The 72,089-nt window shown below is 47.6% G+C and overlaps 2 protein-coding genes across 2 annotated transcripts; both read right to left on the bottom strand.

Moving 5' to 3' along the window:
* Window positions 1-282: 282 nt before the first annotated feature.
* On the bottom strand, window positions 283-4,013 carry LOC125940543 (probable serine carboxypeptidase CPVL). Its single transcript, XM_049656836.1, has 2 exons — window positions 3,705-4,013; window positions 283-1,536 (listed from the first exon to the last, which is right to left on the bottom strand). The coding sequence occupies exons 1-2, from the start codon at window positions 4,009-4,011 to the stop codon at window positions 710-712; spliced, it is 1,134 nt and encodes a 377-aa protein (XP_049512793.1). The 5' UTR covers window positions 4,012-4,013; the 3' UTR covers window positions 283-709.
* Window positions 4,014-34,032: 30,019 nt separating this feature from the next.
* On the bottom strand, window positions 34,033-40,841 carry LOC119465961 (NADPH oxidase 5-like). The gene is made up of 3 exons (XM_037726440.2): window positions 38,773-40,841; window positions 36,866-37,230; window positions 34,033-34,848 (listed from the first exon to the last, which is right to left on the bottom strand). Exons 1-3 carry the CDS (start codon window positions 40,459-40,461, stop codon window positions 34,362-34,364), a joined length of 2,541 nt encoding a protein of 846 aa, XP_037582368.1. The 5' UTR covers window positions 40,462-40,841; the 3' UTR covers window positions 34,033-34,361.
* Window positions 40,842-72,089: the final 31,248 nt, after the last annotated feature.

Raw genomic sequence — 72,089 nt, forward strand, 5'->3', positions numbered from 1 at the left:
TCAGGGGCTGCCTTCCTAAATCGATCCAGCATGCACATTTAAGAATTATGCCTGTATGCAACTGAAGAGGAGTCTACTGAGGGCGCTTCAACATTAATGCGACCTATAAACAACGGCCAGTTAGCATATACAGACGCATAATTCCAGACTTCTGCTCAAATAAACGTTGGGGCGCGGGTTAAACATGCACTGAGGAAGTAAGCATGGCACAAGAGCTGCAGTTTTGATTTCGTGGTTTATTTCGATTTAGAAATATTCGCTCGTGCGAAGGCAGCGTTGAGCGTCAATGTCTGTTGCGACGGTGGTTTTGGGAATAAAGTGAATGTGATAGCATTCTTTGTCTACATTACTATATCTTGGTATTGTTCGCGTTCATCGCATATACACTGTGCTCTAATAAACATTAATGAAATAAATCGCTTAATTTATACATAAACGTTGCGTGGCGGCTGAATCTTTCCTATCCAATCACGTATCTACTGGTTCATAATGACTAGGCCAAATGTCGTGGCATTCATAATCTCAACACGTGGTACATTGAGCCTCATTGACCCTCACGTTGACTGTCCAATGTAGAATGTCTCACAAGCCCTCAGAAGGAATGCTGCCTCACCTGCATTCGATTTATTAGCAATAATCGATGAGGCCACTCATGTTTAAAGGCATTCCTGCATTCCTACTGTCAAAACTGGCCGCAATGTTAAGAACTCTAATTCACGCCTAACACTTTTCTCCTAAAGTTCACAACGTCGACGCCGGTCACAAAGCGTTCGATCATATTGCACACGTCTTCGGAGGCATCGAACAGCACGTGGTGCCCCGAGCGAGCCATAACCACGTATGTGAGGTCCTTTGTCGTTTTGGCGTAGCCTACAAGTCTCGAACCGGGTCCAGATACATACAAGGGTCTCCTGGCTGCCTTTCTCATTGCCGCTGTTCCAGTCCAATTGAGCGACAGCAAGTGTTTCTCTTGCTTGATCGCGGGGACCACTGTGTCTAGTTGCCCAGAGAAGACCAGCATTTTCGTAGCGTCGAGTAGGTATTCGACTTTTTCTCGGAGGTCGACGATGTAGTCATCGGCAAGGTAGAGCATGACCAGCAGCCGGTTACTGTCCACTGTGGCCTGGGAATTAAGGTGCAGAGATTTCTTGAACAGCGGCTTCTGCATGTACCGATAGTAGTGAATGAACTCCTGGGGCCTCTCGTCGCTAAACAGGCTCGCGTGGTCACTGTAACCGGTCAGGTTAGCGAAGAGGCTGGCTGAATGGTGTAGCCCGAAGATGGTGTGGCTAAGCAGGTCCAGCGCCACGGCGCGGTTGGTGGTCCACAGCTGGCGGATGCGGTGCATCGCCTGTGCGAACATATCGCGCCCATTGGCGTCGAACATGCCGAAGTGGTACAGCGTGTCGGCGGAGTCCATGAGGTCTAGGACGCAGCCGAAGACTGGAGACCCAGCAATCACGCCGGACACCTTGAGCGGTAGGCCGGGATCCGGATTCGTCATGAGGCTATGAGCCAGGGCTACGGCTCCACGACCTATGGGGCGAAAGAAAAGTAGTGAGCCCTATGTTTGGGTGAAACATGGGCAAGAACGACGGGTGAAACGTGTCCAGTGTATTTGCGTGTCTCTATATGTTACTGCGCATTTGTGAAGGGTTAACACTCGAGCTTCTCGCATGCGCTACGCATTGGCCGCTTATGCCGCCGTGACAGCTCACGTGACAGCCCATGTTTTGAGCGAGCGTCTTAGCGTGTGAAGTGCAAATTTAACAGCAGGGTTCGTAGTTAGAAGACTTACAGGGTGGCATGTTACTACGTTTGCTAAAATATACGAGTTTGTGTGCGAGATAAACACAATCACCTCTGAATGGTAGCTTCTCGGCAGAAGCACTGTACTTTGACATGGTGAGCCCATTAGATCTCGTTAATCATTGAGAACGAACTCTCCTGCATTCTCCATGCCTACCGAGGAAGAAGTGAAGAAAAATGATACGTGTTTTCTGTTGCTCAAGGGCACTAACGCGATGTCGATTACTTTGCAAAATAGGCGGTGGAGAGGGAGATTTCCAGGTAGAAGATGGTAGCATTCACCTCTTCTTTGCTCAGGGACTTTGTGCGTAGTATATCAAATGTGACGCGAATTCACTTGCATTTGCTCCCGCCAGTAAAGCCAGCGTAAACATTAATTTTACGGCTGTAATTACCTTTTTATGTCCTGCGTATTGAAAGAATCGCCATCTGCATTAACTCCCCCACTGGCCAAGACGAAGGTGAACAAAACGGGAACTCACAGTGATATGAAATGACTAAGCCCAACATCAACCAGCTATTACAGCGTTAGCCAGCTAAATGTCCCACTTGCTAGCCGCCACACACCGAGAAGTAAACAAAATCGATCTGCACAAAAGTGATGAAATATGCTAAAAGTTGAGGTTGAGCCACCTAGGAGCCTTGTTAGAAATGAATTGTGAATGTGAAAAATGAATGTTAATGAAGAAATAAATGAATAAATGAATCAATTTCAGCAATGAATGTCAATTCATTGTGCACAAGGCTCCCACGTGGAAGCCTAAAAGCTAAGTTTTATTGCGATAACCATTACATGGACGCTAGAGGCGAGATCGCACCGTCGGCACCGTCGCTGCCATCATGCTGTCATTGTATTGATGGTGCATACCCGGGCCGCGCGTGGAGAGGTCACCGGAAACACGTAGCGCCTTTGGCTGCAAAACATGACGAAGCTAATAGCCGCACCTCCACGCACTCCTGAATTGGGTATGCGGCGGAGACAGGGCAGTGTTCGGTCTTCTACTGATGGCCCGAACGTTGCGGGTTCGAACACTATATAGTGTTCCTGCTGAGCAGCTGCGTGGATACCGCACCATGACCGTGCTGGAACGCTTTTGCTCGTGTTCGAGCATAGCCACGCATGACCGTGCTGGAACGCTTTTGCTCGTGTTCAGGCACAGTCACGCACGACCTCACCGTGGTTCATACAGTGGTCGTATAGTGATTCATATAGTGATTCTGATGGAAGGAGAAGCGTCACCCGTTCCTGCCACCCATGTGGGGGCATGGCTGAATGACTAAGGGAGAGCGTGAGAAGGGGGGAAGGAGGGATGCACCAACATGTTTGTGACGCGCATATGCTGGTGGCCGTGGAATCCGGCTGAAGGGAGGCTAGTCCAGCCGGGTTAGCCAACTGGAACGGACAGTAGCCTTCAAGCTACCAACGCCAACTGGTTTCTTTAGCTTACATCTCGGGCGCCAATTGTGTGCGACGTCGGTAACGCCCATGCCGGCATTCTTCATCACGCCACTGTAGCGAGGCGCCTATAGTGGCTGCCAGGACACTGTTTCTGCTGCGCTGCAGCAGTTGCCTCACTTGCTGCGTCGCGCCGACGCATCGCACCGCGTATACTATTAGAACGCTGACATAGGAGGCCAAGGGCAATAGTAAACCTTGCTACCGATTCCTAGGCTTCGGCCTTCAGGTTAAACTGATAATCTTGGAAAATAATTTTTGTTTCCATTAGTTGGCGTCACTTCAGTTTTCTTCATGATTGTTCTCGACCGGAAAAAATTTCGTCAGACTCCCGCCTTCAGCTACGCCGTGTTCAGATAGTCCAGCCCTAAAAATGCTGTTTTAGGCCGTCAAGCCTTAAAAGTCTCGACGTGTATTTCGGTCAACGCTCCAGACTCACTTCCATAACTCTCGCCGGCGACGTACAGTTCACGGTTCCTGTTCTCCGGGTACAACAGCAGAAACTGCCTGAGGAACTCTCGTACGCCCGCCACGCAGTCGTCGATGCTGCGCGCGTAGCCCAACGGCGACTTGGTAAAGCTGAAGCCCGACCCGGCCGGCTGGTCGAGGAAGATGACGTTGAACATCTTCTGGACGGTGTGCGGCCTCCGGTAGAGGATCCCGTCCGAGTTGACGCCCAGAGGCCCGACCTCCAGGAACTGTCCGAACGTGCCCGACTTGCCGGGACCTCCTTGTAGGTATATCATGAGCGGCGCTCGTTCGGGATTAATCTGACAAAGACGAAAGCCCAAAGATACAAATTGTACAAATTACATGACGTCGAAGTCCCAAGTCTGTCGGCAACCCGTCTGGCAGGGAAAGTACATGTTGTTCAAAGACCCAAAGTAAAGCACATACGAAAACAGCAGGGAAATTTAATGGACGTTTTGGCACATTCAAAACGCCACAGGGATTTGGGCCATCTAAAACCCTGCACATCCAGATCAAGACACGTACGTTGAACAGAAATGACGGGATATTTTCCACTATGTATGCTCGCTGCTTGCGTCACATATACGGGGTGATCATTTCTAAGTTTTACGGAATTTTAAAAACTCGCCTGTGGCAGGTAGCGTAATGATTGTCCCTGAAGAAGATTATTCGAAAAGGTGGACAATACTAGCACATGAAATTGAGTAAATAAATAAATAAATAAATAAATAAATAAATAAATAAATAAATAAATAAATAAATAAATAAATAAATAAATAAATAAATAAATAAATAAATAAATAAATAAATAAATAAATAAATAAATAAATAAATAAGAATTGTAACTGGTGATTTTTCAAGACATATCCACTTGAAACAATTTTCCAGGATGACAGCAGTTTCGAAATATTTCCCAAATTGTGAGCTGAAATACCCTGGCGCTCCAGTTACTTATGCGTTGCAGTGCATAAAAGAGCGTTCTGTTAAAAAATGAACTGGAACAACAATGCATTTTTACGGCTAGTTTGATTGCGCATATCTCCAAACTGATGTGGCTCTGGCAATTCAATTCAAGTGCATGCGCCTTGCAAGCTCACCGGTTACAATTCGTAAATTTTAATATTGGCCGCAAAGTAAATAATTAAAAAGTGAAGTAGCGACTTTTGTTAATTATTTCAATATCTGTTTAAGTTTATCGTGAAAATAATGTCCGCCTCTGAATAAACCAGCTCAGGGACTAGAATTATGTCACCTGCAACAGGTGATTTTTAAAAATTACGGAAAAGTTCGAAAATGATAATCTCGTGTACTGAAGCGTACTGAACACGATGTGTTTGTTTCACTGGTTTTTATTGTGAAGAAGGCTTCGGAATGGGGGGAGACGAAGTGCTAATTAGAGTTCGCTACTCATGTGGTCGGTGCTTCACTTCACCTGTTCGGGCAAAATTAGTTTACGTGGGAACATTCAGGTAAGTACTGCACGCACGATGACAAAATGAACAATTCGCCACGCCACGTTCACTCGGTGAGTGTGGCGTTTTTCAGCTGAGTACGAAGTCGCTGGTTCGACCTTAGCATACGCATTTACATGGTGAAAAAAACGCAAGAACGTTCGTATACTAATGTACGTACATATGCATGTTAAAGAACCCCAGGTGGTCGAAATTAGCCGGAATCCTTCACTAAGGCATCCCTCATAAAGCACGATAGACTTTCGGGACATCAACCCATATATACGATTTGACATTGAAAAATAAAAGCAAAAGAATGAATTAGGCTATTGTAAATTAACCCTCCGCCTAAATTAGAATCCTTGCCATCGGTTACAAGTATTAGTCTGTTATCTTTTAATGTTCACTTCCCCTTGACAAGTCTACCGTGTAATGTAGGACTTCTCTCCAGAATTTTTTTTTCACCTTGTCATTTTCCCTTGTATCGTTTTTGTGTCTTGTATACCTGCCACGTCGTGACAAGTTTTCTCCGGCGTAAAATTTTTCACAGGCCAGGATTGCAGGGCCGTAGTCTCTTCTCTTTTTTTGTATTGCACTGTACATAGCTGCGGTTCGAATAATTTGGAAACTAATTTTATTCATAAAGGCAAGTGTCGTCTTCCTAGTTTGATTACGACATAGCAATCGCGTAATTTTTATAACAGCGCGTTGTTTGCACACGCCGTCGAAGCAAATCAAAGTGAATACTTGAAAGCTTTTGAAAACCACACGTGCACAAATTGACAGTGGCAGTGCAGTGTAAACGCATTTACAGTTTTGACACATTTGCGTTGCCACACTGTTATCAAAATTTTTGGTTTATCACGAATCTTGCAGCCACATACAGAAAGACGTGCCCACTCTATCAGAATGTACCGACCACGGTGTAAGAAGATAGGTGCTCCGACGGCGCGCCTGCGCTGGGGCGAGAGAGCGGCCACTTCGTGTGACCGGAAGTGAGTGCCGCCGCTAGGGGCAGCACGTGTTCAGGAGGCCTTGGAGAAGCGGCACAACAGTGGATAATTTACGACCTCCGTCAGCATTTAAACACCCATACCAAAAGATATGCAATTTTTCGTTATTTAGACGCCAAATCCTGAGCAGGTAGAACGTTTCATGCCACTTACCGTCAAAATACCGTCATTTCGAACACGAGGGAGACGCGTCGTCTGCTCGAGCAGTCGGCGCGCTGCGCTTACCGTTTCTCGCCACGTCGGAGTCAGTCGGAATGTCGGCAGAAATATAAAGGGACGTTCCTCCAACCAAGTAGAGTCGTTTTAAGCAGGCGAACGACATATATTCATCGAAATAAAGCACTTCTGCCGCGCGTGCCCATAAAAGCGCCAGCAAAGCGAGCGAAAAAGTGGCCCCCAAGACAGGTGCTGCCCCTTGCGGCAGCGGCGTGCGTAAAGTCACACTAAGTGGCCGCGCCTCGCGCCGCCGTCGGATCACCTTCCTTTTTACACCGTGGTACCGACTACTGCAAGAAGCCCTTAAAACTGCCCACTTATCTGGGCAGTTTAAACAACACCTATAAATAGGGGACCGAATGATAGGCGCGCCTTTGTATTCGGTGATTAGCAGCCGCCCCATTTGTACCATTCTTATTCTTAATTCTCATCATTATTATAATTAATACCAGTCTCCTTATGTTCATTGGTGGACGAAAGCCTCTCTCGGAAATCGCCCATTACATTTTCTTGCACCAGCTCACCCCATCTTATGCCTGCAAATTTCCTAATTTTCTCATCCCACCCAGTTCTCCGCCCTCCTCGACTGCTCCTCTTTTTTTGGCACCCATTCAATAATTTGTTATCCGCCCTACGTATTAAATTACCAGGCCAATTTCGGTTCTTCCTCTTATTGTGAAACAGAGCATTGACCATGGCCGTTTGCTTTCTAATCCACAACGTTGTCTTCTTCACGTAAATGACAGAAGTTCGGCCAATAAAACGTTTTCTTCCAAGTAGGTGGTTTGCCTGCATTCTTTCCGGTCAGCACTTGTGACTACCACGTGACGATACCATGTACAATGCCTGATTGACCCCTCCGAAACATTCCTTACCTGAGCTTGCATATAAATGAAGTACACATTCGCCTGGTGTTCCTTGTTGACGGTGATGAAGCCGGAGTATGCCGTGGCGTTAGCCCTCATCTTGAACATCTTCGCGAAGCTGGCATCCCTGGCGGATTTGACAGCTTTCTTCTCGATCAATGGTGTCAGAAATTGTCCGCTGTCATCGCTCTTCTGAGATTTAACGGACCGCCTTTTGAGACAACAGAAGGAAGTATGAGAATACCACGCATAGTGACTTACAAATTTCGATATTCATTTAATAAACACTACGATGTCCTAGCTCATACCAGCTAAATAGAGAGGTCTCAAACAGTATTTTGAGACGAAATAAGTGATTTTGGATAAGTTAAGCAAATCTAACGCACATTTTGAAATCTATGTGAAGCGGAAGCTTACGTGAAACGGAGAATGCAATGCTACAAAGTTGCCCATTTAATTCCTGTGCCTTCGGCGTAGAAAAAAGATCACCGGCCCTACCACTCCGTCAAGATGGCCGAACAGCGAAGCTGTGTTAGTTACACCGAGTGTTACATGAGCATGTGTTGCACGTGATGTAATTGCGTAAACACAAGTAAACACAGATCTACAACAGGAACTTATATTGAAACGTTGCGAGGTGAGAAGAGGCAGCGACTTCTGACGCTACTCGAGAGTAACCAGTTCTCTGCTCGAAACCTGCCGAGCCACAGCCAGAGGCATCGGCTGCAGTCCCGGACACCGCGTGCGTACGCGCGAACGCGGGGAAATGCGTATGGTGTTGGCAACAGCTCTGCGCGTTGCCTCATTGGTGCTGCTACATATTTGCGGTTCTCTCAGTGCATTTTTTTTCGCGTGAGGTTTATCTTTGTGTTTTGGCGTGCTTTTTTCCCTTGCAAGTTGCGCCACCCCTTTTTTGCGCGCCAGTAATGAGAGAAAGTGACGAGCCCGTTCCCGAGCCAATTCTTGCTGACGCTATTGGTAGGCAGCGCCTCTTCCTCAGGAGTACGCACTAACCGTGGTCTTCCCATAGTCGCATCGCAGTGCGTTCGTTATCCGATAGGGCGCGCAGCAGAGAAACACATTCTCTTGTACCTAGCACCTCTTCTCCACGCGCCCAGTGCGGCCTCTCATTGGTCGCCTCCTCCCCCCCAGCCAGCGCCCTCTCATTGGCGGGCTCCACTCTATAGCGCGCCTCTTCTTCTCTGCTGGTCACGTGACCGGCTCTCCCCGGCGCGGCTGTCATTCTCTCCTGGTCACGTGACCTGCGTGACGCAGGACAGACGGCGAAGGCTCGACTAAGAACAGCACCGCTCTTAAAACTGGCCCACCCGAATGTGCTCCCGCGCACCAGTGCTATACGCAATGAGACAACTCTTATATTGGCTTGTATTTCTTCATTTATATACTTTAAATGTACCGCCAGCTTCTTGGCCAATTCCCCTTTGTGAGTATTTGCCATAGTATAGAAATTATCATCATAATCAAGATGCGGTGATCATCGCAAAGTGCTACTTGGCGTTGGCACGCTAGAAGCATACGTGCCATTGAGGCTTAATGTTAATGACATAATGTAGCACAAGGCGAAGCCACAAAGAGAAACACAACACTTCACATACAATACTAAAAACTTTATTGAAAGGAATTGAGCTGCGTTATAAATACACTTTCTAATGCATAGACGCATCAGCCACAATCAACGTGCTACAGTGGGTGTTTATGGCGCATCGTTGTACGCGCCGGTGTAGAAAAGGCGCGGTGATGAACAAAAGACTAAATTTAAATACCAATATGGACGTTAAACAAGGTAGACTTATTTGTTAGGTTTCGAAAACGATTTGGATATTGTACACTAACTATTCGTATGCGGTATTTTCGAATATTCTAAATTGGCCAACTATTTCGCAACAACCTTGGTTACTGCGAAATACAACCATGGTATCTATCTCCCGAACAAAATATAGCAAATTGTCAGAAGTGAAACAACGACAACACTCTAGGCCACACCACATACCAGTGCTTTCTATGACAGCTTTGGGGGAAGCAAGAAATTGTTGCACTCTTGGGGGCAGACTGGCGCTTACAGCGAACTCGCGAATAATTTTTTTTCACCACATATTATTGCGTCATAGGAAACTTCTTTGGCTAAACACTCGCTAGCGGAAAGGCGCTAGCACCATAGCTGTTTTAGGGGCGAAGCTCCTTAGGGTGTGGGTCTGTCCCTCCTCTGTAGTAGTAGTAGTCGTCGTAGTAGTAGGTAGCCACGTCTACTTTTATGAAAAAAAAATTCCAAAGTTGTGTCCGTAGCGCGGAATCGAACCAGGGACCCCTCGCTTCCGAACGCGCGGCGCTAACCACTACGCCACGAAGCGCACATGGACTCACGCACCACGATGACAATAAATACCCAACATTAACGAAAGACTGCGCGTTTCTAACGCGTTTGTGCTAGCGCGTTACGGCCCGTGTAAGAAGCTGGTGTAAGACGCTGTGGCCTCTCCGCCTTACCCCCGTATTCATAAACGCTGATGGCGTCGGCAAACGCGCTGCACGTTCCGGCATGTGTAAACGGCTGCGTAAGACGCTGTGGCCTCTCCCCCTTACTAGAGAATACTGCACGTTTCTAACGCGTTTGTGCTAGCGTCCCCTTAAGCGGGAGATGGTGCAATTATAATTCAGGGCGCTGTTATAAAATAGGAATTATGTCACATATGGCGCGTGTTATTGGTGGAAGTCAATCGTTCGATTTAGTGCGGCGAGACTGGGCGAATTACACGGAAGATTCACGGTTTACCGATGATTCCCCCCGGAGCTTCGCCCACTCATCATCATTCACCCCGTGGATATGCGGTGTCTTTTAGGAGCGAAGCTCCTTATAGCGGCACCCGTTCCGTCCCCGTCGTCGTAGTAGTAGTGTGTAACCAGTCTGAGAAAAATGAGAAAAAAAATTCCGAAGTTGTGTCCGTAGCGCGGAATCGAACCAGGGACCCCTCGCGTCCGAGCGCGCGGCGTTAGCCCACTACGCCATGAAGCGCACATAGACACACGCAGCACGATGGCAATAAATAACCAACATTAACGAAAGGCCGCGTTTCTAGCGCGTTTCTAACGCGTTTGTGCTAGCGCGTTACGGATGTAAGAAGCTGGTGTAAGACGCTGTGGCCTCTCCGCCTTACCTTCTACGCGTTTCGAACGCGCTGCCCAAGGCGGTGGCAAGTCAAGTTCAAGTCGAGGAGCGTTTATGAATACGGGGGGTATACTCTCTCAGCAGTCATGTGATGGCGTCGGCAAACGCGGTGCACGTTCCGGCATGTGTAAATGGCTGCGTAAGACGCTGTAGCCGCTCCCCCTTACTAGAGAGTACTGCACGTTTCTAACGCGTTTGTGCTAGCGTCCCCTTAAGTGGGAGATCCGATGATTCCCTCCGGAGCTTCGCCCACTCATCATCATTCACCCCGTGGATATGCTGTGATTTTTTTTACAGTTTGCATGCGCTATAGAAACACTTAATTCATGACACAGGCGAATATCGTTATGCTACCAGTGCCTTCGCGCTAGCGATTGTTGAGCCGCAGAAGCTGAGAAGGACTCTCCGATGGCCGTGTAAAAGAACTAGTCAAGAGGTGTGATCTGGCGATCAGCGCCGGTCTGCGTGTATGTGAGATCCAGCGTCTTGCTTACTCCAAAAGCGGCTAGCGGGCACCGGAATACTGTTGAGCCCCAGCTCGCGTGTTCTAATTGCCTTGGACCTCACCCGTACATCATTTCAGTCTTGGTAGAGCTGATAATAATACTTAACCTGATTAAAAAATTATGGCAGTTGTACACTGATGAGCTTATGCGGACACCCGGGTTCGTGCAGTGTAAACATTTCTTTAGCAGATTCTATTAACCTTCACATAAACCGTTCAAGGACGGCCAATCTCGATGATAACATGAGTGGAGCGCCTCTTTGACCGCAGATAATGTGCGCAAAGGAACGCTGAAATATAACCATTCACTACATTATTCCGACCCATTGCTAGATTTACCTCCAGTATTGTTAGCATAAAGCGGGGAGAATCACGTCATTATTGCTGCATCATTACGTCATATTCACTGCGCCGTGGCTTAGTCCGTCGATATAGCCAACACTTCAAGAAACAACGCAACCACTGCAATGGCATTTTCTCCAAGCGATGTGTCCTTTATGGTGCATTTGTCCTTCCCGAAGAAGACGGGAATGGCTGTTTTGTTTAAGCCAGAGCTGCAGAGGCTTTTGTATGCCGCACGCAAAACGGGCTAAGTTACTCACCTTGACAATGTACATATCAGAGGTTGGCCTTCTTGCGACGGTGCGCAGAGCAGTAGGAACAACAAAAGTACCACAGGAATTTTCGCAATCAAAAGCATATCTTCGAAATTTTTTTCGAGACCCCGAAACAGCTGTAGAGGTAAAAGGAAAAAGACTTCAGTCACTTAGCGAAAAAGAAAAATCCAGTACTTTCTCAGCATTCGAAAGCTACATGTATGGCATACCGTCAATGCATGGTCAAGTAGCGGGAACCTTGAATGCACATCGTCAAATAATTCAAAACATCCTAACATTTTAGAAGCAAATTGATTGAATTAATTGCAGCCCACTCGAAGATCTGAATCTTGCCACCCCCAAAAATGTTTAATAAATTTGAATTCTAACAAACTGAGAATGCCAGAAAACATAGAAAGACCATGGAAGAAACCGCTTAAGCTAGCGTCTTCCAGGCATCCCAATCAGAAATTTCTAGTGCCGTGCGTACAGAGGCATAAAGATGCTTAAAATACAAGAAACACATGTTCGGTGTAATTATGAGGTATGCTGTACATTGAACGTTAAGCCCTTATAAAAATTATTCACGTCTGCACAAGCAACGTCCTTGCGTTCGTAATTACTTCCTCAGACACCATTCTTTTATGTTCTTTTTTTACAGCAGAGTGCACAACGAGAAATGGTAGCGCTAAATTTCAGTTCAATAATTATTCCCACTGCGTCTTTTACAGTACCAGCCCCGTAAATTTAATAGAGAGAGAGAGAGAGAGAGCTGGAGTGCGGAGTGGAGTACCGTTCTAGAATACGGGGGTCAGAAAAATGGACGACGAGACTATATGCATGTAAATGGCTACTGCATGATTGAAAACCACAAGCTGAGTTTTAAACAGCTGCACAATGTGTGAAAAACACGAAACTGCCGATTAACGTAATCTACTGAGACTACCATTTTCTATGAGGCAAGATGTGTCGCCAGTACCCCTGTGCTTCTTTCCTCAGTCAGGCCTACTAGAAAAACGGGCGGTAGGCGAGACTGCTATGAAATTTACCCATAAGAATATCAACCTTAATGGGAAGTTTGAATGTTTATTTTATTTTTGTTAGAAGAAACAGGTAACTACTGAACACCACGTAATCCACAGTAAAACCTCTGGCACCCTCATGGCTGTTTGAAGGGTGCTTCCGATTTTTACAGTCACAGTGACACCCTTGCGGCCCGTCTTTTTCGGTTATGGTGCGGAACGATACCAGAGACAGTTTTTGAACGATTGCCCGGTATGTAGTACCATTTGTGCATTCGCAATGATAAAATACACGGGTTCGCATATCCAGCTCCAGTAGCGCGACGAGGTGACAGCCACTGTGTAGCAAATATACCTGAAGCGAAAAATAAAGAATGCATTGACGCTGGTGCAGTGGCATTCACACTCGTATGAGACTGGGAAGGCCTCTGAGTTGAGCACTGGAACAAAATAGTGAAATGCACGATGCGCCAACTTGGCGTTGACACTACAAACATCATTAATCTGAGAAACGACTGGGTATCGGCATATTTAAAGGATTAAACCGGCGCAAAAACCAGAGGCACCACCTTAAGCAGCGGAGTACGATGTACGAATGATGCCCTCTGTTCATCGGCGTTCTGAATATTGCTGCATTTTGTTCCTCATATACTGTCACTGAGGACGCACTATCGCTTAGCGTGTGCATAGAGTGATTTGTACGCAACTAACGATTCAGTCTCAAAATGGTGCGGAAGTCTGGCAAGTGGCGGTTTCAAACTGGACTGACGGTGGCATGAAATGTAATTGTGAGAGGGTCTTGTTGCGATGCGTTGAAGCTTTATAGTAATGCAGTTATAACACGCAAACTAACATTCAAGCCTTGAAACAAGGATTCAGCAACTCAAGCGAGACAGAGAGCTGTCAAATTTTATTAGAACGCAGTGCAGGCCCTGTGGTGTGTAAAAACAGCCGGTACCAATTGCAGGGGCAAATGAATAGGACGACGTGGGCGCCGACGAGACATGCATAACCGACAACGTTAAAAAAGGCTCCGAGTAATCACAGAAAAAAAGTAATGAACAGAAACATTTGTCAGCCGCCGAGTAATACCGATAAAGATGGTGTTTTGAACCCTCTTTCTCGTACAAGGTAGGGAGAGAGAAAGTGATAGGGATAAAAGCAGAGGAAAAAAACTGTCAGACCTTCAACTGGGGTGGAGAAGGAAGACCAGCGAAGCTGTACTATAGTGGGAATTATGTATTTTCAATTATGACTAATAAGATGTGATTGTGTAATTGGTTATTTGAACTATTACAGAATCAGAAATATGTATGATCTGGTTGTTTTCATTTATTTAGTGACCACAGGGACCATGTCCTTATGGTCGCTACGGTACACCACCATAGGGTGTACGGCAAAGGTTGGCACGCTCTTCATAAACACGTCACCAACGCCTCGTGCGTTCGGTGCGAACACGGGCCAAACTCCCCGCCGTCGACAACAGTTCTGCGCGTTGCTTGTGTGACCGCACACAACCGCTGTCAAAAAGCTGGTGTGAGCAAGCGCGCCAGCAGCAGAGAGCGAAGGTTCATGCGGTCTACCGCTTCAACAGAAACTTAGCGGCGAAAGCACAGCGCATACAAAGTTAGGAGCGGTGTGGCAGATCCCTTTCAATATGCGGTGCGCGCAACCGCCTGGCGCGGCGCAAAGTACAAGTTGCTCGCAAAACAGAAGCCGCAACCCCTCCCTCCCGTGCTGCCTTCCCGCTGTCCTCCTTTCGGGTGCGAGATTGAGTCGCCAGTTCCCCTTGCGCCCGGTGGCAAGATACGCATTTGGTGCCACAGCTAAAGCTCTCCGCTCCCTCCCTCCCGTCCCCCCACGGCCTTTCGTGCGACGGAAGAAGTCGCGTTTGCTCTCCGCCGTGCGTGCGCTCCCCGTGAAAGCGCGCGAGGCACATACAGCATACTGCCAAGAAGAGTTTTTTTCTACATCCGGACGCCACAATCCAAGACTGAGCCCTTAACAGCTTCGCTGTAAAAAACAGGGAGGTTAACGAGAGGATGAATCCCGTTTACTACACTGCTGTCGAAAGGGGCCTCAAAGAATGGATGAAAAGAGAAGAGAAAGCGAACGAATGGAATAATTAACAATTTAGAGTGACGTCACACAATCTGCGAAGGCGCCACATAGTCATCAACAATGTAAATGTCGTACTCTGAGATAAAAACGCCACACAATGCAGTCACAACTTGTCGCACACCCCAGTGTCTCTTACGAAGCTCAGCAGCGCCATTATAGCGGCTCGCGCTGATGTCCGTGCAGGCCAGCGTCGAATAATTTTGTTTTCTGTGAGTGTACTGCGCAAAAATTCTCCAGCGGCTATAAGCCAGAAACATTAATTCTGGCAACACCCGTTTATAACAAGAGCACCCAATCTGGACTCCGTTGCCAACTATCAGCGTAGCCTGCGCAGGACGGCGGGTTTGATGACGGGGTGGCTGACGACAAAATTATGGCGAGCAAACGCTGGCAGCAAGCATACGATATAAGGACAGGCTGAGGGGTGTCGCGATTGTCCTTTTGTTCTTTCAGTGAGTTTCCGCAGTCGTCTGCAAAAGATCATCATCAGCCTATATTCATGTCCACTGCAGGACGAAGGCCTCTCCCTGCGAACTCCAATTACTTCCCTGTCTATAGGCTAGCTGATTCCAACTTGCGCTTGCAAATTTCCTAATTTCATCACTACACCTAGTTTTCTGCCGTCATCGACGGCGCTTCCCTTCTCTTTGTATCCCTTCTGTAACTCTAATGGTCCACCGGTTATCCATCCTACGCATTGCATGGCCTGCAGCTCCCGTTTTCCCGCTTAATGTCAACTAGACTATCGACTATCCCCGTTTGTTCTCTGATCCACACCGCTCTCTTTCTGTCTCTTAACCTTAGGCCTAACATTCTTCGTTCCATCGCTCTTTGTGCGGTCCTTAACTTGTTCTCGAGCTTCTTTGTTAACCTCCAAGTTTTTGCCCCATATGTTAGCACCGGTAGAATGCAATGATTGTACGCTTTTCTTTCAACGACAGTGGTAATCTCCCAGTCAGAATTTGGTAATGCCTGCGGTATGCACTCCAGCCCAATTTTCTTCTTCTAGAAATTTCTTTGTCATGATCAGGGTCCCCTGTGAGCAATTGACCTAGACAAACGTACTCCTTTACAGACTCTAGAGGCTGACTGGCAATTCTGAATTTTTGTTCCATTGCCAGGCTATTTAACAGTATCTTTGTCTTCTGCATGTTAATCTTCAACCCCACTCTTACACTTTCTCGGTTAAGGTCTTCAATCGTTTGCTATAATTCGTCCCCATTGTTGCTGAATAGGACAATGTAATCTGCAAACCGAAGGTTGCTGAGATATTCGCCGTTGATTCTGACTCCTAAGCCTTCCCAGACTAAAAGCTTGAACACTTCTTCTAAGCATGCAGTGAATAGCATTGGAGACTGCAAAAGATGGCTGCCCCGAAAGCAATGAAACCTCTGGTCCATACGAAAGTGGTCTCCAAAACCAAGGTTACCAAACTTGCGCAGACAAGACTGCAGCGTAGACCAATGCATGCATAATTGAAGTGCAGCGCTGTGTTGCACCTACGAAGCCCTCATGACATGGTGTTCGCATGAGCGAAAGTTGAGTTAGACCCTTACCTGTAATTTCTTTCGAAATGTGCGTAGTCACACCTCCACGGCCGGACATACGCTACGCGTCCAGGTAAATTTTGATCACCGCGGAAGCCCAGATCATTCCAGGGCTACCGAATCATAGTGGAAAATTTGGTGCCGCCGCTGATGATGATGATGAACATCTGTGGTGGCTCGCACCCACTAAGGTTGACAGGCCAAGAATAGGGCGGCAGGAGGTAGCTAAAGGAAATTCTTATTTGAAAACGAGAAACGCAAAGTATAGGGGGAAAAAAGATGTTACATTAACTAGGCTATTAGGCGAGCGAGCAGTCAGGCTAACTGCAAGGTGAGTGTTAAAAAGAGGTTACAGCCAAAAAGAGAGTTAATATTAGCAAAGAATTTGGAGAAATTAATTTAGGTGAAATTAGTGCAGCTCTGATATGTAGAATAAGGATACAATAATTAGTAGGGTAATCGTTTTGTTTCAGTTAAATGTACAAATACTACGCAACAAACGTCTCTGATTATAGCATAATGTCGAGGCCCCAAATGATAATACTACTGGCATACTTAATCGGAATCTAATTTTTCAGAGTGGGGCTTCGAGTAATGCCTTTCTCTAATGTGAATATCGTCGGCATGAGAAAAAGTAGTGTTCTGTCGATTCAGTTTCCTTACAATTGTGGCATAGAGGGGACATCGTCAGACCAGCTCTATGTAAATAAAAATTCAATCGCAGGATGCGACAGCGTAACCTTGGTGTTCGTAACCTCCAACTGCTGAGAAGGACACAACTGTTTATTCCAGCAAAAGCCGAGACGCTGAAGTCTGGAGATGGTTTCAGCGATCAATCATTTTGCAAACAAAATTTACTGTATCTTGTAAAACAGGGATCAAAGGTCCACTTAGAGACGTTCTAATAAATCTGCCATTTGGTTTAAGTATAAACCGCGGTGGCCAGGAAACCAGAGAAAATTATTTTTTTTTTGTAAGGTTGTAGGGACTAAATTTTGCAACACACCAAGGATAGCTGTATTCGTTGCCGTGGAAATCGACACACATACAGATAGAGAATCTGTAGCTATGACAGATGATGATTGATTAGTGGGAAGTTTGCGCAGAATCGCCAATATTTCTGCTATAAAAATAGGTGTGCAGTCTGGAAGGCGAATAGAAAAGGACCAACTAAGAGAAGGAGAAACAATACCTACGTCGAGCAGTGAAGCATCAGTGGCCACTATGTTGCTTGTTTCCAGGTGAGAAAGTTAATCTTGTAATTGGTCATTTAAATCCTGGTATGGCATTAGTTTAACATTTGACGGGAAAATATCGTCATATTCAATTTGAAGGCTTATGTTCGATTCACTTGTTGGGTGAATGCCTTGAATTTGCACATGCAATGGTGTTAGCTGCGCCTCTACGAATACATACAATACCTATGTACGAATACCTATATGAAAGGTGTTCGTATAGAAAGTTCGCGGGATCGCATCCCGGCCATGGCGGCCGCATTTCGATGGGGGAGGAATGCGAAAACACCCTTATAATTAGATTTAGCTGCACGTTAAAGAGCTCCAGGTGGTTCAAATTTCCGGAGTCTCCCACTACGGCGTGCCTCGTAATCAAATCGTGGTTTTGGCACGTAAAATGCCATAATTCAATTCAGCGAACACTTTCAAAAATTGTTAGAGGTTACCAGTGGCAGATAGCGCAATTCGAGTTCACGAGCTGGTCTGCTCGAAGAGGCGGACATTACTTGCAGAAAAAATTGAAAAGCATAATCGACTAATTAACAAAAAGCACTAATTAAGGTTTCAACTAATTACCTTGCAGCACATATTGCAATTTATAAATTCCAGCCATGGAGTTCGCAAGGCGGATCCACTTGGACAGTATTATCAGGATGACACCATTCTCGAGATATTAATTCCCAATCAATGCGGAGAAATGCGTTGACGTTCCAGTTACTTTGTTAACAAAACGTCGTTTCATGCATTGAAGCACAAAAGTAACTGGATTTGAATTTCAATCAGATCGTGGTTTTGGCACGTAAAACCCCAGAATTCAATTCGAAGACGCTTATCGATGATAAGAAAAAACGGGGGTCATCGGGCGTCGAGGGTGATTACAGCAGCGGTCAGATTTGAAGCTGCACAAGCTCCGCACACGGCTGCCGATTGGGTGTACGCAGGTACGCACGCGCGCACTTTCGAGCAGCGCCATCACGTGTAATTGTTGAATCAATATGCGCTTCATAGTGCTACACACACGAAAATACATCGGCTTTCTAGCTGATTGGCGAAACCTTGACTTCATCGCAGCCCTTTCACGCTCGGCAAATGTATTTAGATAGTTAAATCAAGAATCTGCTCAATGCAATAGAAATAACTATCGAAGCGGCTTGATCTGTGCAAGCCGCGACAGTGATTCTGCCTACACGTACACTGGTCGTGGACGACATAACACTTAAATAAAGCCCATCAGCTTTTGGAACATGCTGTACCTTACGTACACATTATTGGCGAGACAAAAAACTCTGATGTTTGTGCTAGTACTCGGCACTAAAAGGAATTTGTCCACGAAACTAGCCTCACAAGGCTTACTGGAAGCAGGCAGCCAACGCGAAGCCGCAAAAGTGCGCAGTTACTCTGCCAAAAAAAGCACACAAAAAAAGATTATCTGCTTCTGCCACTTTCATGGCGTTCCGTCATCGCTCCTATCACAGCGTGCAATAAACAAGTCTAAATTACGGTAAAAATCCATGCACGAACACCCAACAACAATTTTTAATGTCTCAACTCGAGTAACTCTGTGAGCGGAGCCGCGCGCCCCGGAGGCGCAGCCCCGGAGTCAACGAGCAAAGTGCGAGGGCGAGCGACGAAGGAACGCGCGAGGAGCGAGGAGACCAGGAGGAGGATATTAATTGAGGAGGATTAAGCTCAGAACCGACATTGCGGGGTGCCTTCGCGTCATGCCGCAGCGTGATTTCGCCAGCTCGGGAGCGGTCGTTTCAGTTTACAGGAGTTGTGAAAACAATTACTTCTTGCTTCAACGTAAGATCGTCCTGCGATGGTCGTCAATGCATCGTCATGCAGTCTTCATGTATTCGTGGTCGTCCCGTTGCCGTCGTGGTCGTACCGTCGTCGTAATGAGTCAACCCATTATCGGCATGCAATCGTCGATACAGCGTCAGCACATTCTATTGTTCAGCTGTTGTTTTAGTTGAAGGTGCGCGCGTGGTCCTTATCGCCGCCAACTTGAAGAGGCTTTTGGTTCCTCGGAACCGGGCACGCCGAAGAGCTTTCGAATACTGTAGGAACAGCAACGGGAATAAGCTTTTTCTGCTTGCAATTTTTGTAATTTTCATCATGAAAGTGGCGGCTGCAGACAACAAGGGAAGTGGACAAACCTTCTTAAAGTGAACTGGTCAATAACGCTGAAGTTATCGCGAAAAATGTTCGACAGCCATCTGCGCGCAGTTCAGAATCACTCGGAAACTGACTAAATGATATTCTAGAACTTTTACTGTGAACTGATTCGCAAAACAACCCACAATAATAAACCATTATTGCAGGATACGCTTGCAAAAATTACTGCTCTTCAGGACGTCGCACGATCGGAGAAATTACACACGTGCCTTGACAAAGAGAGAAAAAATAAAAAAAGAACAAGTTAAAATATTACACCGCTCATGCCACCAAGACTATCTTGGATGCGTCTCTTCCAAGAACTTTTTTTTAGGTGCGAAGCACCTTGTTTGCTCGGGCTGTCGGCGTCTGCTGCAATCGTCGCCGTCACGGTAAGCAAGCGGCACGCGCTCGGCGCGAGCGCGTGCCGAGCGCTCCCGCGTTCGTCGTCGTCGTCGTCTTCCGCAACTGTGTGCGTTTCCGCTCATCATTCCAGCGTAGAATTTCACTTCTCTTCTGTCGTCGTAATGGGGAGGCCGCGTTTACGGGGTTGTGAGCCATTGCTTAAGGCAGCATGAGCCCATTAGCTGTGCATTACTGCATGCTTCGCACCTCCCCCGGCTTCACGTTAGTGGGGCTGCATTTAGCTCGATGGGTCATTTGACACTTATGCATAAAATTTAATTCACCACTCAGACCGTTCCCTATGACTTTCTTCTTCACATTCACTGATCCTGCTACTTTCATCTTCAAACGTCTTTTCTATGTAGTCTTCTTCAGCTTCTTCACATTTTACAGCTCCGCTGGTAACCCACATTCAGAGTGAAATGACTGCGATTTCTTTTTTTTTTATTATTGCGATAACAATTATATGGACACTCAGAGCGAATTGTCGCTGTCGTCGTCGCCGTGAGGTTTTGTATATAGGTAAGTATGTGCATCCAATATCTCATGTGATACTATATCACATACGGTATATGCGGGTTAAATTGCCATATGATTCAATCATTAAAGTTGCTCATGCCAGGTCTTACATTCCTGACAAAATTATTCCTCGGAGTTTTAATGATGATAGCCTACAAACAAATTTCACGAAACAAAACACCAACAGCGCATGCCTTTTATCTTAAGTCTTCTCAGACTTAAATATTACACGTGCGAAACAACATAGCTGAAACATGAAAATTATGCAATCTTTTTGGCGCGGCTGTGCCAAAAAGATCACCTCCGTGATCGTCCGAGGAAAGATGTTTGAAACATAGCCGATATGGATAAGTGGAGGTAAGTCGCTAAGAATGATGTTGGCTTTAATTATTAAACAAATGAAATTGTCCGATGGTAAGATTCAAACAGAGCACCCCATAGCACAACAGCTCATTTTTCATTAGTCAGCTTATTTTTACTTCAATTCACACTGCCACTACAGCTACGAGTCTTACAATTTGCGTAATATTCGAACCTGTTGATATTGCATTCATTCCTTCGTCCTTATGGGTACACTGGTTTTCAAACCTCCTTGGTGTGTTCAGTGCTGCAAACGCGGCTGTAACGTCGTCTCAGCCGTCGTCTGGACGCGTTGGAGCTAAAGCTATACTCACGGACAAATTTCTGTGGCAATGTAGGGAAAGCTACGGGCGCGTGGCTGCTGCACATGTGTTACCGCGCCAAGTCGACCGGCAGCATTTGACTACAGTGTACTAAAATAGGGGTTCTAGTTCACTGTAATTTGACAGTGCTTTTCGTTGCTCGCAACAGGCGCTGAATCGATGCAGCTTCCACGTGGGATGGTTTCGCGTTTGCTCAGACGCGAAAGGGAAAAGCCGTAAAATAAGCAAGCTTTTAAACTCAGTGGTGTGTTCTGTCTTATTTGACTGCTGCTAATATGGTGTTTATGTTTTCTCCTCCCCAGCCTAAACTAATTTAGATTAGAACGCGGGACTCTTTTCAGAAGCGTTCTCACTTGTGCGCGCTTCGCCTCCGTAGCTTTCCATTCATTGCCAGAGAACATTGTCCGCGAGTTATAGGGTACCTCGATGTCTTCCTCGCCCGCCGATCCGAAGAGGGTGGAGACAACCGCCGCCATTGTTATGCCCGCTCCGAGGGACCCCATCGAAACGCTGCAGGCGTTCACGTCTCGTACGGAGCGGCGGGCGAGGAGGACATCGAGGCACCCTAGCTGATGATTTATTGGCATCATCTTTGAAACAAGGCGGCTACATATTGTCACCCGACCTGCTTAGGTTACTCAGGCAAGTGATCAATGCTTGCCGTCTTGCATTCTTGTATACATCTCTTTCATCTTGTCTACCTTCATTGTGCCACTGCCTATGCCTGTAATCGATCCAGTCGTATCAGTCTCTTCCCTGCTTTCTTTCCACCAATATTGGAAACGTACGTAGCTTATCTTGACAGCTGACCCCCGGTTGATACTTCTGTCTACTTAAATCCAAGCGCTTCTGGAAGTTGCACGTTACGTACCGGTCTCGCTGGGTGAATCCCTCCGCATTAAGGTGTGCTGAGTGGTCTCTCGATTTTTACTGCAGCTTACACATGCCTCACCTAATTGTAAATATTTTCTCCGGTATGTTTCTGTTCTTAGGCAACCAGCTCAAGCCCCAAATTGCACGACACTTCTCTTCGTGTTATCGTATAGATTTTCCTTCTAATTTCTTTCTTAATATTCTTGTAAATGTCCATGGTCTTCTTAGTTCCCATTCTTTGAATCCAGTTCGCTGTCTCTGTTTCTCACTTTATTTCTGATTACTCCTGGTTGTCTATCTAAACTTTCAATGCAGGCTAAAGCAGGGTCCGCGCGCCACAAGTTTGAAAGGCTGGCGAACGCGGATAGGACAAAGGCCGTATGCTACGTCCTGCTGCATTGGAGGGTGGTCGTGATCGCCGTGGCATACCACACCATGGTGTATACAGTGGTCTGAGGCAGGGAGCCTACATGCAAGCGTTTCTTTAAAATGATGACATCCTATATAAGGGTACTTTCCGCCACCAGCTAAATTTGCCGGTTAAACTTTCCGACAAATTATAACATGTAGGAGTCAAAATGGCGAAAGGCCAGCCGACAGACCACGTTTCCCGCAACCCATGGTGACGTGAAACTATTTCATTCTTTTAACAGTGAAGCTGTTTAAGTCAGCCGTAATTTGTGATTCCTATGAAGAAACTTCCATCATCAGCAATGAAGAAATAAATAAAAAAAAATTAACTTTCTTGGCGAGGCCGGATTTGAAAGTGCGTACCCACGGTCCCAAGGCGACCGTCGTAACCACTAGGCTACACAGCAACTTTTTTTCTTTTTTTCAGGGTATTTATTACTTTAACATGTAATCCAACAAAACACTCACCAATTTTGCATAGTCATAGGATGGCGGGCACAATGATTCACACACAGAAAAACAGAAGAGGCACTAGCTGTTCCGCTTTAAAAGGGTGGTAAGGCTAAGCACCTCACCAAAATGGGGTACCAGTCCGGTTGAGCATCAAGCCCATCATAAATGTGTTTTAGATGCACAGTCATCTGGATGAAATGTACCCTTGTAGGTACAACCGGTTCGGCGTTCCGCTCCACCCTTCGCGCTTTCCTCAAACTGTGCATTCCCATGAGAAAAAACATGTCGAAAGGTGCATTGTCATCAGAGGTCGTCAGTAGGCATCGCACTGTATGGGGGTTGATTTCAAAGTCTTTCTTTAGAGTCCGTTGGAGGATATCCCAAAATAGGATGGCATCTTTGCAGCCAATAAAACAGTGTTCAATTGTCTCTGGCACGTCATAAAGACGACAATTAACAAAGGACACAAATATACCCTTTTTCTGTAGCCATGTTTTTACCGGTAACGTTTCACTATGTAGTTTATAAAAGAATGTTTTGCAGCATGGGGATATATACATTTTACGAACCCGCTTGAGTACATCGTGGCCTGGCCATTCAATGTATAGTGATCAGTAAAATGGAGGCGGAAATAGCGTGAACAGTAAATCTTTGTATAACCTTTTACGTGACACGGAGTACAAGTATTCAGTGGAAAACCGAACTGTCAGAAAACTAACTGCCAAGTAAACCTCTTGCATGAACCCCAACAAGCATAAACGCAAAAAATGTAGAAACAACTAAACCAGGCAAAGCATAAACAAATGTGACTTGCATGAATGGCCGAATTATAGGATGCGAAGCATCGCGAAAAAAGAAGAAACGAGACACTATTTGCCGCACGTAAAGATGGACTAAGCCGAGCCCACCCTCACTAACTGGTCTAAAAACATTATCTCGCCTCATGGGCTCGAAAGTGGAAGACCTTAAGAAAGTTTCAAAAATTCGGTGAAAGGGTTGGATGTAGAGCCTGGCACAGTGAATAACTTACAATACGTAGTAAATTTTGGTTGCCAAAAACTTATTGCAGGCTTCAGCCTTGCCGAAAATAGAAAGTCGGTATGGAATGAATGTCTGAGCGTAACTTTGCAAGGCCGAAACCCGTTCTTTACAATAGTGTGCGCTTAATTTATATGCTTCTAGCGGCACGCCAAGATAGGTTGGCGGAACATCAGTACGTTTAATGCCTGCAAACTGTTCTGGCTTATAACACCAGGAGCCGAACCATAAGCCTAAGCTTGTCGAGGAGTTCATTTGTGCTCCTGATACGCTGCCAAATTTCTCTATTGTAGCTACAAGCTTTTCAACACTGGGCTTATCTGTGCAGAAAAACGCTAGATCATCTGCGTAAGCTAACACCTTAACCTCATTACCCAGTATGTTGAAGCCATGGATGGAACTTGACTGAATTACGCTTAAGCATAGTGGTTCCAGGTAAAGGGCGAAGAGTAGTGGGGACATCGGGCATCCTTGCTTTTTCGAAGAGCAGATAGCAACGGGTTTGGAGAGATGGCCATTAATAACTAAACGAGTAGAACAATGGGTGTAGCAAAGCCTAACGCCTTTGAGCACAATGGAGCCAACATTGGCGTGTTCCAGAAGAGAAAATAAATAGGAATGACTGACTCGATCAAAAGCTTTAGCAAGGTCTACTTGGAGCATGGCAAGCTGCTCAGTGGAACCGTAACAGTACTCAAGAAGTGTACGGGCGATATGTATGTTGGTCTGAATTGATCGACCTGTAATTCTGCACGTCGGATGGGAACCAATGAGAATCGACATCGCAAATTCTAATCTATTAGATAAAACTTCTTTCAAAAATTTTATAATCAACGTTTGACAATGTGATTGGTAGGTAGCTTTCAACAGAACGCAGTTTTTCCTTATCTGAGCTTTTTGGGATTAAAACGGTGTGGTTTTTGCAAAAGATTGCGGAATGCGTCCACCTCTAAACTTGTAATAAATATATTCCAATAATATGGATCTGATAATTCCTTTGAACGCTTTGTAAAATTCGCTTGAAAGTCCATCAGGGCCGGGGGTTTTCGATAAAGGCAGCTGATCAATAGCTAGCTCAATTTCTCGAATGGTAACAGTACCACTGATGAATGCGCACTCCTTATTCTGTAAAGGCTTTACTAGAGACACAAAACTCTCTAAGACTTTTGCATCATGATCTTCGGGAGGTGCACTAAACAAAGCATTGTAGTAACTTTCAAACTGTGAAATTATGTCATTCGTATTTGTTACAAGACTACCTTTGGAGTATATTTCCGAAATTACTTTTGAACTACCGTGACGTCGCTCATCAAGTAAAGCTTGACGTGTTCGCTGTTCAGAGTGCGAAAGCACGCCTGCTTCGAGATCGAACTCACGCACCTCGGTAACGCAGTGCGTAATACTTTTGTAACACACATTTAATATTTTCTATGTCTTCCATGTAAGTGCCTGGCATTTCGCATTCCATCTCGTAAATGCTAGTTAGGCTCTTGAGAAGCATTTTTTCTTCATTCTTTCTATAAAATGCTTTCACTGACCCAATTTCTATAGTCACTGTGCGAACCTCTTGCTTAAAGAGTTCCCAAGCAGCAAATAATGGCAAGTCTGTAGAAAAACAACTTGTTAGGGCCATACGCACGCGATTAATAAATTCCTGATCATTTAGGAGCTCAGATTTAGGTTTCCAGAGTGCCCACTGTGGTCGGAAATTGGTTACAGATTTCTCACCAATGTTTGCGATAACCATACAATGATGAGAGAACGAAACTGGGATAGTACTACAGGACAGTCCTCGGGAGAGGAGTGATGAAGAGACAAATTCGATCAAGGCGGGCGTAAGAGTTACCTTGAATTCATGTATAAGAGCAAGAACCCTGTCCCGACGCTCCTATATCTACGAGCCCTGCATTCTCTATCACGTCAGACAAAACTTCACCACTATTGTCTCGCTGAATGTTAATCCCCCTTCGATCACTCGGATCACATACACAATCAAAATCTCCCATTAACACACTGCAGCGCTCACAGTCCAGTAGACTAGGCACAGTATCAAATAAAATAATTCGTTTAGCAGCGTCACTAAATGCGTAGAGGTTAACTATTCACCATGGCACACGCTGCAACGCAAAATCGTAGTATATATATTGGCCTTCAGCGTCCACATCGTAACTAAATGCGGAACAAAGTAGGCTATTTTTCAGAAACAGGAAGCAGCCCGCAGATAAACCAAGAGCATGCGAAACGCAGACATTATACTCAGACAGAAAAGGTCGCAAGCCCCTTTCTGTTTCGTCATCTTCGTCTCCTGCATGGCGACGAAGTCGAGGCGATGCCTAGATAAAAGCCGGCGAAGCTGTGCCTGTTTCTGCAAAGACCTAAGGCCCCGTACATTCAAAGTTACGAAGAGAAGTTGCTGTGTCAGCGCCATGGTGACTAACCACTATATGGACCTAATGATCTATGTGGTCGGTCCTTGAGGGCAACGGTGAGGCTCCCTCCGAACCCCCACCAGGCCTCCTGGACCGTGATCGTCGGCACTTTCCTGGGTGTTTCGATGTCTTGCGGCGACGTGCTTTTCTTGTGGTACTGGTCGTGTCGCTGTCCGCGCTTGTTTCCAATGTGTTTGTCGCACGACGCTTCGGAATTGATGTATCCGCGTTACTTCGTCTGTCCTCTACTAGCACAGGGCACGTGTCAAGAAGCTTGGGTGTAGCAGATGAGTCCTTATCGGCTGCCTCTTTAGCTTGCTGGGCAGGGACTGGCTGTGTGATTACGGGCGCCTCATTGCACTGTTACTTGGACTGATCATCTGTTGCTTTGCTACCTTCCTTGTCATTGTGCAGTTCTGCGATGACATTGTCTTTAACGTCTAGACGAGACTTGCTGGCACAACTGGTGTCCGCGGCAGATGGAAATTCTCCGGTCGCGTCTAGAACCTCCGTAGCATCCATTATGTGATCATGCAAGCATTCATCTGGAGGTCGTGTCCTATGTCGTAACTTGTCGACGTATGTTACCACACATTCTTCAGCTGTGTGGCCAAAGCGCCGGCAGTCTTCACAACGTGGGGTTCTGCAGTTGCGACGAATGTGGCCAGCCACGTTACAGCGGAGACAAAGCGGGGGTCTGCCTGGAATCAGTACGAGGCTCTGCACTCCACAGACAGGTAGATGTGGAACGTCACCCACACCTACTCCGTCAGCAAGAGACAACACCACATCACGATCTAAGAGTACGCATTTGTTCCATCTCCAATACTCTCCAGCTTTCTTCTGATATATATTTCACTTTCCCGTAAGCCTGGAGTGAATCTCGAATGTAGGTGTCTTCCAAACGCTCAGGTAGCCATAAAAGTTTCATTTTTACTTCTGTGGGCTCAGGGTGCATGACGATGCAGCGTCTTCCTTTCACTGATAAATCCCTGCACGTGACTATATTTGTTTTTGTCAATGCTGACTTGCACGTCACAATCCACACGTGCGACATCTGAAATTGGCCAATGGAACTTGTTTCCTTTAGGTCAATAACATTCCGAAGGGCGTCTCTGAAGTCTTTGGCGCTGTACGGTCGACCAGCTAAGTCAGCATGCAGGAAAAGGGAGTCTACAACCAGCTTACCGGTAGGAAGACGAGGTAGCACAATACGGTAGTCATTGCTGCTGGCTGAAGCGTGAGCAGCACCTTGGCAATGGGCCGATAAATCCTTTGAAGCTGAGAACATGTAAAACGCGACCGTTCAGAACGCAGCCTCCTTCTTTCTCTCTAGGCTACGCAACCACCCTTGCAGAAAATGCATTTATTCGAACCATACGATTGCGTTCGAGCGTCGTCTTCGTCCACAGCTAGCGCGTTCGCACGTGCTCGTGCCAATGCTCTGCGAGGTGATGAAGAGGTTTCGCGCGCTATGCTCGGAAGAGAGATAAAGAAAATGAGAGCGAGACAGACGCATTCACGGAGCGGGTCTGCTGGAACGCGTTGTCGGCATTGCAACACAGTGGAACGCGGTGTCGGCATTGGAACGCGGTGTCGGTGTTGCAAGCTGCGCTATGCAACGCTCACTGACGGCCTTAAGTCCGACAGAGAGAGAGACGCATTCACGGAGCGGGTCTGCTGGAACGCGTTGTCGGCACTGCAACGTGGTGGACCGCGGTGTCGGTGTTGCAAGCTGCACTATGCAACGCGCAGTGAGCCTACTGCATTCATGAAGAGGATGACGGTGCGCGGATTCCACAGGGCTTGACGAAGTACGACTGTGGAGAACTTGCCATGAGTCCGTCTTGCGAGGCCAGGAAAGATCTCATGACGTTGGTGTTGCGCATGCGCCAACATGCTATTAAGCCATCAACATGTAAGCCATCAAGACGCTGTCTCATGAGCTTTGCGCGCCCTAGTGCAAGCTTTCGCCTTTTTTTTTCATAAACTTTGGCCTCAGCAGCCACGTCTACGTTTTAGTTAAACAGGCTAGTAAGCACAGTCTTTATTATAGCACCTTAAAAAACACCCTTTCCATATTGCGTACAATTCAACAGCAACGATAATTCTTAATGTAGTTCACATACTTGGCGTGAGATACTACCACGAGCACGCCACCGTGCCTTATAACTTGTTGCTTTATAAGTGTCGCAGGACATGCAATAGAAAAAATGCAAAAAAAGGCTGCTTACTTTTCTACAAGAAACTGGCTTGACTTCCCGTTTGTAAGGAACTTTGCAAGAAGAAGAACAACAACAATAACTTTAAAGGTCCGGCGAGTTATTCGGGGAATTGGGCGAATATCCCTTGCTAGGCGTCGGCCACGAGCGCTTGAGCTCTGGCGCCTTCCTCGGCCCACTGGACTGCCCAGAGTTGGTCGTCGAGGACGGAGCTGAGCAGCATCACAGCCCCTGGCTAAAAAAAAAAAAGTGTGGCCCGTTGCGTGGCGCCGAAACGGCGTCTCGGGCCTAGTTCTCCTCGCGCCCGCTCTGGCGCCACTGCTCGGGTACAGCCGTTCGCGGAGAAGCATTCCCACAGCCGCGTTTGCACGCGCGACTGTGACTCTAATCAGGCCGTAAATAACATGTTTTATAGTTGCACATTACAGGTTGAATATTGAAGTCGTTATTAGAAGTGCCGATTACCGCACATAGGTGAAAAGTGTGCCCAAGGAGTGCCAATTTTTTGTTGAGTGAGCCTCAATGCTCTCCATGAAGACTGCCCGCTCGACTCACCTGAAATGAAAAGAAGTGCTGTAATACAAAAAATCGGGAGTGGATTTACGTGTTTCTTCAAGAAGACTTTGTCCAGCAAGCCCACGACGCGGCCGCGAAGCTCCGTCTTCCGGTCCTTGCAGGACCAAATAAAGTTCTCCATCCATCAAGAAGACTTCAAGACGATGGATCGCGTTTATTTACAAGATGATGAATGCGAAGCTATCGCTCAGCGAAAACAGACCACGGTGCCACTCCCGATCCAGCCCAGCTTCGTTCTTCTCTTCAACCGAACTCCCCTCGCACGTTTCAATATTCTCTCTGCGCTGGCAGTGGCACGGCCGCTAGGTAGGTAGGTAGTAAAATTTATTGAGGTCCGGAAGAATCTTCACCCCGTTTTCATAGGGGGCAAGACTGCGGGCCGCTCCCGCGTTGGGACGGGAAAGCCAAGCCTCACCGCCGCATCGTGGGCCTTCTGGACCGCCCGGAGTTGATCAATTCATTCGTGGCTCTTTTTACATAAAAAAGGTACGGCCTGCTGCGTCGCGTCGCCGCCAGTGGGCGAGCGCGTCTCGGCTGAGTTGACAGTTGTGGCCGGCTGTTTTTCCTGGGTTCGAAAAAACGTTTCCTGGTCTGTGCGTTCTTTTTTTGCGTGTACGGCGGATAAGCGGGAAACACAGTCCGGACCGCAGTCGGAAGCAAGAGCCTAATCTTCGTGTTCTTCTTATAGTCATTCTCAGTAAAATGTAATGAACACACCAGCGACCGGTCGCTTGGCTCCCATTTGCTTCCTTTCGCTGCCGGCCCTTGTCGAGAAATATTCTTCACCCACGCTTCCCGACGCTGTAGATCGCAGGGGAATTCGTGGTACTTCACAGTTGCGTCTCTTCTCGCGTTCGAGTTGCACAGCGGCCCACAACAGCTTCGCGCATCACACCGCTAGAAAGAACCGTCTGCCACACACGCGCACACCAAAGAACCGTACAAGAAACATGAGGCAAGCTGCTCACACACACGATCACACAAAAAAAAGCACACGAGAATGCGCACGGCAAAAATCACCGCATATCCACGACGTGAATGATGATGAGTGGGCGAAGCACCGGGGGATCATTCAGAGAAAAGAGAGCGCGCGTCGGGAACGAACGCTCTTGTGCACCGCAGCGCCCCTATAGCTACGGACTAGAGAGAGAGAGCGCGCGTCGGGAATGAGAGAAAGAGAGCGCGCGTAGGGAATGAACGCCCTTGTGCACCGCAGCGCCCCTAGCTACGGACGAGAGAGAGAGCGTCGGGAACGATACTAACTGAATGAACAAGCGTGGTGTGAGCGCGCACAAACAAACATGAATAGATCACACTGAATGACGGCAGACAACGACCGTCAAAACTCTGGCAGCAAGCGGATACGCCGCAGCGGCAAAGGTACGTGCGGTCTATCGCTTCAACGGAAACTGAGCGGCGAACAAAGGTCAGAGCCGTGTGGAGATAAGAGACGGTGCGAGCGAGCGACGAGCGCGGTTGTTGGCAGAGTGGAAGTGCCCCCCCCCCCGCTCCCTCCGGCGCTGGCTTCCCGCTTCCTTGCTTGCGCGTGGGAGATTGAGTGCGTTCGCTCTCCGTGATAGCGCGCGTCCCCGCACGCTTCCGGTCGGGCATACGGCACGCGGCGAAGATTTTATCTATAGGGAACCTCACGGCGACGGCGACGACGACGGCGACGACGACGGCAGAAATCCGGTTGAAGTGTCCATATAATTGCTATCGCAATAAAAGAGAGCACAGCTGCGCATCTAGCGGGAGCGGCGAGTACTAGCGTGGCTACAGCGGCGCGGCTGCGGACAAGGCTCGACCCTAAAGGGCTCTGTTATACTCCGGCGTTCACAACGCGCGCGCGCGCCGGGGTTCGTTTCGTCGCGTCACGTCGGCGATGCCCCGCCAGGCGCAAATCCGCCTGCCCTATAGTCCAACGCGACGCGGCCCGACGCCGCGGCCGTAGCCAAAGCAGCGCATGCTCAGTAGAGCAGAGCGCCGCGTGGAAAGAAACACGGACGCGGTGCAGTCTGGGTAACGTCGTCGGCGTGAAATGCAGCATGCTGCCTTTCGCGCCGGCTGCCGCCGGGCTGCGCCGACGGACGCTGGACGCGGTCGCGCCACGCGTCAGACTATAGAGTGCTCGCGTTTTGCTAGCGTAGCGTCGCTGCGCCCAGCGTGCGCGCGCGTCGACGTTACGTCGGCAGTATATCGAGCCCCTAAGGAGCTAAGCCCCTAAAAGCTCACCAACACGCATAAATCCTGAGGCAACCACATTGTAGCACGAACCGGCGTCTGCCTCGCTTACCGTAGTAGTGGCGTCCTCACCAAAAACAGCGGCCGCAACTGTCGACTTGCGCGTCCCCTCCCCCTCTCTCTCCTCTCCTACGCTCCCCCCCTTTTTTCCTCCACTAGGAATCCGGAGAGGCACGCACGACAGGTGGTGCGACAGCTGCATACTCCGCTGGGGGCGCCACGGTAGTTCTACGGTATGAAAATGACGGAGCGCGCGCGCCTCATTCTCTCTCCTGTGCAGCGCCGCGATGAGGGCTCGGTCCGTGCCGCGAAACCATCTCCCGCTCAAGCTGAACATCTCCCCGTTGCTTCGCATCCACACATGGTTCCCTTTAGCGGGAGATGGAGTAATTTTAGGGGCGAAGCTCCTTAAAGCGGCACCCGTTTGTCCCTCGTCGTAGTAGTAGTGTGTGACCAGTCTGAGAAAAAGAGAAAAAAAAATTAAGTTGTGTCCGTAGCGTGGAATCGAACCAGGGACCCCTCGCTTCCGAGCGCGCGGCGTTAGCCCACTACGCCACGAAGCACACATAGACACAAGCACCACGATGGCAATAAATACCCAACATTAACGAAAGGCCGCGTTTCTAGCGCGTTTCTAACGCGTTTGTGCTAGCGCGTTACGGCCCGTGTAAGAAGCTGGTGTAAGACGCTGTGGCCTCTCCGCCTTACCTTCAACGCGTTTCGAACGCGCTGCCCAAGGCGGTGGCAAGTCAAGTTCAAGTCGAGGAGCGTTTATGAATACGGGGGGTATACTCTCTCAGCAGTCATGTGATGGCGTCGGCAAACGCGGTGCACGTTCCGGCATGTGTAAATGGCTGCGTAAGACGCTGTGGCCGCTCCCCCTTACTAGAGAGTACTGCACGTCTCTAACGCGTTTGTGCTAGCGTCCCCTTAAGCGGGAGATCCGATGATTCCCTCCGGAGCATCGCCCACTCATCATCACTCACCCCGTGGATATGCTGCGATTTTTTTTTTATCCAGGGGCCTTGGCAGCATAATCTCCCAGCGCGTTCGATTCGAGGCCTGCAACCCCGTCTGGAACCCCACCCCTGGTCGCACTCCCATACCATGTGTTCCAGGGTTGCCCTGGCCTCACAAAACTTACATTGGTTTCACGAAAAATGTCGCAGTTTCACCCGAAAGGCGAAGCATCAATTGCGGTAGCAAATTAGTAGAGAGCTAAACGGTGTAAGGATAGTAGTTGTATCAGCTGTATAAACTTGGACATGCAGCAGCACCAGCAACGCGCAGAACTGTTGTCGACGCCGTCGGCATTTTGCCCGCATTCGCACCGAACGCGCGCGGCGTTAGTGACTGTTGCCGGTGCCTCTGGGGGCGGCTCGGAGGTTTTCGACAAGATCAGAATGGGACACTCGTCGAGCAGCGTCAGAAATCTTACCCACCTTCTCAGCCTCGCAACGTTTTATATAAATAAGCATTTGGTTACGCAGCTAAACGTCGCCTTCCCTCCATCCCCCCCCCCCCCCCACGGCCTTTCGCGTGACGGAATAAGTCGCGTTTGCTCTATATATATGGTAATTGTAAAGGAGGAAAGAGATGCTCAATTCTGCATCCCTTCAGGCAGCACGGCGCAGAACGCGCATTCACTCCCCGTGAAAGCGCGTGTCCCTCGCTCCCTTTCACTCGCACGTACAGCTTACGGCGACGATTTCATCGTCGTTGACATCATACGGAACCTCACGGTGACGGCGACAGCAGAAATCTGCTTTGGAGTGTCCATATAATTGCTATCGCAATAAAAAAAGTTTGATGTGTTAAAATAAAAGGAAAAAGGCTACTATATACAGTATATTATAGATGTATGCAAGTTTCATGTGCGTATTGGTGCAAAATAAAAGAAATTTAATGGATCGCGTACCGACATGGGTACATCAGAGCGCGACGAAGAAAAGAGAAAAAAAAAAGCAGGAATGCGCTGCGACTACTACCGAGATTGAGAGTCAAACTGGCTACTCACCAAATTTCGCGGTAAATATCGGTCAAAATTTAGGGGTTGTCACCATCCTAAAACAGCACTTCCATGTGGGCTCTCTAGTCTGAGGGGACAGTTAACTTGAAGCTACGAACACAGATGGTTTTCCGTCGGATGCATCTCGCGCACCATCAAAGCGCGTCGCCACGAACGCTGCTCCTCTTCCTGCCAGCTTTGCAAGGCCCCTGGTAGATGGCTTGGCGAAGTCACACTGTTACTACTACAAAACAGCAGTTACATCAGGTGCTGCGTCACGAAAACCTGTCGCTCCTCGTACCGTTAGAACACCGGCCAATAAGCTCGAGCCCAGTACCGAAAATTACTGTCGCTTTCAATGCTGCGCCCTTCGGGCGAAACATCCAATTTGTGAAAACGTTGTCGCGTTCGTTTAGCACTAAACTAGTCGCACTGCACCAAGAACACTGCCGTTCTCGCCTTCGCAGCAGTGATATAGAACGCTGTCTGATAAAGGTAGTGTAGCGATAACATAGAAAGCCTTCTTCCATAACAGTTTTATTGGTTTCGTTAAAAACCGCACACTTTCAGCCTATTTTTTAATTTATCGTGTGACGCTAAGAACATTTGTATAAGAGAATGACCGTGAACACTTAGTGTTAGTTAACAGTACAATCAACGCAACCAGCTTGCTAAAATGTAACCAAACGGCAATAACATGCGGACGTATCTCCGGGATTCCTTAAAATACACGCAACCATAAAATAACAGTCTACATTACCAGCTGTCGCTATCGCTCAGCTATTGCTACAAGGGCATCAGCCAAAAACCATAAAATCGAGAAAATATCTACACGACCACACTATGTGGGTTCTTTAAAATACTTCTTTGCGGAACGCAAACTGGTGCCGGTTGCAGTGATCGTGCAGGATCTGGCTCAACGCTGGCGGTCCGCAGTAGAACACGGTCACCTTGCCTTTCTTCTGTTCCTTGATCCCTTGGAAAACTTTCTCCCAATCGGGCCTGCCGGGCTGGGTCCGGCTCTTGAGCCCCGATATCAGACACCGCTTGTCCTTCTCGTGGAGCAGGTCTAGCGCTAGTTGCAGACCCACCGCCTTCATGTCCGTGCGACTCAGCGCCGACGTGATGTAGATGTGAACGTCCAGGAACCGCTCGAGGACGTCGCCCAGGAGCGCCTGCTCGGCCTCCAAGTCACTCAGCAGACGCACGAACCACTCGAGAGACTGCTGGCTGCGGTTGATCCAAATGAAGTCCACCTTGCGAAGCTTCATGACGCTGCTCGGGAGCTTCTCGACCCAGCAGTGGCTGCACTGCGGGCACGTGGAGCGTGCCTGGTAATACCTATTTGGACAAAATAAAATACCGGTAATCAACGAGAAGCATCTCTCGGCTACTAAAGACAATAGCATAGTGGATGAGAACAGACTACCTAGTAGGAAGTGTGGCGTAATACGAGCTATGCTTTACTCTATTGCTTCTAGAAGACTTTGCGGGAAAAGAGGAGATGCGGTCATTACAACAATAAAGGCAAAACGTCGGGTAGGTAAATGTTTTCAAGCATGCTTAGCTAATTTCCTCAGGCTATTTACTGATCATATAAACTCGCAAAACGGACAGATAACATGTACAACAAGGTAGCCCGATGCACGTCTTCATCATATCGCCACGCGGGCACGTTGACTTGGTTATACTTGCTGAAGTTGTCACGTACTGTATCCGCGTACCTATATGTTAAAAGACCAGTTGTACATGTTGCAACCATGTCATTGTCTGTGTTGGTCAATGCATTTATCTGTAACTGAAGCTTGCAATGTAGTTGGATCATAGTCCTCTGTCATAGACAGGCTGTAGTGGGGAAGAGAGCCCAGCCTTGGCCCAAGAGCGTCGGTCACTGTCTTGCGCTCTCCGGGCTTCGTCATCCTCTCTCAATGGCTGCGGACTCTTCCCCACTACAAGGCTTACATCTGCCTAAAGAACTCCGCAGACTTAACTGTAGTTCACATTTATTTTACGCGAAGCATTACGAGTGTCTCAGCGCGATAGCTTGCACGTGGGAAATTATAAAGCTTCTTCTATTCCGTCTTTCGAGGCATACATTCGTGGCCAAATCGAAACGCGCCGAGCGTTTCAACGCGCTAGGTTGCACATTATGGTTGTTCTATTATATAAAGCGAACCGCGAACTTCGGACCAGGGAAGCCGAACGTAAACGTCAACGTGGGCAGGAAACTTCTACGGAAGCAACACGGGCTCGGCACGCCGAAGTGCCGAACAACCCCGTACAAACGTCTCCTCTCTTCTCAATACATTCTCTCACTAACTGTCATTGGGTTGTGTTGCCAAGTGAAACGAAACGGAAACTCGATGCGCACCCCCCCCCCCCCCCCCCCTGCGATGCTTTCGCATCCCACCATGGTTGCCCGTAGGGTGAGATGATGTGATTTTTTTATAACGAGCACTACATTTTCTAGCACTTTACAAAATACTTCGTCTTTACTTCCCAATTAATGAAAAGCTGGTCAGCTCACAGAATTTGAACGCGCTCGGCTTCCGAAGGCCGATTGTGCGCTAATGTAATGCTAGCGTTCGCACAAGTACGCATACAGTAAATGCAGGCTAACACTGGATTACAGGGGTACTAACACTATATTTTAGTCTTGTTGCTTTATTTGCATGTTCCTTTAGAGCTGCGGTACCTCTAAACGCCCTAAAAAGCAATGTCATGCCTAACAGCACCTAAATAGTTTAATATAATAGATTTCTTGTTGTCAGCTTTCATTTCCTTTCTACTGTGTTCTGACGTCACGACGCATTATGTGGTCCCGTGGGAGCAGGCCACTGCGACGTCTTGACATTCGTTATGGCGTTACATCGTTGAGCCCACAATGAGTAGCAGCATACGAGGCAACTTCAGGAGCCGCAACGGAGCTAGTGTCCAAGCGTTGTAAAGTCATGGTCACACATGACCACAAACTGAGTCATGACGTCATAACACAGTATCCTCCTGGGGAGTGAAACCGAAACTGGCCGTAGAAAAGCGATTATAATAAATCATGTATGGCGCCCTGAAACTAGTCCCTTTTTTTTCAGTGTTTCGAGGTCTAGAAGCTTCATCAAGAAGCTTCATCAAGAAGCTTCATCAACTGAGCTAGTTGGTTTATTCTTCGAGGTTGTAGAACACTGGCGCAGAAAAGAACGAACAGACGTGGACGTAGCTGCCACGTCTGTTCGTTCCTTTCTGTGTCTGTGCTCCACAATTGTCTGCTGCTACAAACCTCGAAGACCTTCATTTAACGCAAAAAAAAAAAGAACGGAGAGTCGGAAATATCACGTAAATGCCCCTCTAGCGGCACGCTTACCTGTACATGATGCTCTGAAGGATGCTCGCGAACGGTGTCACTCCAATGCCAGCAGCGACGAGGACGGCGTGCTGAGCTTGAAAGATGTGGCTCGAAGGCGACCCGTAGGGTCCGTCGATGCGTACCGTCAACGGGTTCCTGGCGATGATCAGGCTCGTGTAGTCGGCGTAGCGCGCCCCCGTCTCGAGGCCTCTGCCGACGATGGCCTCCAGTTCGTGGCCGGTGTCCAGAAAGGCGCAGCTGTCCCTCGGCTGCGTACCCCGGGGCATGAGCACCACGCTTTCCGAGTCCCTGAGCCTGTTCTTGTCCAGGTAGGCACCCTCGATTCCGTCCATTGAACGCAGCCGCAAATCCGAGGCGCTCACCTACGTAAGCAAAATATATACTAAATGGGCCGCGGTCCGAAGCGGATATTAGAAATTCAGGGATGACGCCAGAGTCTGTGAAAGAAAGGAGCGGTTAGAGCTATTGTGTGTTTTAACAACATGAAACTGCACGGTCGGACGCCAATTTTTCGACCACCTTGGGTTTCTTACATGCACCCAAACCACGGTACACGTTTTTTTTTTTCTATAGTCGTGTTCTCAGTCTTTTTCTGTATCTGTATTGAACTTTGTTTGCAACATTTAAAATGCATCATTTTATCACGCACTTTTCCGCTCTTGCGACGTTTTGCGTATCTGTACTCTATCTAAAAAAACGTTAACAAAGAAGCAATGGTAACTGCATGCCGTTTGATGATAAAGAAAGGCGGGGGTCATCGGGTGGCGAGGGTTACTACAGGCGCGGTAAGATTTTGTATGCATTTTTTAACACCTATGCAGCCACAAGTACCGCCCTTGGCACGACGTAAATATATGATGATATCTTGCCTTCACACTACGCCGATTCACCTTCAAGGATAAGCATCAACAACAAAACCAGCAACAACAACATGGAACTATTTCAGTGTAGCCGTAGGCAGCTTCAGTAGCAAAATCCTTTGGCAACAACCTTATTGAGCATGCTCTGCATACTCAACAATCTTTTGCTTATGCGATTTTCTGTACGGTAATCTTATTTAGAGTGAAAAGCATGTAGTTCTATGGCAGCAGCACCTGTGCAGGCATGCACACGCTTTCCTGTGGCACACCTAGGCGTTGCACCGTCGAGATCAAGGTAGCGTCCGCGACCGCGTGGGCGCCCTTTCCGTTTGTGCTTCGACGCCGCAGTGCTCGCTGTGTATGTTCGTGGTGTGCATACGCTTGCCCGTAACCCGCGTTCACGAATTGAAACGCCACAAATTTTTTTTAGTAGACTGATTACATAGTCATGCCATTCTTGCCTTCGTTCCGCTAAAGGTACCTCAACAATGCTCAATTGTCGCTATAGACCATAGACTTCCCCAATAGCGCTAACATGGCTCTGCCGTAGACTTTCTGAATAGCACCGAACTAATCGCGTTGCTTCTATTGTCAGGTGACAAACTAAGAATTACAAACAAGCTTCACCAACAAAAATGCAGTGCACCTGCCCTTCACCTCTGAAAGAGAATAGCAAGCTGCAACTCGCTAACAGCTCAATGACTTTGCTCTGCTTATGTTTACGCCAGACTAAGTGAAAAATAAAAGCTAGTTGTTCCAAGCTAAAATGGTAGCTATGGCTGAGCAGCGATATCAAGACATTTTCCCTAGATGTTCAGGTTTCATCCTGAAGCCAGTGACACAAGAACCGATATGTAGGGAGAAAGCCGTTGTTTTAAACCCGCGTAACCACTTGACGTGAGGCCAGTAAGCAAACCTAATTGGCTAGCGCATCTATGCAAATAGTGTTCGAGTTCGACAGCGCACACATAACTCTAATTATCAAGTTGTCATGGACAATAGTCTACAGGGTTCCCTGCAGGAAGAATTGCGTTGTTCCCTTACCCTTCCGGATGGAGGAAGCTCGGAGGCTTCGCGCCTGAAGTTGTCGAAGTACTGGTAAAGGTGGTTCGTCCAGCCACCAAAGGAGCGGATATGAAGCCATATGACGTCGTCCTTCTCGGGCGCGCTGCTGATGGTGAACGGGTGCCACTCGAATCGCGCCAGACACGGGATGTTGAGGTAGATGTAGTCACCGGGGTGATAGTCGAAGTCGGGAGGCTTCTTCAGCACGAGGTGGATGACTTTAGAGGGCAGGATGACCCCCTTGAGCACCGTCGTCATGCCGTACGAGCTGAAGAACCGGCAGGCACGCACCAACATCTCCATCGCGAGCAGCAGACCGGGGACAAGGAACCACTTCCAGAAGTTGGGTGCGTGCAGTACCAAGACGAACCAGAAGACGGTGTACAGCAGGTGGGTGAAGTAGAATACTTCGAACCGGCCGCTGCGACGCAGGCAAGGCAGCGAACAGACGACCATCACAGTGAGGACTACTAGAAGAACCCACCCGGTCAGAGACGCAGTGCCGCCTACCCAGCCGATGTCGTGATGGGTCGTAAACAAGTAGAGAGCGAGCATGTGGCAGTCACCCTTAGACAGGCGAACGAAGTTCAACACGTGAGCGAGAGTATGAAGAACGCTATACACAAATATGCACCAGCCTGTCAGCTTGTGATAGTATATGCTACTGTCCAGAGGCAGGAACCTGCCCGCACCGTGGCTGCGAAGCCAGGTGACACAGTGTCTCAGTACTGGAAGCGCCGTGAAAGCGCAAACGAAGTTCAGGAGCTGGCCGAACTCGCGGGCCACCAGCTCGTACTTGCTGTGCAGACCCATCGTTGGCGGGTCAGGCATCCACTCGACTTCGGCGCCGTCCTGAGTGCTGAAATAGTTACTGTCGCCGGAATGATTCAACCCGGCCAGCGCGGCCATCTGCCAGGTCAGCACTTGAAACCAGTAGCGGTCGATGCTCTCTCTAAGGTCCCGGTGCTTCATCGATTCGGCTTCCATGCGACTCAGGAACACCGTCAACTGGAGGGCGAAGAAGAAAAAGCAGAAAGCTACGCTTACTGAGTTGTTCCTCACGTAGATCCGCGTAAGCTTCTTGGGCCAACGCGACGTAAGCGTTGGCTTCCCGGAACGGCGACTTGAGGGTGGAAGGAGCCAGCGTTCGACGCTGACCGTCAGGTTCTCGTAAAGACCCGGTCTGCTCTGCAGCTGGCAGCGGAGTTCGTCTAAGGTGACAGAGCCCGTTTCATCGCGGTCGGCGTCTTCGAAGAGCACGTTGGTCAATTCGTCGAGTTCGTACTCGGTAAACTGCAGGCCGTTCTCTTCCATGCACGCTCGCATCACGTCTCTAAGTTCCTGCGGTTGGATGAGACCATCGCCGTCGACGTCATAAAGCTGGAACAGGATAGTCAGCTTGTCGTCCTGCGACTTTTTGGCGAAGCGCTTCACAGCTGCGATGAACTCGTCCAGCGAAATGGTGCCAGATTTGTCGGTATCGAACAGTTGGAACATGCGCTCGGCGAAGAAGGCGTTGCGAGACTGCACGATCTGTCGGAACTGTTCTCGGTTCAACTCTTGCCCGGGTCCGACTGCTTCGCGGAACACACGTTCCAGGTGGCTCAGGTTCTCGAAGGTTAGGCCAGTAGGGGACTCGGCTTCGGGCAGCCTGGCGATGATATCCATGTCGTGTCTTGGTACCAGTCGACCTAGCCTCTCATCAAAATTTGAATAACTCGCCCTTGTACGGTCGCGGCTGAAATATGGCTCAAGCTACCTCCAGGACACATTTTTCGAAGTATGCAGCCGCATTGTCAAGTCGTGAATGCCGACCAAAGCACACCGCACGTGAATGATTGTGAAAACCAATGGCACTTCAGTCCTGTAGCTGCAGTGGTCTAAATACCACTAACCTCACACATCAGAATCGGCCAGCCGAGTGTGCTGAATGGAAGCTGATTTATAAATGGTGTCCCAGCCTGCGTAGCAGTCGGTCGATGTCTCGGCTAGTCGCAATGCGCCACCGCTGCCTCAACGCCTTCCGGAAAACTCTGAACTTGCCGCACAGCTCATGGCCACGTTCGTCGCAAGTAGATATCTCGACGATTTTCCGATGTTCGCTCGATGATAGCCTTCAGCAACTTTTCCTTTTTGTGCACGTGTTGTCGAAACGCAGCTCGAAAACGGAGGTGCTTACAAAGAACAAAGCAGGCCCGTTGTGCGCAGGTGTCGGCATATAAAAAAATGTGACCGCATGTATCGTACAGCGTTCGCCGACGCGTACAGCGTGTACCTAACAGCGCGTGCTTTCCGCCTGCTGCTTAAACACTGAAACACGTCGCGCTTTACTGCGGTTGATGATGTTAACGGACGCGCACAGTGGCTCCGATGCGGCATAGCGTCCGTGGATAAAAAAAAACCAAAACGGCATAGAGCCTAGCAAGATCACCGTGTTCATCGCCAGCAGGATGCGTCTGTTAAAGCATCAGTCTAATTTACGAGCTACGTTGTCATATCACATGAGACTACACTTGTGCGAGAGCTTCCTGAGGAATCAACGCCCCCTAATCGTGGCCAAGTTAGAGTACTACAAGTGATCTGTTCATCCAAATTGCAGGTAATCAAAGCTGCTTACTAATCATATTGAGGAACTTTGCTTCGGCAAAGAAAGCTTCAGTGCTGTAGTACCAGGATAAAAAAAAAGGGGGGGGGGGGGAAACTACAGCGTGCTTCATTGTTAAAGAACATATTTATTGCAACGAAAAATGTTCTTTTTTCTGGTGTCAGTTTTAGAATAAACGCAAACTACCTATTCAATTGTTATTAGCTTATCCTGTCTTGGTCTAATTCGCCCTTATGTATGTATTCTTCCAATTGGTTGGAAAGCTACATGTAGCTGTAATGAACAGAATGGCTTTGTATTCCATGTAACTTTTGTTTTTATTTTACGCTTTGCTCCGCAGGACGTAAACCTGTGTCGTAATGGCTGGAAGCTGCTTCATTAGGCAGTGTCGGACACAGCTTACCAACGATCAATTTCTTTTGTTGCTATGAACACGAAGACAGGGCCATTAGTACTCTGCTTCGTTCACCACCAGCACTTCTCAGCGACCGAGCAACGCGAACCGGACGCTGCTTCTGCGGTAAGTGTGCTACTTCGTACTGTGCGACATGCCACAGCAGTGTCGTTTCCTTGTATACTGCATTTACTTTGAAATTGAAATTGTTTATTTGCCATCCTGTACATTTACAGGTGGGGGGACTGTAGAAAAAGAAGCTATCCTTGAACTGCTCGACGTCTCTACAATCCCTTGTTTCTGCAGGGAGGCAGCATCACATATACATATACACACATATACATACATATATAACAATATACATTTGCTTCACCGACACGTTACTCACTCACACTTTCCTCAAAGCATCAATGGAACATGTGCAAAAACACACATACATAACCCAACCAGATATCACATAGAAACCGTATACATCAGTTTGAGTTCCTTGGATGATGACGTAAAAAAGTGGTGTGGTTTAGCTTTGGTTAACTCCGGTTGATAGCGAAAGCATCACTGCCCTGGCTAGGCCCATTGTCGAGCTGTGGCCGAGGTGTGGTTTCGCAATGATATACAGACATGCTTGCAATGAATACAGTGTTTATTCATCATTTTTATGCTTATGAAGACACTGTGGTGACCAGTAAAGTAGTGAGACTTGGTTGCAACTCGCAACCGGGCCCAACTCGGGCAACGGCGGCAATGTCTCCTTTCAGGGCTCCGTAAAGGCCTAAACATAGTCCGATGTAGCGTGAACGCGCGCACACGTTATGTTACGTTGGTGAGAACAACAGTGGCTATAGTTAGACCGATGGTTCGACGTACTGGCGCCGCCAACGTAACCGGACGCGCGGCCAATGCACTCCGACGCGCCCGGCGTCTGGCGACGCTCGCCCGCGTGCCGATACCGTCGGTCTATAAAGGCGCCTTAATGCTCTCTTGTGGTTTGACCTCTAGCTCTCAAAGTTGAGTCGCCGACGGCTTCCCGAGGTAGCGTAATGAAGCTTTCGCTTCAAGCGATCACATCGGACCGAATCATAGTGATTTAACAGTGTTGGTATTTTTTATTTAAGGCATTGTTTCCCACACTTTGAACGTGGTAATGGTGCTAACCATTCAATGCATAGCGTGAAAGCTATGTCTTCTTACTGTGATGGCTGGAAAAAGGCATGTGAAAACATTTATGGACGGTTTGCACTGACTATACAGTAGCGGCCATCTGGTGAAAAAGGTCATCGCCAAAAAACAAGACGGTGTGCGCTTGATGACACTGTTCACCGACGTCATCGTGGTCGTTATGCTTGGGTATTATCACGGTGCGAACGTCACAAGCGAACTTAGTTTACCCAGCGCAGATCTCAGCGCAGTGTCTCGAAAGTAACAATGGTGACAAACAAGATATAAACTAATGCTAACACGCGTGGAATTGCTCACCCTTGCTTTCTTTGTCAGTACTCATCTCGAAAAAAAAAATAAGCACTCTTGTCCTTTTTGCCACCCGCAGCCGTGGCTCAGTTAGCTAAGGCGTTGCGCTGCTGAGCACGAAGTCGCGGGATCGAATCCCGGCCGCGGCGGCCGCATTTCGATGGAGGCGAAATGCAAGAACGCCCGTGTGCTTGCGTTGTAGTGCACGTTAAAGAACCCCAGGTAGGTCAAAATTAATCCGGAGCCCTCCACTACGGCATGACTCATAATCAGAACTGGTTTTGGCACGTAAAACCTCAAAGAGAAGAAGATCATTTCCGCTTCCTGCGCAAGGCGTATTCAATTCAGCTTCCGCTGTTTCACTTACAGGAAGTACTCAGATGACATCACGTACGCCATTTTAAAGCCATATTCACAGCTTACCCTGTGCTGCTGAAGACAAGCGAATCAGCTATATAACGTGCATCCTTTTGCCGCGCTGGCTGTACTACAATATGAGGACCTCGATTACGTCAGTGCATACCCTCTATACTGGGCCTCGAGCAAGGATGGAAAGGAGCGTGCAGAGTTGAGCCTTGCAATTGATTCATGTCCTTCGAAGTGTTATTGTGATGTGTCTCCCTAATGTCAAACCTTGTTCTATAGCAGGCAGCCAATAACTGTAGGGCCATCTGTGCCTTCAGCGTGCTTATTTCTTTAATTGCCTTTCCGTAGCCTGAGTGGCAACGCAGTGAGTGATTCCTAAGAATAAAAGGGCCATTAGGTTGTACGGTTATCAAGCGCACGTATTGCCAGTAAGGCACAGCAAGGATACTTACAAAAACTGCGTTGCCCTTCGCAATGATGTGCCGTGGCACAATACAAACAATTACTGCAAAATCTCCCTCTTTCTTTTTTTTTCAATCAGGGCTCCAACAGTGTAATAGTGATCACGTAAAGCTTATATGTATTGCATGCTTACCCTGTTTCTTATCTAATTATTCTGGGATGACTACAGAGGTTATCCGTAGTCATCCCAGGTAGTTGACGTGAGCGCGTTTCCTGTCTGTGTCGACGCTTAGCGGTTACATTGCTCACGAATGGTAAATAATGTGACTTGATACAACAGCTCGTTAGAACACGATCTTAAGCACACGTAAAAAATATGAAGTCAAGTTTTTTTTTTCATTCACACGTGAGGCCTAAGTAGTGGTAGCATTTCAGCCAGCGCGTGGTCGCCATAGGGTATAGCGATATTAGCATTCACATTACAGAGCAGCGTCTCGTGTGGCGGGAGCTCTTTCCGGAGCCGCGCAGACATCACACAGGCGGAGAATTGCACACAGCGGGGCGCTATCAGCATCGCTGATGCAGCAGACACACAGCAGCACTGTCTTCCTGTCATTCCTTCTTGTGTCCATCCATGTCTTGGGGTTTTACACGTCATCGCAAGTTAATATGACTAACCAATAAGCGCACATCGCCACCCTCATAAGCACGCTTTGTTCGTAGTTTTGTTCGTTAAAAGTTCGCACCTTTAATGACCACGTTGAGCGCCACTGCGGGCAATAGATATTTGCTTGTCATCAGCTTCACCATGCAGTCGCCTGTTTGTTTAAGAAATTCACTCCCATGGCCTTCTGAAAACAACTGCATGTAAATGCACACTCTAAGTGTTCTAACTACTGCAGCACAACAGTTTCGCCGAAATACCACGTTGTACAGCGCGCTCTAGGATCAATCATGTGAGAAAATTGTGGAGTGCTCCCAAACAGTGTTGCCAACAACATTTTCAAAAGAATCGTACGCCAGTGCCTGAAAAAACCCTTCATTACCCTACGCGGCCTTTGCCTTCACTCCACGTTTGACCCTATATACGTATTAACTTCTCGTTCAAATGCTTATCTACATGATTCAATACAACATTATAGTTAATAATAAACAGGCTGTCAAAACAAATCACCCTACCGCCAAATAATTAAAAACGGTAAGTTTTATAATAAATGAAGCCTAGCGTAAGGTACGTCACATGTACATTTGTCAAGCCCTGTTTTATGGTTAAAATTCGCGCATTTAAAAATCTGCGTAGGGTTTTGCATTCAATACCAAAAAAAGAGCAAGTCTGAAAAAGTGCAATATTTTCTTAGGTAACTTGTTGAGAATAGCAGTGGCAGAAATACACACGATCACTTTTTGAGTATGTTAACAAAGGAGAAGGCCCAACAAGTGAATATTACTCGTTTATTTTGAAAATAATACTCTCTTGCATGACCATAACCAGCGCACCACGAAAGAAGAATGACGTGTTAACTGAAAATGTCTTATTCAATTATATGGACACTCCAGGCGCATTTCATTCGTCGGCCACGCAGCGGCCGCGACGACGAAAGAAACATCGTACATCGTACATGTTTCCCGCCTCAAATTTTAAAACTGTGATAACCCATTTTGCCCACAACAAGCACCGGGACGGTGCTTCATCGGCTGGGGATAATGTCACGAGCAATGACAAAGACGTTGTAGTGGAACTGGTTCAGAGGCTCTCTTGTCGGACTGAAACCTGCTCGAACTTGTGCGGTCTGTGCAGTCTTGACTACACACGCGCTAGCCGTTTACTGTTAATTAAATACTCCCCGTAACAATATAATAAATTTTGTCCTGTGTACACATTGAAATATAATGTGTCTGTGCATGGGTGTTCACACTGGAAATTAATATACCATGTTGAAGTTAAAAATACAGATGAGGTAGCCGCGGTTGGTGCTTCTAATACGTTTCTTTGCCTATTGTCAGGGTTTTCAGAAATAAAGCGAAAGTATGGATAAAAGCCTTGCACATCCGCATCAACAATGATTCAATTAGCTTTTAGCCACAATAACATATTAAGCTAAAATGTAGAGGCAACTCAAAGAAACCATTAACGATGTGGGTAAAGGACTCTGGTACTGATCTTGAGAAGCGGGCGGGGGGGGGGGGGGGAGCAGAGCCCCCCCCCCCCCAGCCGGAAAACTCCGGAAGGAACTTGAGCCCCAGAGCCCCCCCCCCCCCCCCAGCGTGCCTCGAGCGGCCAGTCGTGCGGCAATTCTACGTGTATTCGCGGGCTCCTTTGACACTCGGAAAAACACATTTATGTAGCACGTATTGAGCAACAGAAAGCTGTATCGGGAGTTTTTCATGTTGCTCTACAACTTTCTCATTGACACTGATAATTAGTACAGTACTTCTAGAGTTAGATAATTAATTACAATTCATTAATTAAATCTCAGTAATGAACAAATTACTGGCGGCTACTCCACAATATATCTTAATCTGGTTCCATATAAGTTCCAGTTAAAAGGGTGATCCACATATTTTTATCTGGATCTGAACTGTTAATAAGAGGAACGAGACATATAAGTGGATCTCATGTGGAACTAATGTGGAGGTCATGTTGTGTGATCCAGTTATCGTTCCACTTAGGTTCCAATAAAATTTCTAGACAGTGCGCTTGTCTATTTTTAGGGGCGAAGCTCCTTACGGCGTGGGTCTGTCCTTCCTCCGTATGTAGCCACCTGTAGTTTTATGAAGTGTTCACTAGAAGGCGTAAGTGGCAGCCACCTGTAGTTTTATGAAGTGTTTACTAGATGGAGTAAGTCCGTAGCTCTGGTTGGCATGGAGACCGCTATGTATGTATGTATACGCATATATACATATATATGTATATGTATAGTGTACCCAGAAGCCGACTTCCGCTTCCGGTTCCGCTTCCGGTTACGGAAGCCAGCTTCCGGCTTCCGGAGAACGCTTCCGGCGTTTTTCTCTCTCGTCCGTAGCTAGGTGCGCTGCGGTGCACAAGGGCGTTCGTTCCCGACGCGCGTTCTCTTTCTCTCGTTCCCGACGCGCGCTCTCTTTCTCTCTCGTCCGTAGCTAGGGGCGCTGCGGTGCACAAGGGCGTTCGTTTCCGACGCGCGCTCTCTTTCTCGTCCGTAGATAGGGGCGCTGCATTGAACAAGGGCGCTCATTCCCGAAGCGCGCTCTCTTTATCTCTCGTCCGCAGCTGTGGATTACCAGAATGATCCCCCGGTGCTTCGCCCACTCATCATGATTCACTTCGTGGATATGCTGTGATTTTTTGCTTGTGTCTTGTCCCACATAACTGGTGCGCTGCAGTGAAGTGTGCATTGCACCACATATAAATTTGGCGCTCTTTGGGCGGAGATGCCTTTGGCCCATACACACATGGCATATAAAATAGCAGAAACTTACGCTGTATCTGTGAAACTATCTTACAGCAGTTGACATTTATAAACTGCTAAGGAGGATTTTTAGTGATGTCATTTTACATTAAAAAAGTCCCTGTTCAATAACGCCGTAGAAAGATTCGTCGTAACGGCGGGAACCGTTACGACGAAGCGGAGTGGTTGCCAGAAGGTGCAAACAAAGGTTTGTTTTATGTGCTCGTTACGGTTGTTGTTCAGTGAAACCAAAAATATCATTGTGTCCGGTAGGATACCGCTACGCTTCCCCATGTATTCAGTTGAATTCAGGCACGCCTGCCAAACTCGCTCCACGATGACAATTACTGCTTATATAGTCCGATAGCTTAATTTGAGTACCATCCCGGTGGATTTGTTTCCATCGCGCATAATAGAGCAATCTAAATGACGGAATTATGGCAGTTTTTCCGCCAAATTGCAGATCACGAGACAAAGGGCGAAAAGGCAAATCGAATTAATATGCTTACTTTGTCATTTACGCTGTCTTAAGTTCTGCGTGGAATTTTTTTTCGTAGCGTGCAACTTCACTTTGTCTTGGCGCGTGAAACTTCACTTTGTTTTGGCGAAACGTAATCGGTAAACGGTAATTCGCGTCAATTTGCGTGCTCGTGGGCCGGAATCCGCTCGACATTTATGACTCCGACCACGTTGCTGGTTCGCGTGTTAGTTTCCCAGTAATCTGTATGCCCCCTTACAGTATGTTGCTTAGTAAGATATTGACGGTCGCTTTAGCTGACAGCGGGTGTGGATCTTCGCACCGTGCGACCTCGTGTTTGCCGCTCGCGATCTCCTCGCGCTCACACGCTTCGCAACTTCCAAGCAAATTTGTCAGACCTTGCGTACTTGGACGTATGGGTATTTTTTCAAACTTGTGGGTTATTCCCGCTGTTGTTTTATTCTACTGGGTAGCATGTATCTACAGTGCTTGCGAAACCGGGATCTTCGTCCCGGGAATCTTTGTCCTTGCCGCTTGCGCGCACGTAATGCACCAAGGAGAGCTCGCGAGTAAGATGCCATTCCGCATAACTGTTAATGATGGTTTCAATGCGTTGGCGGCCACACTGCCTAGGCTTGGCTGTGTACGTTAGGTAGTTTCTTGTTTCTTCCAATGCCGTCGGCCTTTTCAGATCTTATGTTCACGCCGCCCTTAGCTTGCTCCCTGACGTAGAGAAATGGAAGGGACAGTGTTTGTCTTAGCGGTAGCATTAGTTCACGCTGCTGTCGCTTCATAATATAACTCTTTTGGGGCAGCTTATATTAGTTAACAAAAACATTTCATTGGTTGAGGGAAGAAAGTGAGGAACGCATGCCTGGCCTGGTATTCAGAAATTGTGCCGTCATTTCTATGCCGTGGAGATCAGTTCAGGTAGCACGACAGAACAATTGCCTACAACGCGTACGTGCTGAATAAGTTCTTACATCATGATTTGCCCACAAAAATTATGCAATTTCTGCGCGTCCTCAAACTTGATAATCTGCAAACACAGCTACGTTCTCTGTTCGACAATAACCTGTGCAGAAACCGAATATCGCTGTGTCCACTTGGATAGTTTGTGACAAATATTCCTGCTTTTGTATGAAAAATAAAAATGAAAACATTATTTCCAGTCTCTACGCGAACCCTTCACGTCATGGCTGTGGATTGCAGTGTGGACGCATGTAATAGGCATGTAGTTATGATTTGTGAGAATATTATGCAGCAGCCTAACCCACCAGCAGTTCTAGTTTGGCTCATGCCACCACGCACAGTATATACCTAGAGGATAAGATTTGGACACACTTTTGTAACTTAAATTTTGCTCCACAACACAAAATTTATTACATCCTGTGACTTGAACAGTAATGTTTATACGTGGTAGCAGCATTACAAAAACAGATTCTGAATACATTCGTTATGTATTTTGTTATCTTAGATGTATAACAGCACATTTATAACCATTCCATATTGAGCACTCGACTCCCACATAATCTGGAGAGTGCACTACGATTTGAGGTGTTTACCGCCATTTATTTCAATGTTGACTCGTGCTATTTCAGAAAGCATTCATGCGATCTGTGAGTGCAACGAGGAAAACGTGGCTGCTTCGGAGGAAAAAAAAGTTTCTGAGAAGCCTGCAGAAAGTGACCACGCTTCCAGCAACCCAATCTCTTGTCCGGGCGCACTACTTGAACTGAAGGTGAGAATTACATTTTTCAAAAGCCTTGTTCAAACATTGCCTGACAACATGTTAGTTACCTCTATGGTGAAAGTGCCAGCAGACAATATTACGCTTATAAGCAACCACCTGCTACTTCTTGCATTGGTAAACCATTTTTCGGCAGGCAAAGTGAGATATCTTGTGGAACTACTAGATGTTAACAGGTATTGAGGGTTGTGCTAGCTGTCAGTCCAAGCATTTATGCCTATTGACCGCTGCTGTGGCAGACAAGGAATGCAAGGAATGCCTGTGCTGCTACTCAATTTGGAAGCTGCACTTTCGTAAAACAATTTGAGATTCTCGAATGAAAATGCTTTATTGGCTCACTGCCTTTACTTCCTGTGTTGTGCCCCGGCATCATTTCCTTAGGCTCTAGCTTCCAGACAGGAGGATTTTGTATTTATTTTGTTGATGAGCTGCTTGCCATCTCTTCAACTTGGCTATCAATTTTCATTTATGTGCATACATTTTCTGTGATCAGGTGGAATGCATTCAGCCATTTTAGGTGTTAACGGCAGGCGTTTTTTCATGGATATTACTATGTGTGGTTTGTCAGAAGCACAAAAGTGTAGCTTATTTTGTAATCTATGCTTTGCTGATGTGTACAGTTCTTCATTTATCTGCTTTGCTTTTTTGCCTAGGCAATTGAGGACATGGTCACAGATCCCTTTTGCATGGACCTTGGGCGAATGAAAATGCTTTTGGCCACAACTGCAGAGGTCCGCATGTCCAATGCACCAGATGATTTGCCGTCATACATTTTAAATCCTGACGTGAAAAGATCACTCATGTTTTTCAAATCGAATGGGTCTGCTCCGTAAGGTAAAGAGTGTGTTATTTTGTAAGCTGTGATTTATGTTTAGTCAGCTGTGCTCTGTCTGTAGCATTTCATAAATGATAAAAAGTGAGTGGCCATTTACACAGACTGGCTCGCACTTTATAACCTTTAACACTGGCGAAAACTGTTGCTATAACAATGAATGTTCAAAGATCTCATCTAAGTCAAGATGAATATAGAATCAACTCTGCTGCTTGAGTAGTTGTGTGAAGGTGATATTTTCTCTCATCGTATCGTTCAGCAGAATTAAAGTATTTGAGGCTATCCTAGGGCCTGTTTTTTTTTTCAGTGGGCCATAAACTGTCAGTTAATGTGCATTTCTTTCAGCTTGCCTTTGAAGCAGAAATAAGCTTTAGAGACACAGTGGAGGCTGTGGAGGACAATCTAAGCAAAATGCAAGAGATTTTGGAACGGGGAAGTCTCATGGGACTTGAAAAATTTGTTGGACCCAAGGAGGCTCATGCTGCAGTTTTTACTACACTAAGACGGCACTTTCTGATCTCTTGAATGGAAAGGGACTGATAAAAAAAACTCCAGGGCTGTAGTTCCGTACACAAAATACCTAAAAAAAGTATGGAAACGTGGATTTCAAATCAGAGTTTCTAAATCATGTTTTACCTGTAAGTTATGTTAAGCATCATAACAGCACTGGAAAGCACATAATGGAGTTAAGAGGACATTTATTTGTAGTGGGAAAGTGCATGAACCATGAAGTGCGCAAAGATTAATTTATTGTTTGGTTGGTAACTAACTCAAGGCTGGAAAAGCCGGTTGATGTTCAGGTCATTCAACCAGAAAAACGTAATGCTTTTTCCAGAAATAAAGCAGCGATTCCATTCACACTAAGCAGTCATCGATGTGGCATGCTCATAGAATTTTTGTGCACACTGGCACCTTTTGCAGGTTTGAAAGAAAGAAAACCAAGAAATCATGTTGAAATAAATTAGTTTTATAAAAAAGGTATCATCATGAACACCACAATTTTAAGCCATTGTGTAGTTAAAATTTGCTGCTTCTTTTCTTTAAAGGCACAAGAACTTGGCAACAGCTCTCCATCAGGCCCATGCATTTTGAAAGAGAATGGCAACTTCAAACTTGCCTGCAAGAAAAACATTGTGGCATTACCACCTGCATCATCACCCGAGAAGGCGGTCATCCTCCTGTTGACTGTATATTTTATTTTAAACCTGTCATACCCATACACTTTTGGACAGTTTTTGGAACTTGTGCAGCAGCATGTAGGCTGCAACATTGTGAAGTTGTGCCTTCTTTTACGATTTTTTATCACCAAGGCAAAGCGCTGGCTGTAGGTTGCAAGGCTGGCTTGTTTTTTTTTTTTTTTAAGGTATCTCACTTGTATTTTTCAAGGCTGAGTTGTTTGGTTATTTAAGGGTTTCTCACTTGTTTTCCAGAGTCTCTTACTTTTATATTTCGCTGTTGCCTTGCTGACTTTTTAACAACATGCTTCCAGATATATTTGGGGGCATAAAATTTTATAAACATTTACACTAGCTTTCATGGTAGTGTTTGGGATGAGTTATCCCAAACTACACAATGTTGGGGCAAGTAACCTGCCTGGAGTGGGAGGCTTTTTCAGGGGCTTATCAAGTGTTTTGGTCACAATTAGCTTTGTATTATATGTACATCTGTGATCTGCCAACTGTGTTGTTTCTAGTGTTCATGTTTTTGTTGCGATTATTGTCACATGCGTCTGGCAAGTTTTCGTGTGCAAATGTTTCATTGTTTATTTTGGCTTGCACTGTATTTTCCCTCTAATAATTTATCCACTACATTCTTCATTGGTCTTGTCTTAATTCAACTCTGTAAGCCCATTGTTTTATGCCTTCTTCAAATAATTCTTAGAGTACTGAATTCTTTTGGAACGGGGGTGCGTAAACTCGGTAAATGGCATATGGGTACTTGCGCGTATGAGTTACCTTATTTCCTGTGATAAGTCAGCCTATTTTATAGCCGTGTTTAATGTTTCTTTTTTTTCCATAGCCGATGTGCAAGTTTGTTTGAATGTTGTGCACTTATGTCTCGGGCCATTTTTATTACCCACCTTTTAATATAGGGGCATACACGTGAATGCCACTTAATGCCTAGTCTCTTTTCTTTTTGGTATTTGTTCCTTGTTGCCTAGTCATTTTCTATGAAAATTGCGACGAACACGTCTTCAGTGTATGCAATACTGTTACTCAATAAAGTTTGCTCATGTTGAAAAGCATTGTAATAATTTGTTTCATAGGTGTTTTAATTTAGGTACCTTGTTTCTTTTACAGGCGGTTAAAGGCCAGAACAGGATCCGGCAGGCGAAGCCAAGGTTTTCACGGTGCCTATCCAGGTACTCAAACCTACTTTTATATAGAACTGTGCTCTAATAGGGCAACTGTTGGGAACTGTCGGGGACCACACTGCTGCAAAATTTCTACTTTCCAATTGTTGGTATCACCGCAGGCCACATGCCAAGCCAGCTTGGCATATGACCTCAGTTTGTACTTACAGGAGAAAGCAAAAATATTGCAGAAGTCGGAACCCATAGACAGCTTCCTAACTGCTTATTAGAACATTGTTTTATATAAAAAGCAGGTCTTAGAGTACCTGGAATGGCGCACCGGATATAGCCATCGCTATTTTATGTGGATCAACGTTCCAGTAACTGAAACAACCCTTTTATTTGGAACAGGGTTCCCTATACTCTTATGTGGAACGACGATCCACATAATTATAAGTAAAAATAAGTGGTGCACTGTTCCATCTACTTTTTAAAGTATGTGGAACGTGGTTCCAAATATATAACTGGAACTTTTTTTGCAAAAAAGTTCCAGCTACTAAGTGGATCTTATGTGGATCCAGATTAAGAGTGTAGTCTTCTTAGAAGAGGGATTGTGATACACCAACCTGCATAGCAAGAAGTAGCCGGTTTGTAGGTGCCGACACGAAGCAGCCACCAAGCCCACGAAGCGCGGCCTATAGTTGCAGCTTATTTATAGTTGGAAGCGTAGCTGATGTTGGTGACGATGGCGCTGTCCATCTACCATCCAGGGCCGGCTTATCGGCAGTGGCGACAGGAACCTTCAGACAGCGGCGGGTTGAAGCTTAACACGTTGACGGTTGACAGCTGGATAGTGTGCGGAGCAAAGTCGTAGCACAGCAATCCACAGGCCGGCGATGTCTCAGCGGAAACAGTCACACCGGCAGCAAGGAGCAGATGAGCGAGGACGGCAGATAGCATCTGCATAGCAAGAAGTAGTGGGTTTGTAGATGACGACACGAAGCAGCCACCAAGCCCACCATTGCTTGGTGGCTGCCAGTGGCTTCGCAGTTTCTTTCGCAAGAAAGGTTTCAAATCTGTTGCAGCTGTAGGGTTAATAGCGGGTGATGTGACTGATGTGGCCATTTTGTTGGCATAACATTGCCCTCGATACCTCTATGCCCAGGCACCAGCATATAATGACATGCTGGTTAGTTACGTATGCTCTACAAAGAACAGAATAGAGCTCAATGAGTACAGGATTTCTGTGTCTACTGAGTAACTTCAAGGCTTTCATGACACTTTGGGAGTCTGTATATATGATAGTCTTTTGCAGTTTTGATTTCTTCATATGTTACGACGCGCGACAAACGGTGTTTATTGAACAGGCCTCAGGGCGAGCCTCCGACGAGCAAAAAGAGTTCTCTTCTTCGTCTTCTCCGCTCTCCGCTAACACTCCTCCTCTACTAATGCGGCTACATTGACTAATATTCCTCCCCTCCTAGACGAAGCCCGCCGGGCAAGTCAGCTAAGTTCTCGGTGTGAAGGCTTGAGACGAGCGACATGCACAACCTCAGTCTTGGCGGAGTGCCGTCCAGTTGCGGTGAGACGCGCCAGTCGATAATTCATTTCACTGAGTTGGTCAACATAACGTACGGGCCAGTATAGTTGGCAAGAAGTTTCTGACACACACAGGCCACGTTTGCGCACCGGACACCATAGCCAGACTAAATCCCCTGGAGAATAGGTGACCCCGATGGTGCCTGTCGTACCGCGCTTTTGACCGCTCTTGCGAAGCCAGAGTACGTATGCGGGCCAAGCGTCGAGCTTCTTCAGCGAGACACAGAGTCTCGGCGATGGTGAGATCGTCGTGGGTGGAGAAAGAAAATATGGTATCCAGTGTGTGACGCGGCGGACGAGCGTAGAGTAGGAAAAACGGGCTGTAGCCAGTAGTCTTGTGCTTTGCTGTGTTAAAAGCGTATGTAATGAATGGCAAAATGTCGTCCCAGTTTTTATGGTCCGATGCAACGTACATGGACAACATGTTCACCAGTGTGCGGTTGGTACACTCGGTCAGCCCATTTGTTTGCGGGTGATACGGTGTCGAGTGGCGAAAGCTGGAAGCGCATAATCGAAGAAGCTCTTCCACGACATCTGCAGTAAACTGGCGGCCGCGGTCACTGATGATTACTCGAGGAGGGCCGTGACGGAGAATGATCGAATGCAGGAGGAAAAAGGAAACTTGGCTGGCGGTGGCAGATGGCAAAGCAGCCGTCTCGCAGTACCGGGTCAGGTGGTCGCACATACGATGATCCAACGGTTCCAGGGGCGGATCCAGGTTTTTTCTGAGGGGGGGGGGGTCAGCTTCTGTCACTGATGATGATGATGATGATGATAGTAGCCTTTCTTATTTACCGAAATTCACCGTTTCTGCTCACGACAAACCCGCGTTTCTTACGGCTAGAGCAACACCTGTAGCCCGCCGTGGTGGCTCAGTCAGTTCAGGCGTTGCGCTGCTGAGCACGAGATCGCGGGATCGAATCCCGGCCGCCGCGGCCGCATTTCGATGGAGGAGAAATGCAAAAACGCCCGCGTGCTTCCGTTGTAGTGCACGTTAAAGAAACCCAGGTGGTCAAAATTAATCCGGAGCCTTCCACTATGGCGTGCCTCATAATCAGAACTCGTTTTGGCACGTGAAACCCCATAAAGAGGAAGAAGACCTGTAGCGAAGCCAGGTATCGGTTTCTCCGAGCTTATAGGAAAAGGACGTTACTTAGTACAGCCATGTGCATGGCGGCGGTGCCTGATAATACAGGGTGTTCAAAACTAAGCTTTAAGGTTTTCTTAAAATTAGGCACTGGGAGGCACGCGAAGACCACCGGTACAAATAAGTTATGTGGCCAGGGGGAACAAAGTGAGATGATAATTATCGCTGTGAGCAGCCTAATTAACTAAAATTGAACAATTATTTTTTTTCGACTGCAGTAAGTGGGTATGTTTGTATTGAAAACAGAGGCAGTCGCGTTTCTACACAGTATCAGTCGGAAGAATTATTCTAGCGTGTCCGTGCTCCAAGATATCCGACTCCAAATTTCAATTGTTGTACTGCGCAGAGTTATCGAGTCGCCGCGAGAGGGGTTTATGCTTTGTGTTTCTGTGGAAGGGAGGCATTTTGAACATTTTTAGGGCATTCACATCTTGATGGGTGAAGTGTTGTCATGAGATTTGTGCATGACAACACCAAACTTAAAGCGGCAGTATGAAATATTCGTTAGCATAGCTAAAAAGGTTTCTGCTGTTGATGGTGCAGTTGGTGCTCTTGATTTCAATAAAACTTACAATACTTGGAAATCAGCAGTCACTTTATTTGCGTAGCCCAAACAAGGACCATGCCCGGTCGTCTAGTCACCATTACGCACGCGCACTGCCCTCCGGCTTCACCGCTCGCGCCATTATCTCGGCATGGCTGCTGCCGCCATATTTACAGGCTGCGCGGGTCGCGTGTTACGACATCAGTTACGGGTTCTTCGATATATATTTTTTTTCATTTTGCCAGCCGTGAGGGGAAGGGGGACAGTTATTATCTTTACCAATGCCTCCGCCCCGTTGTCAGACTCAACGCCTCACGCAACAGCCGCGTCACATCAGGGAGGAGCTTTGCGCCGATCCTCACTCTCTTGCAAGTTGCATGCGTAATCGTGCGAACGACAATTAAAATTTGGAGTTGGATATCTCGTAGCACAGACATGCTAGAAGAATTCTTCCAAGTGAAACTGTGTAGAAACACCACTGCCTCTAACTTTTGAATACAAACATACACACTTACTGCAGTCAATAAAAAGTTAATTATTCAATTTTAGTTGATTCGGCTGCTAACAGCAATAATTATATCATCTCACTTTGTGTCCCCCTGGCCACATAACTTATTTGCGCAGGTGTTCTTCACGCGCCTCCCAGTGCCTAATTTTAAGAAAACCATAAAGCTTAATTTTGAACACCCCGTATATCTAGTCTGTATTGTTTCTTAAAATAAAATTTGGGATGATCTGTGGCAGGTTCGTTATAAATGCGTAAGCACGCGTCCGTTTTTGGAGTTCTATTGGAACACCTTGATTTCCTTAAGAAGATCCTTGTGTTCGGCTGAGACACCTTCGTTTGCTTTGGAGGACTAACCGCCGTATTCAGAAATGCAACTTAGCTTGAAGCCCATGCCTGACTTGATTTAAAGGACGCCTGGCGTGAACATGCCATGGACACTCACTGCGTTTGCTTCGGCACGTTCACAATAGGCGTCACTTAACTCAAGTCAAGCATGGACTTGAAGCGAAGTTGCATTTCTGAATACGGGGGTAACTCCCCTATTCTCAAACAGCCCTCGACTCGAAGCTCTTCCTCCACTCCACCTTGTTGAGCACAGCGCCGCCTCTCCACTGATAAAGACGCGACAATTCTAAAGAATTCCCGTGAATGGTCATGAAGCTCAGTGACCACTTCTTTGGAGGGATGGCGATGCTATCTTTCCTCTTGAGTCGACGTGTTGTGTTGACTAGAGGAACGTTCTTGAATACGGCCGTAACGCCCCGCTCCAACGCGGCAACCACTACGCTGGGTGTTTACGATATGCGAATCACCGCGTATGAAGACTCACGACGCCACCTACAAGAAGAAGGATGTAGCGTGTTAGCCGAGAGCACGAGCCAGCGTATTCGTGTTTTGTTTCCCACTCGATGTCATCCTTTTACACAAGGTGCGCATCTGCTCCTGTTTCTCTAACCACGCGACGCCATCCTAGACCCGCGCGCTCGCATTGGCCGTTGACGTCACGCTCCCGCGAGAACGCCCACTCAGATAAAAGGATCCGGCGGGTTTGAGCCTCCTGTGCTTAATGTACGACAATAAAACTGCGAACTTACAATGAAAAACTTGTAGCGTACGAAAGGTACTGTGCTCGTGCTGGATATTGTCAACGTGCAACTGTGATCACAGTTTAAAAAATGTTGCCTATGAGTAGTTCTTAGTTTAGCTGTTAGTTGTTATTATTTATATATAAACACTTCAGCGAGAGATCTCTTTCATTAAGCAGGTTGGTCGCGGTACCGATGACATCCAATGAGGCAACCGATGACACCCCGAGGGGGAGCTAAGTTAATCAGGTGCGAAGGCGCTCGCGCGCACATCGGCGTGCTTGGCAAAAGGGACGTCGCCTCGTTCGTTCGACGCACGGCCGGCGCCAGGAGGTCCAAGGTGTTCATGAGAAAAAGTAACTACGGCAACTTCGCGACACCACACCCCTACGGAATACAACTAAACTTGTGAGTGAGCTAGCTTTACTTAATTCTACATGGCTGCTACAAGTTACAACTGGTACTCGCGAAAAATACTTTTGAAGAATGCTGGTGGCCATATTTTTTTGCGACAGGGCCATCCCCCTGTCAGCGAGGGGGCGATGCAGAAATCTGAGGGGGGGGTCAGGACATCCGGACATCCCCCCTGGATCCGCGCCTGACGCCATCTACGCTTAACGGAAATTAACAATTAATGATCTCTTCTCCGATCGCACGGGTCGTCTCAAGGATGCGTTTTCGAAGACTGGTCCATTCACTGGCGCGTTGAGAGACCGTTGCTCCAAACGCCCACTGTACCTGTCGTACTTACTGTATTTACTGAGCTTACTTTACTTTTTACTTAATTTCTGCACACGCACACGCGAGGGGGGGGGGGGGGGGGGGGGAGGGGCGGTCCCATGTTGGTATACATGTGTAGACTCTGCTTCAACTACCGATATTTATTATCGATCACGTGACGTAGAGGAAAGCAGAAGCTTGCCCCCCCCACCCCCCTCCCCCCGAAAAAAATTTCTGGCTACGCCCCTGCTGCGCTCAACCCTGACCCATAACACCAGTCTTGTACACATTACAGAAAAAAAACTAACGGATTACACTTCCAGTTATTTCTTTTAATAATGTGACATTGCAATTACAGGTACCGGCTGTGCAGGTACTATGCGCTTACGTTAACTCGGTCGGGCTTCATTAACAGCCCGTATGCATGCCTGCACCATCTTCCTAAATGCATGAGGGTAGTCTTTACAGTGGAGGAAAGAGGTTTTAGCTCCCCTTTTATTCAGCCCACCTGAAATCCGTGCACCCTACCAAGTACGCAATGCTTATGTCGTCAGTGGTAAGTAGCCCTCAATTCGCCACCGAGCCAAATGAACGGGTGGTGCGTTTGCAGGTGTGTTGTGTCGTTTTGTAATCGAAGTTTACTGCGCCCAGTTTGCGTTGGGGACATGGCCTTTTACAAATGTGAAATCAACCTAGTTCGCTGGACATGAAACATCAAGGGAGTGCGACGCTGAGCTGCAGTTCCTCAAAAATTGGAATTTCAACCATTCAGGTGTGTAACCTTGCAAGTTTGAAAACGAAGTATTGGGCAACTAAATAATGCACATTTTGAGAGGACCTATACAAAAACTTGGGGAGGGGAGTGTCCCACGGTAGGAACCCTAGCAGCATAATTTTCCGGACACTTAAATGACTTGTGCAGACCAGTAATCATTGACCCATGCCTTGTGCCTAATTGACAGGCACCAAAGGACAAAATGTTTGGTAAGAGCTAAACCCAGAATACCATTGTTGTAAACGGGAGGTAAAATTCTGCGCAGGGAGAAGCGGTGAAATGGCTGATAGTTTCTGGTTCATTACGAAAAGAGCAGAGGTTAGTTATCGGTAAGCCAGATCTATGAAGGTAAAATTTTAAGTAGGTGTTACGATGTGGTTTGGGGAGCAGGCTTAATTGTGCGAGTCAGACGTCTCCGAGGGCAGCAAGGAAGAAACGGCTTCAATCGCAGCACACAAACAAAATGTAGGGTATAGGGGCAAGCGTGACTAAGCGTCCCTACAAAGCGTTGAGATTGACTACCACAGTGCACTCGCAGTTTGGCTGGTGTTGCATCGCTTGATGAACTGCACGAGCGGAGACTAAAGGCGAGCTCTCGCAGACTGGTTCGCCGGCTGGTTGGCGGGAGCCGTGTCGTGAAGAGGTCCCCTCGTGCGTCGACGCTCGACCGGGTCCCTCCGACAGCTGGTGGGTGCGTCGCCCGACGAACTGCATGAGTAGAGACGGCAGACCAGATGTCGCAGACTCTTGTTGGTCTACTGGGTGACGGGAGCGGAAGACCTGTCGTTGAGGAGTCCGCTCGTGCGTTGGCACTCGACCGGGTCCCTCTGACAGCTGTTGGCCTCCCGAACGTTAACGTCCGATCCAAGGCAACGCGTCTTTCTTGCTCCGCTTCTGCGCCCACAACACAACTAGCTCTCTCGCTCTGGGACCGCCATCTCTGCACTCAGCAGGACCCTCCGGGCCCCGAGTATCACTACGCAAGCAGGGAGAACTCTGAACTGGACGCTCCTTTCCAATTACACGACCTCCGTGCCGCTCTTATCCAAAATGAGGCAGGGCACGGCTCCCGAGCGAGACAAACTCGCCGTAAAATTCCTAGCAAACCTACCCGATACTCCACACCAGTTGCTTTTCGAATACATCAATGCCATCTGGTCCGGAGAAACACACCTCCCCCTAGATTGGAAAGGTCTCTAGTAACCTTCATACCAAAGGCAGGGAAACCCATCAACACAGAACCTTAGACCCATTTCTCTTCCTGCGGGGGGAAGCTAATGGAAACTATGGTCGGGGGTCGTCTCTCCTCCTACTTGGAAGAGCGTAACACATTCGCCGACTCCATGTATGGCTTCAGACCCAAGAAATCTGCGCACAACATACTCCTACAACCAGTAGCGCACCCATGATCTCTGCCAGGGGGGGTTGACAGTTTGCCAATACCATCTAAACAGCACTAATTTCGATTTCTTCATGGGAAATTGTCCAAAAATGCGCTTTTTGCGAGTGTGCAGACGATTGCGCGTCTTACATCTTAGTTGCAGTACTCAAATGCGCAAGGAAAGAAAAGGGGTTAAACAAAAGGGGCGGGTTAAGTCGGCCTCAGGGCGGGGGGGTTACAACCCCCGAATCCCCCCCCCCCCCCCCCCCCCCCCGTCGGTGCGCCACTGCCTACAACTACACCACGAAGTATTCACTCCCATAGTACACCCCCACAACGACAAGGTCATTCTAGCGCTTGACCTTAAGGCTCGGAGCCTTCGATAACGTACAAAGTCGTCCTAGCTCACCTGAGTGCCACTGACTGTGGTGAGCGCGCTTTCAATTCTATCCGAAATTTTCTCACTGACAGCTGCGTAGATTCGCATCCAAGATCGGGAATACGGCCTTTACCAAATGGTCACGCGAGGCACACCACATGGCGCTGTGTTGACGCCTCTTCTTTTAAGCGAAGCTTTATAGGCTCTCACGTTTCGGCGGTGGTGGTGGCGGTGTCACGCTGAAAAGTGGGCCGATCCTGGCGATAGTGCAGAAACGGTCCAAGCTTATTGGCACATACCACAGGGGTACAACAGCTGCGCCAATACATGGCTTGCACGTGACGTCACGTCCACCCCAATCATGCGCCGACGTCCACGCTGGCGACCCATTCTTCGTTTCGCAGCTGTCCGCCCGTGCGGTCCGTACCGTCAAGTGCCTTGCCTGTGACGCCTGACCGCTCTATACGCTGTGATTTGTTTTCTTATCCTTTCGGGAACGATGTCTCCTCCCCAGAGGAGGGAGCCATTCAGTGCAGGCTATTACTCTGAACTTGTGGGATCGGCGCGCGTACGCTATGAAGAAAAGGTGCAAATGTGCGACGGTATGGAACCGTACACGCTGCGACCGGGCGTCGACATGAATCGACGCCCGGTCGCAGCGATGGACGTGAATGTGTTCCCTGATGTGACCCACGGGGATATCGTAAGCTATCTAGTTTACTCCTCCAGCTTTGTGACGTTGGAAGAAATGATAGCTTTTAAATCAATGGAAGCACACAACTATTTCACCAGCGGTTGGGTGAGAAGCCTGTCTGCAAGGCGTCTACGAGACGAAAAGGTGCTTCTCCTCGGAGAGGTGAGCTCAAGAACCTTTTCTGGCACGTTTCTCGAAAAATAGCCTGCCATTGTTGTGATTTACGCGGAGTGAAAAATAAATCGTGCATCTGGATGTGGTGGCACCGTTTTTAGATGACGGGCAAACTTCAAAGACGCCCGCGTACCAAAATTTACCGAGCATGTCAGCAAACGCTACAAGGTTCAAATTCCGCCCCGATTAGTCTGATTTTCACTGTAAAAATACAGTAATGAAGATAAACAATGCCTGTTCTTTTACACTGCTCTGTTCGCGGCCAGGTTATCTGGTGTGCATACGCCCGTTTTCCTCTGCTGTCGCTTTCTCTGCCGTCGTTGTTCACTGCGCTCGTAGCGATCCGCATCTACTTGCCTAATGCTGTAGCCGAGATGCAGCGACGGAGCCCAGTCTGGGTTCGTGCTATCGAAAAAATCGGATGGCGTCCCTGCGAGTCAAAAACATTCACTTCTTCAGAGTGTAGTCCTTGTTTCCCACATTTTCGCGAACATTTAGTTCACGGCACAAGCCTCTTACCTGTCATGAAGTGCGCTCCGCACACACGTAAATTGGGGTTCTGGGGGTCCAGATCGGCTCGATTATTGCGAGCCAGCCACAATGCGCGCCGATTTGTGCTGAGCGTCTTAGAGCGCTCGCACCTGTCTACGACGATCCTCGGAATTCGGAAGAAGTTCGGGTTAGTAGGCTTCTTTCGCCTGGAGCTGTCGCTCCGGTTGCAGCAGCCAACTACTGAGCAGAAAACCATATTGAAGCTGCGAGTGGTCGCGAACCAACACGATGCGAGCTGACAGAGGCGGCGGTAAGCAAGCAGTGGCCCGGCAGCGGTGCGTCAGCATGGCCGACAGGCATTTCACGGCGACCGGATGTGATGTCGGTGCAAGCCATGTATTGCGCCATTTTGATACAATTTCGTATTTTTGCGCCGAGCTGCGCCAAAACCGCGATATAAGTTGAAATTGCGCCACGCTGCGCCAAAACGCCCGACCGGTCGTGAAATTTATTGGTTACGCTAGTTTTAGCGGGAAATAAAGGCCGCGTTGGCAACTTGCAGCTTGACACGCCATTACAGTACCAGTAGCGCAGACGAGATCCAAACTGGAGTGCCCAGGCGAGACGTTGGCATGTTTGTTGGTGGGCGCCGAAGAATATTTTCGCTGCTGGTTGCAGTGCGGCGTGTTGTATATGCAGTAAAATCTCCGGAGACGTGGAGTGCGCGTTGCTTGCAGTAACGAAAGCAGTGCGCCCTTGCCGGTTGACTCGACAAGATCCTCGCCGTATCTGTGCACGCGGTCACGAGTGGAGCGGGTACGAATACTCCGCAGCAGGGGTTGTCAAGCATGTTCGTTCCGGGGAACCCTGCTAAGCTCCATGAAGCGCCATGGAACACCCCCCCCCCCCGAAATAACCGAAATAAAATGTCATAATTAAACTAATGCCGAATTATCCAGAGTATCAAGAAAGCAATAAATGAATGCTTATTACGTCAACACGTTTTTATTGACTGAATGCATCAGCAAATCTTGTTTCTATTTTGCACAAATGCAGTGAGGAAGTTGTCATCTCATGACTGATTAAGGGCTAGCAGCGGCGAAGCCCTCGATCCTTCGCAGCGCGGCCGCGGCGCGCGTCAATATCTGCAGACACGCTTTTCACTACCGCGCGCACACACGGTTATTTTTTCGCTAAGGAGCTGGTCGCCAATAAATTGTCAGTCCATCGCGATGTAGCCAAAGTCAAAGCGCAATTACTGCTTGCCGCAACGGCTGCTGACGAAACCGCGGCCGTTATCGACGACGACGCGATCATGGACGGCGACCTTGCGGTTTAGAAGGCAGGCGGCCGACGCACGCGCCAAGTCAAAACGAAACTACCATTTGCTGCAACAAGTATGGACGAATCTGCACTCGCTATCGACGCGATCATGGATGGCGTCTACGCAGTTATGAAGGCACGCAGCCGACTGGCGCACCGAGTCAAAACGAAACTACTGTTTGCCGCAACCGCAGCGGACGAAACTGTGGTGGCTATCGACGCGATCACAGATGGCGACTACGCACTAGCCGCCAAAGCGGTCTTACGCGCGGCGATTGAGGGCACAAATAAGCACAAAGCATTCCGGCGTTGCTGTCAGTCACGTATCGCGTACGATTGCCGCTGAGGACCATGGCAACCATGGCGATCAGGACTGCGCCGCTTCGTTTTTGGTCGCTAGCGCCGTTTTTGCTCTTTCGCGGCGTGCATATGTGGTGCTCCGCGCATAAATGTTTTTATTCCTCCGACGTATACGTCAGTGCGCACGCTATCGGCACTTACCCTATCTACAAACGGGAGAAATGCACATGTTGGCAAGTTACGGCCTCCGAGATGCAAGTGCGAAAGCTTAGGCGCGCTGCCCGTTTTCGAAGGTTGGGCGGCTACAAGCTGCTTGCGGATTTATTGCGCAGTTCACGCACTGCCGTTACGCGCTGTGATGTGCTTTTTGACACTCGGGCATGGGTAATGGCAGTTCTGTGGATCGAGCACACCTCTTGTTCGCCGTTTTAGCCACTTAATTGGCGAGCGCGGGACCACGGAAAATTTATCAGTGGCTCGAGGAACCCACTTTGAGAACCCATGCTCCACGGGAAACTCGCTTGTACGGCACAGCAAGCGACCCTGCACTGACGGCGTGAGCTTTGTAGGCGACGCAATGCACAAAACTATAGTAGTAAGGGTTCGGTCGCTGCATGTTTCGACTACCGCCGGAACGTCGCGACATATCGTCAGAAAAAAAAAAAAAAAAAAAAAAAAACCCGAAAGGGAACCACTCGCGAAGAAATGCATGTGTACTTTCCACGTGTTTTGCGGAAAAAGTTGCGTGCAGTGCACTGCTGGGGCGCGATCGAGGTCGTTGTTCGGAGCGCGCGTTCAATTTCGCCGGGCGCGGCCTAGGTCAACCGTGCATGGCGAAACTGAACGCGCGCTGCGAACAACTATCTCCGATCGCGCCCCTGCCCTCACCTACGCTGCTAATGTGAATTACCGTATATACTTGCGTAATGAACGCACTTTTTTCCCCCCAGAAATCCAATGCAAAGTTGTGGGGTGCGTTTATTATGCGGGGTAAATTTTATGGCGTTTTATGCGTAAGCGTTCTTTGTGAAAATGCTCCAAATTTGGGATTTAGTGCTCCAAAACAGTGTTTTTTCCCCCCGTAACCTGCTCCAAATTTGGATTTTCCTGCTCCAAAAGCAAGATTTTCCTGCTCCAAAAATTGCTCCAAATCCTATTTTGGCTGTTGCACCACTGATACGAGGGACGAAAAAGAGAAAGGAAGAAATAAAGAGAACGAAAGAGAGGCAGGGAAAGAAATAGAAAATCGCTGCGAAGGTCAGAGAAACAAAGAGAGAAAGGAAGATGGATAAAAAGAGAGGAAGAGAGAAAGAAAATAACCACGAAGGTTAGATACACACGACAAGCTTCGCTTACCCCCGTTTTCTCGACAGGGGAGTGAGTGAGGTAGTGAGTGAGTGAAACAACTTTATTTAGACCAGCGGATTGAGGCCTGGGCCTAGGCCGCGCCAGGGGCGGTAGAGAGACCTTGTCTCCCGGCCGCCTCTCGAGCTCGCTGGATGGCCCATAGTTGATCTTGCAGATCTGAGCTGTTGGGCTGAAGTTTTTTAGGGGCGAAGCTCCTTAGGGCGTGGGTCTGTCCTTCTTCCGATGTAGTATGTAGCCACCTGTAGTTTTATGAAGTGTTCACTAGATGGCTTAAGTGTCGATCTTTCTATATATAAGTGTATATAATATCACTAGATGGCGCTAGTTTTTTGTGTAGTTGTATAGCTAGTTTTCGTATAGACTTCAGACTCTGCCCAGGCAGCGCTGCGGAAAAACCTGCCACCAGCGCCCCCTTCGCAGCCTTGCCGCAAACTGAGTAGTACATAATGTCAAAGCGATGAAGTACATATATGATTAAGTCAGTTAACTATGTAGCTTACGGTCAGTGGTACAAAGCTCGCTTTATCAGGGGCGAACGGCCCTGGCGACCTTCGCCTTTTCAGTTGCGTTCTCGCTTCAGCTCTCGCTTCCTGGGCGTTCGAGCGTGTTATCGCGCATCTTCGAATGTTTTCTTCACGGTTGTCTTCCGTTTGTATTTACTGCAAATGGAGATTTCATTTTTCCAAGGCAGCAAACAGCCTGCGAACATAACGAAAGTAAGCTTCCTACAGTGCCTGCGCGAAGTATATTCCTGTCTTGCGGGAGCTACAGCACCGCTCAGTACCCTTGAATTTTTAGCAGACGCTTAAAGCAACACACGCTCACAAATGAATGTAAATAAACGCGACATTTTTTTTCTACACACGTGCGTTACTTCGCAATTACTCATCTAGTGCTCCCACAGCAACTTTATTGCTCAGATTAAAAAAAAAACGCTGTCAAGAGGGCTCAGTGCATTGCGAAACGTGCTTGTTGTATCGGAAAAGCCGAAACTAGAAATGAGCTCGCGATACCACAATGCCCTGGAACACGATTTTGAATTCATAAAGGAACCAAAATAGTTGGTTAAACTGACCTGCCAAATCTCTCCGTTCCACTTGCTGAGTCAAGCGGAGGCGGACGTGTGTAAACAGGTATAAATATCGATGGCACATACGCAGGATGGTTCACAACTTTGTTTATTCTGTTGCCAACGAAGGGGCGGCTGCAGATTCTTTAGTTTTCGCTTGGTTGCCATAGTCCCTCGTCAGGGCTACGCAACACAATTACAGCAGACCATCATTACCACACTTTCTCATGTGAGCGGCTGTGTTGTGGAGAATACGAGTAATTCGCTTACCCAACACGCGAACGGCCCGTATCCCGGGCTCTCGCCTTTCTCCTTCATACGACCGGGGTGGAAATCGGTAAAACTGAACGTTGTTATTCAGTCCTTCACGTTCATGGCAATTTACAACGCAACAGTAACGCCGATTGCGGCGTTTCATCGTAGCGCGCGGAGCTGTCGCGCGGTTGCCGTCGTGCTCTCCATCGTCAACAAGAACTTTATGGCAGTTCGGCGGCGCGTCCGACTAGCGGAGAAATTCATAGCTCACATTCTGGGTGTTAAATGCGCAAAACATTCGCAATATGAACCAAAATTGAGTTAAATCGTTGTTTAGCACTTGCTAGCTGCTTAGGCAACTTAGCGAGTGAGTCGGACTTTGACTACTCAATTATTGCCTCTTCGCACCGGCAGGTGGCGCTACGCATCTTGCAAAACTCCAGAGTCTGACGTCTATAGTTGTTCGTAGACGAAGACGGACCCAGAGAGGCCCCAATATTCAAGAAACGTAGAATCGGTAGAATCGGTAGGAGAAGAAATAGACGTAAGCACCAGGGGCAAGGTCATTCTGACATAGGGTACATGCAAGGTGGCAGGAATAGGCTGAAGTGGGAGGAGATAGACGAGCAACTAAGGCAGGAAAAGCTGATGGTATACGGGTTTGTGGAGACACATCTTAGGGACATGGAGCAACCTCCCTGTAATCCTGACTATGCATGGGAATATTGCAATAGAACAGAGGGCAGCAGAAAAGGGGGTGGAATTGGTGCATTCATTCATAAAAGTATGAACTGGCAAAGGGTCAAACAGGAATGCAAGGAGCATTTATGGCTAAAAGGGAAAGTTGCAGGAGAGCAGACACTCCTTGGCTTTGTATACCTGTGGACAGGAGCAAATGCCAAAGAGGAAAACAAAAAAATGCTGGAATGCATATCAAGTGACATTAATGAGCTAGGAGAAGGGTGCGAGATTATTACACTAGGAGATATGAACGCACACATAGAAGACATGGACGGGTACACAGACTCAACAGGCAACATGATGCTGGATATGTGTGAAATGCATGACTTAGTTGTACGCAACAGTACTGAGAAGTGTGAAGGGCACATAACACGGGAGGTAGGGAGCCTGCAGTCGACGATAGATTATGCACTAATGTCACATATGATGCACGATTGGCTAAATGTAATGAGCATAGATGAATATGGCTCCAGAAGTCTATAGGTAGTGATCACAAACGTATTAAGGTGAGTTTTAGAAGGGAAATGAAAGTAGGTAGGAGGCAAGATGAACAACCAGGTGGGATATTTTACTCGGAAAAGCAGCTTGAAATAGCAACCCAGCAAATTGAGGAAGTAATTTCAGAGGATACAAAAACAGAATGGACATATGCAAATTGAACAGGACTTTTTGAGCTAGAGCTTACTAAGGTACGAGTCAGGATAAAAGGGAACAGAAGACGTAAACCCAAGAGCTGGTGGGATGAGGAGGTTAAGAAGGCCATAGAGAAACGTCAGGAAGCATCCAGGGAACACAGATATTCAAAGCAGAGGGGTGAACCAGAAGCTGATGTAGGCAGAAAATGGAATAACTTTTTAAACTGTAGAAGGGAAGCATCCAATTTGATCAATGAGAAGATCAGTAGAAAGGGGAGCCAATGGTTGTCAGAAGTAAACAAAAAGGATAGAAAAGCAGCGAAGAAATTTTGGAAACATCTCAACTCCTTGAGTAATAAGACTAGCCTAGAGCAGAGGTTTATAGTTACAGCTCAAGGTTTTCGACTAGAGGGAGATGAGGCAATGGAACATATAAGAACAATGATGACAGAAAAATTTAAAGAACGAAACATAGCATGTGCTCAATCAGGTGAGGATGGACTAGTCAGTGCAGTGGCTCCACTGGCACAAAGCGAGTGGGAAAGGGCAGAGAAGAGGGTTCCTAGTAGCACGTCGACAGGTCCTGATGGCATCCCAATTATGTTGATAAAGACATTGGGCCCAAAATTTAAGAAAGCATTAAGAGAGGCAGTGAGCAAAATGATAATGGACGGTAAAGCCCCCGACGGGTGGAGACTGAGCAGGATGAGCATGATATATAAGAGAAAGGGGGACAAAGCCGACATAAACAACTACCGTCCCATAACAGTGACGTCAGTGGTTTACAAGGTGGTGATGCAGATTATAAAGGACAGACTGCAGGCATGGGTGGAGAGCGAGGAGGTGCTGGGGGAACTACAAAATGGGTTCCGAAAACAAAGAAGGTTAGAAGATAATCTGTTCTCATTGACACAGTGTATTGAAATAGCAGAAAAGGAACACAGGCCCCTATGGCTTGCCTTTCTGGATATCAAGGGAGCCTATGACAGTGTAATCCAAAAGGATTTGTGGGACATACTGGGCACTCTAGATGTGGAAGATGGAGTAAGAAATCTTTTAAAAGATATCTATAAAAGTAACAAGGTGCTTATAAAATGGGAAAACAAGGTATCTGGGCCTATAGAGATACAGCAGGGGCTTAGGCAGGGGTGCCCTCTGTCACCTCTGTTGTTCATGCTGTATTTACAAGGATTAGAGAAAAAATTAGAGAGGAGCGGACTTGGCTTCAACCTTTCCTATTTCAAGCAAGAAGAATGGATTAAACAGTCATTACCAGGACTGATGTATGCGGATGACATTGTACTTATGGCTGACAGCAAGGAAGACTTGCAGAGATTAATGGACATCTGTGGTAAAGAGGGAGATAGCTTAGGTTTGAAGTTTAGTAAAGAAAAATCGGCAGTCATGACTTTTAATGATAATCAGGGCAGCGAGGATAGGATACAGGAGGTTGCGCTGGAGGTGGTGGATAAGTACAAATATCTTGGAGTGTGGATAAACAATGGGGCTGAGTATCTAACGGAACATGAAAATATGTGACGGCTAAAGGTAGCAGAAATGCAGCTGTGATGAAAATAGGACACTGTGGATTACAATTGGTACGAAGTGGTGAGAGGGATTTGGAAAGGGGTTATGGTCCCTAGTTTGACTTTCGGCAATGCGGTCCTGTGCATAAGATCAGAGGTTCGAGCAAGATTGGAAGTTAAGCAGCGAGGGGTAGGTAGACTGGCTCTGGGAGCACACGGAAATACACCAAATCAGGGGGTACAGGGTGACATGGGATGGACGTCATTCGAGGGCAGGGAAGCCAGCAGCAAGATAGAATTTGAGGAGCAGCGATTGAGAGAAATGGCAGAGAAGCGGTGGGCAAGGAGAGTTTTCAGTTATTTGTACATGAGGAATGTTGATACAAAATGGAGGAAGCTGACCAGAAAACTGTCAATCAAATATTTGGACTGCAGGAGGGGTGCAACCAGGAAACAGCGGTTAAGAAAAAGGTTAAGGAAACAGAGAGGGGTCTGTGGAAACAGGGATGCAGACGAAATCAGCACTGGGAACATACCGAACTTTCAAATGCAAGAAATTGCTCAATAGAAGAAGAGGAAACGGCTGAACACCTCATACTTTTCTGTAAAGGGCTTAACCCTACAGTGCAAAGCAACGGGGCTGATTTTTTCAAAGCATTGGGGTTTAGGGACAGTGAAGGCAAAATAGACTTTAAGCGGGTAGAAATAACCAAACAGAGGTTAATCTGATTGGTGGATAAAATCAAGGCAGGGGTGAAATTTCACCTACCACAAAGTACAAAATATGTGTTAATAGTCATGGCTAGGTGGCGTATGCCACCGCCCAGTTTAAAGGATCCATCCATCCATCCATCCATCCATCCATCCATCCATCCATCCATCCATCCATCCATCCATCCATCCATCCATCCATCCATCCATCCATCCATCCATCCATCCATCCATCCATCCATCCATCCATCCATCCATCCGTCCGTCCGTCCGTCCGTCCGTCCGTCGTCCGTCCGTCCGTCCGTCCGTCCGTCCGTCCGTCCGTCCGTCCGTCCGTCCGTCCGTCCGTCCGTCCGTCCGTCCGTACCGTCCGTCCGTCCTTCCTCCTCGGTTGATGAGAAAACCTAAAATGTAGTGCGAGGGTTACCGCTGCTTTCTCTTTCGCTCGGAGTCGCCGATGGAAGACGAGGCTGTGGAGCTGAGAGGCGGAAGGCGGCGGGCGCGCTCATCAGGCAGAATGCCGCGGTGAGAGAGGCCTGCGAGGCCGCGGCTTCACGACAGGCAGCGCGGCGGCGGCGCGAAGACCCCGTAGTGCGAGAACGAGAAGGTAGAAGCGGCACGGCTGCGGCGCGAATACTCAAGGCGTTCGCGAACGCGAAGCAGCGGCGTTATCCAACCGTTATCCCTTCATTTCACGGACCACAAAGCCGTGGTAATGAGGGACTCCGCAAACCAAGCATCCAAGAAGAAGCGTCTAAGGAAAATAAAACGTATTGTATATATACACACACTGTTTCTCACGTGTTTACTTGATCATATACTGGGCGAATTACTCGGCGTATTCACGGTTTACCGATGATACCTCCGGAGTACCTTTCCCTACACACATAGGCGTGGCGGGGGGGGGGGGGGTCAGGTGGGGCGGCCGCCCCCTCTAATCATCTAGGGGGGTGAGGGGCGCAAAGTTGGCCCCATATTTTTGCTCAGTCGCACCGGTCCCGTTATTGTTAAAGGGGCACTAAAGGGAAAGATAAGGTTCGCGCTGACTGCTGCAAGAACCACCATTACAGAAACCTCGTAGTACTTATTTCGTGCCAAGAGCATGCTTAATTTAAAGAAAAACGCGTTTTCCTAGATTGCAACTGCCCGCTACCGAGCTGGAAGGCGTCTAACGTAGCATTCGACAGTCCCGCCTTTGGCCGCCAACTACGTTCCCCGGTATAACATAGCACTAGAAAAACTCGCAGCAATACTTACTGCTACGCTTGTTTGCGTACGCTGCTGGTATTGCGATATTTTCCCCAGATAGAATAACACTAATGAGGTGACCCGGGCGTTGTTGTGCAGTGTGCATGTCATCCACGTGTTACTGCCGGAGCAAAGCCGCTCCATATGTGTGTCGCAATTTCGTGAGCCTCTGTTTGTCCTCCCAAAGTGCCACGCCTCCGAAATGCGACATGATCGACCCATGTATACCGTGAAATTTAACGAAACTAATGTGGCCACGATTTAATTTTTTCCTTGAAATTAAGGTTAAAAAAAGCGGTGCTTCCACGCACACGGGTTGTTTTTCCAGGATGCGCTCTAGCTTTTAGGTGCCCTTGTCACGGCCCCAGCATTCATTTTGACTAGGCTGCGAGCCGCGCCTATGCGCTGAACGAGCTCAACAGTTGGTCACCCACCAGATGACACTTGGGGCAGCGGTGGTTCGTTTCCAATATATCATGCTTCATAATACAGATGCTACTAATATTGTGTAGCAAGAGTCTTGCTACACAATAAGTAAGAGTCTTTGGACTCTTTTTTTACGAGTTCTGATTTGCTAGTTTACGTGTGTTAAAAGCACACGTAAACCCTCTCG

This window comes from Dermacentor silvarum, chromosome 10 (genome assembly GCF_013339745.2).
Source record: "Dermacentor silvarum isolate Dsil-2018 chromosome 10, BIME_Dsil_1.4, whole genome shotgun sequence".
In the NCBI taxonomy this organism is placed as follows: domain Eukaryota; kingdom Metazoa; phylum Arthropoda; class Arachnida; order Ixodida; family Ixodidae; genus Dermacentor; species Dermacentor silvarum.

Excerpts from the sequence above, each read along its gene's own strand:
- LOC119465961 (XM_037726440.2), bottom strand. The coding sequence starts at position 40,461 with ATGGATATCATCGCCAGGCTGCCCGAAGCCGAGTCCCCTACTGGCCTA. Across the intron at positions 37,231-38,772 it reads AGCTTCCTCCATCCGGAAGG|GTGAGCGCCTCGGATTTGCG; the intron begins GTAAGGGAACAA and ends TTGCTTACGTAG. Across the intron at positions 34,849-36,865 it reads CTTCAGAGCATCATGTACAG|GTATTACCAGGCACGCTCCA; the intron begins GTAAGCGTGCCG and ends TTGTCCAAATAG.
- LOC125940543 (XM_049656836.1), bottom strand. The coding sequence starts at position 4,011 with ATGATATACCTACAAGGAGGTCCCGGCAAGTCGGGCACGTTCGGACAG. Across the intron at positions 1,537-3,704 it reads CGCCGGCGAGAGTTATGGAA|GTCGTGGAGCCGTAGCCCTG; the intron begins GTGAGTCTGGAG and ends TTCGCCCCATAG.